Source organism: Nicotiana sylvestris, chromosome 4 (assembly GCF_000393655.2).
Source record: "Nicotiana sylvestris chromosome 4, ASM39365v2, whole genome shotgun sequence".
NCBI lineage: Eukaryota > Viridiplantae > Streptophyta > Magnoliopsida > Solanales > Solanaceae > Nicotiana > Nicotiana sylvestris.
This window is the reverse complement of record NC_091060.1, coordinates 69,613,522-69,685,610: the sequence shown is the minus strand read 5'-3', so window position 1 is coordinate 69,685,610 and position 72,089 is coordinate 69,613,522. Positions and strand designations below refer to the sequence as shown.

Below are 72,089 nucleotides of genomic sequence, written 5' to 3'. Positions count from 1 at the left end.
CTAAGAATATAGTGGAAGTACAGAACATAGTTGAAAGAAATTTATTTAAAACTGGGTTGGAAATAGTAAGTAGTAAGGGTAATTTGAAAACAGTAGTAGTAAAACTCAAACTACACAGAATTAGTAGTTACACAAAGGGGTCAATGGGGTTTTGGGAGTACATTGTATGAAGCATATGACCCCAGAAAGGGTCAGGTTCGGGTCATGCACAACAATATCTAATGCTGACATGCCCACAAACCAGCCAGAGAACACAAACACATAGAGGGGATATGGGGTTTGGGATTCATAAGTCAGCAAACACATAACAAGTGACTGACAGAGTACATACATAAGGAAACATTAATTTAAAAGGGGAGGGAGCATATTACAGCATACTAGTAATGAAACTTGACTGCATAAACAGGAGCAGAAACAGGCAAGAGTGAAAGAAACTGAAACAACTAAAGAAAACATGTTGTTGTGGATGCTTGAAAATTAACTAGGACATACCAGTAGAGAAGCAAGTACAAAAAGAAAGAAATAAGCTAGATTCCACAATCTAGCCTTGGCTTTCAGCCGGCTAGACAAAGTAGTAGCACAAGTAGTAGCAGAAAAAAGAGAGAAAGTTTTTAGTGTAAGTGTGTGTTCTGAACTCAATTTTTTTTCGTGCCTTTGAAAGAAGAGGGGATGGATATTTATAGTTTTTGAAAACGAGTGAAAAGTAAGGTAATAAGTAAAGTCTTAACACAAACATGGAAACAATCACAAGTCATAATCAATTAATACAAGTGATTCCCTTTAATTAAGGAATCGCTGTTTAACGGGTAGTAGCAGGCTTAATTAAGGAAAGAAATCAGTTTGGGGATAGATTGATTATTGCCACATTGCGGTGTTGCGATTACTGGGATCATTGTGACATACATGGCATCATTGGTGTATTGTGATAGCAAACGTTTGCAAGTGTAATAGTTCGGAGTGTCATGTTACTGAATAATGTTTGTCCCATGAGTGTATAGTATGTTTGATGATTTCGCAATCCAAGTGCCTGCATCTAAAGAAAAATCATGAGTTTTGTAGGGGGGGAGGTTAGTTCGTATCCCTGTTGGCTTTGCTTGACCTGCTCGGCTTTGATCTAGTGATACTATATGTATCGTTGGGGTAGCGTTGCTAAACAAAGCAATTTTAGTAATAAACATGCATGATTTCGTCAAAATATGATATAAGTATATAATTAAGATAGCTTTTCAGATGAACCGACAACTGTGACGTGGTTCGGGACATTGTAACCTCTCCTAATACGGAATTTTACGGGTGGTCCTCAAAATTCTACCCCAGTTTGATGGGTTGACATTTGTTACTGTTGCTAGTGCAGCGATTTGCTAAGATTACTTCAGAATTTTGAGGCTCCTCTTTAAAATTCTGCCCTAGTTTCCAATTGCGGGGGGAAATGAAATTTTTATTGAATTGTGACCGAACCCATAGGGCTGCCTACGTATCCTCTCTTAAATAGGAATCAGGTTAGGCATAGTTCAATTTACATCATATAAGGGAATCATAAAGGTTACACATAGTAACGCTTGACTGCATCTGAGTTCATTGGCTTTGGCCAAACTTCTCCGTCCATTTTTGCAAGTATGAGCGCTCTTCCTGTCAGAACCCAGTGAACCATGTATGGACCCTGCCGGTTGGGAGAGAACTTCCCTTTGGCTTCATTTTGATGCGGAAAAATTTTCTTTAACACCAGCTGCCCCGGTGGCAAACTGCATTCATTCTCTTTCCATCTATAAGGGCTAGTTGCTCATAACAACTTTTCACCCACTCTGCGTCGTCGAGATCGGCTTCTTGTATGATCCTCAAGGAAGGAATTTCTACCTCGACAGGAATGACTGCCTCTGTACCATAAACCAACATATAGGGGTGCCCCGGTTGATGTGCGAACTGTGGTGCGATACCCCAATAGAGCAAATTATAACTTCTCGTGCCACTGTTTATGCTTCTCTATCATTTTCCTCAATATCTTCTTGATATTATTGTTGGCGGCCTCTACAGCTCTATTTATCTGAGGCCTATAGGCTGTGGAATTCTTGTGTTTGATCTTTAAGGTTTCACACATAGCTTTCATCAAGTCACTGTTGAGGTTGGAGCCATTATCAGTAATGATCGACTCTAGAATCCCGAATCGACAAATAATGCGGTCGTGGACAAAGTCTGCCATGACTCTCTTAGTTACTGCTCTGTAAGATGCCGCTTCGACTTATTTGGTGAAGTAGTCAATTGCTACTAAGATAAACCTGTGCCCGCTGGAAGCGGCAGGCTCGATTGGTCCAATAACATCCATTCCCTAGGCGGCGAACGACCACGGTGAGCTTGTTGCATTAAGCTCATTTGGAGGTACCTTTATCATGTCCACATATATCTGATAGCGGTGGCACTTCCAGACGTACTGGATGCAGTCTGTTTCCATAGTCATCCAAAAGTAACCAGCCCAGAGTATCTTCTTTGCCAAGACAAAAACCGTTCATATGTGGACCACAGGTCCCATCATGAATTTCCTCTAGTAGCTTGGATGCTTCCTTTGCGTCGACACACCTTAATAGTCCTAAATCGGGAGTCCTCCTATACAGGATTCCTCTGCTGTGAAAGAAATTATTGGACAACCTCCGAAGTGTACGTTTCTGAGTAGGATTTGCAAGCTCTGGGTACTCTCCTTTTGCCAAATATCCATTGATATCATGAAACCAGGGCTTTTCGTCTGCTTCTTCTTCAACATGGGCATAGTAAGCTGGCTAATGATGGATCTTTACTAGAATGAGATCAATGAAATTATTGTCTGGATGTTGTATCATAGATGACAGGGTAGCTAATGTATCAGCGAACTCATTCTAAACTCTGGGAACATGTTGGAACTCCGTCTTTGTGAATCTCTTTCTCAATTCCTGTATATGATACAAATATGGGAGTATCTTGGAGTTCTTGGTTGCCCATTCTTCTCGCACCTGATGTATAAGTAAGTCTGAATCTCCAATCACTAGCAGCTCTTGAACGTTCATGTCAACGGCCATTTTGAGTCCTAGGATGTAGGCTTCATACTCGGCCATATTGTTGGTGTAGAGGAATCTGAGTTTGGCAGACACCGGATAATGCTGACCGGTTTCTGACACTAGGACTGCTCCTATGCCAACTCATTTGAAGTTTGTTGCTCCATCGAAGAATATTCTCCAACCGTCATAGGATTCTGCAATGTCTTCTCCTATGAATGATACCTCTTCATCAGGAAAATACATTTTCAGGGGTTCGTATCCTCCATCCATGGGGTTTTTAGCAAGGTGGTCTGCCAGTGCCTGTCCCTTGATTGCTTTCTTAGTTACGTAGACAATGTCAAACTCACTCAACAGGATTTTCCACTTGGCCGACTTGCCGGTGGGCATGGGATTCCGAAAGATGTACTTCAAAGGATCTATCCTTGATATGAGATACGTAGTATAGGCACAGAAGTAATGTCTTAGTTTTGGGATACCCAAGTCAAAGCACAACAGGTGCGCTCTAATAGAGAATACTAGGCCTCGTACGGGGTAAACTTCTTACTGAGGTAATAAATGGCCTGCTCTTTCCTCCCCGTTTCATCATGCTACCCTAGAACACAACCAAAAGCTCCATCCAATACTACAAGGTAGAGTAATAGGGATCTACCTGGCTCAGGCGGGACCAAGACTGGTGGTGTTGACAGGTATTCCTTGATTCTATCGAAGGCTTTTTGGTAGTCATCGGTCCATTTGGTAGCGGCGTCCTTCTTCAACATCTTAAAGATTGGCTCACAAATAACTGTAGATTATGCTATGAATAGGCTGATGTAGTTGAGTCTCCCTAAGAAACTCATCACATCCTTCTTGTTCTTTGGCGGTGGTAGTTCTTGAATAGCTTTGACTTTCGACGGATCCAGCTCAATCCCTCGGCGGCTCACAATAAACCCAAGCAATTTCCTAGCAGGAACCCCAAATATGCACTTTGCGGGGTTCAGTTTCAGGTTGTACCTTCGCAATCTATTGAAGAACTTTCTCAAATATTTCATGTGATCAGTGGCCTTCTTGGACTTGACGATGACATCATCTACATACACCTCAATCTCCTTGTGTATCATATCATGGAAAATGGTAGTCATGGCCCTCATGTAGGTGGCCCCTACATTCTTCAGGCCGAATGGCATCATCTTGTAATAGTACATTCCCACGGCATAATGAAAGCCATTTTCTTAGCATCTTCTTCATCCATCCAGATCTGATGATAACCAGCGAAGCAATCTATAAGTGACTGCAGCTCATGCTTGGCGCAATTGTCAATCTGGATGTGTATGTTTGGCAAAGGGAAATTGTCTTTCAGAGTAGCCCGATTGAGATTCCGGTAGTCGACGCAGACTCTGACCTTTTCGTCCTTCTTTGGCACTAACACAATGTTGGCTAACCATGTCGGGTATTCTACTACCCTGAGAACCTTAGCTTTGACTTGCTTAGTGACTTCTTCCTTGATTTTCAAACTCATATCAGGCTTGAACTTTCTGAGCTTTTGCTTTACCGGCGGACATGTCGGATCGGTTGGCAGTTTATGAGCCACAATAGATGTACTCAGACCAGTCATGTCGTCATACGACCAGGAAAATATGTCCTCATATTCCTTTAGAAATTCTGTGTATTCTTTTTTTCTGATGGCGATAAGTGAACGCTGATTCGTGTTTCCTTGACGTTTTTTGCATCTCCCAGGTTAACAATTTCTGTCTCATCCAAGTTGGACTTAGGTCTGTTCTCAAAGTTCTCAATTTCTTTAACAATCTCATCAGGTATATCATCTTCCTCTGAATCAATGTCCGTTTGTTGCGCTGTCTCATTGCATGTCATAGTCGTTGATTCGTTAAGATAAGTAATAGTAATGCTGTATAAGTAAAGTAATGAGAGAAAATAATAATGAGTGTTTATTCATAAGAAAAGTCAGAATGCTTTGATAAATTGCATAACTGTTTTGAACATTGAAGATCTTATTGCGGGAATTGAAAAATGTGAAAAAAAAATCATTTAGTAAAATAAAAATAGTGCATGATGCTTGTTTTAGCCTTGCTACCCCGAGGATCGTCGGGCGCTGGTTGTCCTGATGGTCCAGTTATTAAGGTGTGCCCCTCTGCTCACAGCCTGTATGGAAGGGCCTTCCTCCCCCTTCTCATCGAGAATAACACAACAGTCCATGTCATTGTCCTCTAGGAACAAGTTCTTCACCGCTGCCAGTGCTTCTTCTTCGTCTGACCCATAAACAATGTCGGCCTGTTAGAAAGTCTGCTCCAAATGCGGTATTGGATACTCCAGTGGATAGAAAGGACCGCACCATGGTGGCGACCAGTTGTTGAATTCTTCCCAGGTGCAATCATATCCTAGACCGAAAGTAGTGCCATGCTTCTTGAGTTTTATGGGCTTAGGGATTCCTTGGAGGTTTTTACCGAGCCCCTTGCCAGTTTCGTACCCACTCTAATTCAGTATACTCTCGATTTTGTTATCCCACCATTTATCTTTGTCAACAACATTTACCCATTCAATGTGGTGGTTAGTCTTTCCACCTAGCTTCCTTCTTCCTCCGATTGCCGGAATGGTCTGGCGACTGTATATAGGGTTGCTACCGTCGCCGTGAATGATCACCTCTTGGTGATTCCATTCGAATTTTACTGCCTGATGCAGTGTTGATGCTACAGCCCCAGCAGCATGAATCCTTGGCCACCACAATAACAGATTGTAAGATGCTGGCATGTTTATCACCTGGAAATCGACATCGAACCATGTTGGTCCCATTTGCAAGCATAGGACAATCTCACCAATGGTGGATCTCTGGGAACCATCGAAGGCTTTCACATTGATAGCTCCATATTTTATCTCGTGTAGTCCCTTACCCGACCTCTTGAGTGTTACTAGTGGACAAATGTTGAGACTGGAACCTCCATCGATCAGGATTCTGGTGATAAAATAGTCTTCGCATTGCACAGTGATGTGCAACGCCTTGTTGTGCCCGAACCCTTTAGGTGGCAGCTCGTCCTCATGAAAGGTGATCTTATGGCTCTCCAGCACTTGTCCTACCATGTTAGCCATTTCCCCGCCGATGATGTTGCTTGGCACGTATGCTTCACTTAGTACCCTTAATAGAGCATTCTTGTGTACCTCAGAATTTTGTAGCAAAGCACGAATAGAGATTTGCGTTGGTGTTTTGTTCAACTGGTCGATGACCGAGTATTCCTTGGCCTGTATCTTTCTCCAAAGATTGTCTGGACCCGTCTCAATAATGGGTGGCCGATTGGAGGCCTGATTGCTAGACTCAGCTAGATGTTTAGGGGTATCGACTCTACCAGTTCTCATCTTACCCTATGCTGCAACGGTCTGTTCGAACCTGACCTTGACTTTCCTTGTTGCCTCGGCTGTATAATCCCAAGGTACAACCTTTGTATGGAATGGTGTCATGGTCGACATTGCCATTGGGATCGGTGTGGCTATCCTTACTCCGAACGGAGCATGTGCCTTGGGTGGTAAAACTGCAACCTCAAATGGTGCAGGTGCATTTGCCGGAGACACGAATTCAACCTCAATAGGTGCTGGTGTTTTTGTGGACGATATTGCTTCAAATTCGAGTGGCACAGACAAGTTTACCTTAGCATCCTTAGATGATTGAATCTGGACTATGATTGGATTAAGAGTAACTATTGGCTTCTTTGGGTCATCGCCTTCTGTGATCAACCCGATTGATCCCTCGGTATCCCAATCATCTTCTTTTTCAATCATGTGGATACCTCTACCCTTATGATCTGGAAGAGGGTTGTTGCAGAGATTTGGAGTGGGTTCCTTTGCCACAATAATTTTGTTATCAATTAAAGACTGGATCTTGTCTTTCAAGGAACGACATTCATCGATGGTGTGCCCTTTTATGCCGGAGTGGTATGCACAGGATTTGTTTGGGTTAACCCACTAAGAAGGGTTCTCAGGGGTTGCAACAGGGATGGGGGTGACGTAACCAGCAGCTTTGAGTCTCTCGTACAACTGGTCAATTGGTTCAACAATGGCCTTATATTATTTTGGAGGTCTGTGATCAAAGTTAGGTCAGGGTCTAAGGAAGTTTTGGCGTGTAGGAGGTGATTGATAGTGGGATGGTTGAGCATTATAGGTTTGGTACACATGAGCGGGTTGGGAGTATTTGGGTGAAGTAGGCTGATATGTAGGAGGTGTATGTGATTGATAAATTGGTGGTGGGGCTTGGTATAAGGGTGAAAGTGCTTGGTAACTTTGGGTTGGCTGATATGTGAGTGGAGGTGTTAGGTAAGTTTGGTATTTGTGTGGAGATTTGGTCCTTTGTGCAACCATCACAGCCCCTATGTCCCTTTTCTTGGACACACCACCGGACTGTAAAGCCTTATCTGTAGCTTGCAAGTCCTCGAAGTTTGTAACCATACCGCTTTTGATACCCTCTTCAATTCTTTCACCCAGTTTGATAATGTCGAAAAATTTGTGGTTCTCAATCATTATTAGTCGTTCATAATACTACGGGTCCTAAGCCCGGACAAAGAATTTGTTCATCTGTTCCTCCTCTAAGGCAGGTCTGACCTTGGCAGCTTCGGACCTCCAGCGAGTACCATACTCGCAAAATATTTTTGTAGGCTTCTTCTTTAGATTCTGAATATAGAACACATCTGGCGCATTCTCTGTGTTAAACCTGAACCTGTCCATAAAGTCGGACACCATGCTTACCCATCTTAACCACTTCTTTGGATCTTGGCTGATGTACCAGGACAACGCATCTCCTTTCAAACTCTTCATGAACAGCTTCATGTAGATTCTCTCATCTTTCCCTACTCCAACCAGCTTGTCGTAGTATTTCCTCAAATGGACCCTTGGATCACCTGTACCGTCAGACATTTTGAACTTCAGAGGTTTGTACCCCTCGGGTAGTTCGACATCAGGCTGTATACATAAATCCTCATAGTTCATCCCCTCAATTCCCTTGCTTCATTCTACGCCTTGAATCGGGCTAGTCAATTTCTTAAGTTCCTCAGCCAGGTTCCTGATAAGCAAATCATTTTTATCAGACTTGGGTGTGCTTGAGATAGGTTGGGTGGAGTGTGGCGTGGTCTCCACGTAGATAGGGGTGTTATGGTGGGTGTGAAAGTGGTCGTTTGTGGAGTTTGGGGTTCGAGGATGAGTAGCGGAGTATTGTTTGGGGTATGGCAGGTATTACATTGGGTCTTTGGTGGAATAGTGTGATGGTGAAGAGCGGGATGATTCTGTTGCTTTGGGATGTTTTGAGGCGGCGTAGGGTTTTGAGTATTGGAGAAATTGATATCTGGGATGCTGAGGGAAAATGGCAAGCTTTCTAGATTCCGAACCTGATCGAGTTCTTCTTGGAATTTCAACAGCTTTTGTTCAAGTTGGGATACATTCTCCTGATGAACCTGAGTACCATGGCCATTAGTGGCCTCTACCCGTTCAGTTGGATTCTCCTTTCTGACGTTGTTCAAATCTTCCATCTTGCCTTTGTTCTTGTTTTTGACAGTACTAAGAGGAGGAGTAGGTGGAGGGCCCCTGGATCTCATGGAATAGGATGATGTTGTCAGAGTGCACGAACTAACCTTTGGGGAGGGGAATAATAAAAAAAATAAAAAAAAAAGGTAATCAAGTCAGTGAGGATTATAAAATGTATTGCAATATTTAAACACATAGTGCAGGAATGTAAATCGTGTCCTAATTTGGGGACCTCTTTGTGCCCAAGGTAAACCTAGCGATAAATTGATTTGGAGAACTTAGGATGCTAAGTGCCTCATTTTATTGATAAAAAATAGACGAATCCCAAATTGACACTAAATAAACAGGAAATAAAAAAGTCACTAATGACCATTGGCCTTATTACATTTATAAAGCGAAAAGATAAACTCATATTTACTTGGTCCCAGAAGGACCTTCCCTAGATTCGTCATCCTTGGCTCTGTCGAAAAGCTTCCCCAACTCGCAATGTCCCAGCAACAGGTATGCTTTGGCTAGGTGTCCTCCTTCGGTTCCTTTAGCATTTTGACAATCTTCAACCCTTTTGAGAAACTTTCTCTTCGATTCCACTATGCCTCGCTCCAAGTATCCTAGTCGCTTGTTGGCACTGACAACCATGTCCTTCCATTCCTCAATCAGCTTCTAGTTGGACTCTTGTATCTTGCGGTGTTTGCTTTCGTACTCCCGGATCCTTTTACGCAGTTGGTTGTATTTGACCTATGCCTCGACCCTTTCATCTATAATCCTGTGACCTCGAGCAAACCCTGGCTGGCCTAGACCATCATGATTGTCTTCCAACCAACCAAAGTAGAAAGGAGCACAACCAGCATGATACCTATCTGGCTCGATGGTATCTCTCCCCATTATTATCTTGCAGTGCCACATATGCTGAGCTTGGCACTTGTAAGGACTATCATCATTCTGGAAGTCAGCCCGGAAATGACTCATCTTGTCGACCCTGGGTATAACTTGCTTCCTACCAACTTTTCTCATAACTCGGAGAGGGACATTAGGATATGTCCCTCAGACCAATCAGTATCAAAAAAGGTGCATCTCTGGATCGGGTGATGAATTACTCGGTCGGACACTACTCGAACATTCGTTGAACCTATTCTTCCGCCAGATTATCAAATAGCTCAACCCATCCTTTGGCATCCTCCGGTTGAGTGAACATATCAGGGATGTAATTCATTCGCTTTGGATAATGGAAAACGATGTGATCATCCCAGTCCCTTCGCTGAATCTCTTGTCGGTATTCTCCCCTTTGGAGATGCTCCATGAGCCAAAGTTGAAGTAATAAATTGCAGCCTTCGAAATGTTTCGCTCCTTATTGACACTTCTCCAAGGCTCGATATCTATTGCATGCTATTACCCGTCCCATTCCTATCAGTCCCGGAGGAATTTAGGACTACTATTCCTATAAGAGGGAGGATTTTAGGTTGACTCTTGGATTTTAAAGGTAAAAAGGCTAAGGCGACATACAAAACATGTAGGACTGCATATTAGTGGAAACATATAATCAATTAAGAGGCTAATATATACCACCACAGACAATGCACATAAATATCATGACTTAAACACAATTAGGGTCAGAATTTAAAGTACTAAGGCAGGATGTTTTAATTGTTGAAGCAGACCAATTTAATACATAACTCAGATAAGAAGTTTGAATTAGGCCTGCCTGCTGGTTGTAGTAGTTGCTAATTAACAAAGGAAGATTCAGTTTTATCATTATTACCTAAGGCTTGCCTAAGTGTGTATTGGTGATGTCCTATGAGCATGATATCTATTACTGATTAGGAGTGCACAGAGCAGCGGTTAATTTTTAAACAGGTGATTTGAATCCTATAAGCATGCTTTCTAAACCGTATAAATAAAAGGAATAGGTTGATTAAACTGATTCAGAATAGTACGAGTCAAACTGATTTTTTTGACTAAACTGGTTTTAGATCCTATAGACATGATTTCTATTATAGCTGATTTTAATTCGTACAAGCATGGTATCTAAATATTAAAGGCTGACTTGGGTCATATAGGCATGGTGTCTAAGTGTGAAAGTAAAACATGCAGGATTTATTAAACAGATCCTATACGTATGTTATCTAAGTGTGGAAGTAAAACATGCAGAATTTATTAAACAGAAACTATAGTCATGCTATCTAAGTGTTAGAAGTAAAACATGCAGAATTTATTAAACAGATCCTATAGGCATGTTATCTAAGTGTGGAAGTAAAATATGCAGAATTTATTAAACAGATCCTATAAGCATGTTATCTACCCTTCTAATAGCTGAAGCATGCATAATCACCCCATCCCTTTTCGCTAGCCAACCCCAATATTTGTTACAATTTATTACAGACCAAAATGACTGAATTACATCAGAAAAGTGCAAAATAAGAAGTTACAACAATAAGAAGCCTGATTTTTGACTTCATCTCTGAGTTATGGAAAAAACTACCTCAAATGCCAATGATGTTCAAAGCCTTTCTCACACCTGGGTGTGTCAAAGTTCCTTAAGGGTCTCAAGGGACCCCGAGCAGTGCTTACACCCAGGTTTGCATAACCAGACAGAAATGAGTGCAGTGTGGAAAGGCCAGCTCTTATGTGTCCAAGTTTAGAGGGAGCTCAAGGGTCCCAAGGTAAGGCTCACACAAGAGGGGTAGAATCTAGGTTCTAAGAATATAGTGGAAGTGCAGAACATAGTTGAAAGAGATTTATTTAAAACTGGGTTGGAAATAGTAAGTAGTAAGGGTGATTTGAAAACACTAGTAGAAAATCTCAAACTACATAGAATCAGTAGTTACACAAAGGAGTCAAAGGGGTTTTGAGAGTACATTGTATAGAGCATGTGACCCCAGAAAGGGTCAGGTTTGGGTCATGCACAAAAATATTTGATACTGACATGCCCACAAACTAGCCAGAGAACACAAACACATAGAGGGGATATGGGGTTAGGGATTCATAAGTCAGCAAACACATAACAAGTGACTGACAGAGTATATACATAAGGAAACATTAATTAAAAAGGGGAGGGAGCATATTACAGCATGCTAGTAATGTAACTTGACTACCTAAACATGAGTAGAAGCAGGCAAGAGTGAAAGAAACTGAAACAGCTAAAGAAAACATGTTGTTGTTGATGCTTGAAAATTAACTAGGACATACCAGTAGAGAAGTAAGTGCAGAAAGAAAGAAATAAACAAGATTCCACAGTCTAGCCTTGGCTTTCAGCCAGCTAGACAAAGTAGTAGCACAAGTAGTAGCAGAGAAAAGAGAGAAAGTTTTTAGTGTAAGTGTGTGTTCTGAACTCAATTTTTTTTCGTGTCTTTGAAGAAGATGAGGTGGGTATTTATAGTTTTTGAAAACGAGTGAAAAGTAAGGTAATAAGTAAAGTCTTAACACAAACATGGAAACAATCACAAGTTAGAATCAATTAAAACAAGTGATTCCCTTTATTTAAGGAATCACTGTTTAAAGGGTAGTAGCAGGCTTAATTAAAAAAAGAAATCAGTTTGGGGATAGATTGATTATTGCCATATAAGGGGCAGTAAAAGCATGAAGTAAACAATCAAGTCTAAGTACAAAATATGCTTATTTTGGGAAAGGATTCAGCAAGGTAAAACATCACAGTAAAGGGAAAGGAATCAATTAATTTTAAACAGGCGAGTGAATAAGGGTTCATAAAAGAAAAGCTTTTGCAATCAGGCCCAAGATCAAGATCAATCACGAAAGAAACATGATTCTGCATTTCAGTATATAAGTAGAGTGAACAGAAGCATCAGACATGCGAGGCCAAGCATATTGACAAAAGAGATAACACAAACATACAGTAATGGAAGAAATAAGCTAGGATTCATTAGTAAAAAAAATATTCGAAGCTTAGTAGTCAAGTAGGTCAAGTAGTTACATAGAATCAATAGTGAATAAGAACATAGTATCAGGTAAGATAAATCAGAAACAAGTAAAGGTCTCACAATAGTAATTAGTGAGAAAAAACCCCTTTTAAGAAATTAGGGCTTCAACAGTAGGCAAGTTTAAGAGATGAAAAGAACTCAAATCAGATAAGTCAAATAAGGAGAAGATAGTCAGAAACAAAGAACTTAAAATAAGCACACGTTTAGGCAAACACTTTCAGAACTTGGATAAAAAAAGAACTTGGGTTTTTAACATGCTGAAGTAGATAGAAGAACAATGTGAGCAAGTCGTTTTAAACATAGAAAAATCACGAACAACATTAAAATCAGAGACAAGATCTTTAAAGAACTTAAAGGAAAACCCTAATCGTTGAAAAATGAAGAGTTGTTTTGAAAGAAAATCGAGAAACCTTTACGACAACACTTAAGAAGTTCGTAGTAAGCATATATCTAAGATAGATATGAAAATTGAAAGATCTTAAAGATTAGGTTTTCAGAAAACCCAGAAAAGATGAGAAAGACCTTGAAAGTTATCGATCTAACCAGGAAGGTCAAGCATCTGCCTTGAAAGGTCATGAATGACCGGAGAAAGGTCGTGGATGGCCGGAGAAAGGCCATGAACAGAAGTCGAGGAAGGACTGGACCAGATCCCTTCGAGGTCTGGCCATGAAACCATAGAAATAAATACCTAGGAGCCATAGGAAGCTGATACACATCTCCAATGGCCATGAGAGGCCATGGATTAGGCAAGGGTTGAGGTGGATTAGAATGGGATTAGATGGCGGCGGCTAGGGTTCGTGTGAGGTTTCAGAGATAATTGAGAGAAGGATTCAAAGACGGCATTTGGTGAAGAATGAGGTAGGTTTAGGGGTCGTTTAAGGTTAAAAATGGAAAGGGCGAATATTGGCCGTTGATCTGAACGACCAACAACCTAGATTAAAGAGGGTAGGTGGGGAATCCGGGTTGGGTCGTTTAATTGGGTTAGGGGTCGGGTTTGAATGAGAATTGGGCCGGGGAAATTGGGTTTAATTTGGGGTCAGATTTAGGCTAAAATTGAAAAGTAATTGGGCTATTATTTAAATAGCCGATTTTTCCCTTTTAAAATTATAAAAAATAGTAAATTAATTTCTGGAAATAAATAGAAAGCGCTAAAATGATTTATGACATTTAATTAATAGTTTAAAAATATAAGACTTAATTTTATGAATATAAAACACAATTAATTTTAAAAGGGCTAATATTGCAATTATGTGCAATTTAGCTTAAAAATACTAAATAAATTTGTAAAGATGCAAAACTTACCTTAGCTATATGTTAGCATAAGTATAAAAGTCCAACAAACGAATTACCAAAATAATAATTTTGGAAATAATTATTGGGTTTGTATAGATAAAAAAGGGAAATAAATTGGTTTAAAACCTTTAAAAATTTTGGAAAAATAATAAAACACTTGGATATGCTTACATATGCATATATATGCCATTTTGAAGTTATTTTGCATATTGAATATATATATATAGGAAAAAATTGGGTATCAACACTAGTTTGTTAAGTAGTTGATGCTAGATATGTGAGACTTAGAGGCAAAATAAAGCTAAGGAGGGAGCTGTAATCAAACCGATAGGCTAGTTATTTGGGGCATCGGGCTTGTCGATTCTGAGCCTCGAGGTCGATCCCAGGGCTCGACTACGAGCTATCGAGGGTAATTGGGGTAGGGCTAACAGTTATAATAAAATTAATGAAGGCTCTTTATGACCAATGATAAGCAATAAATGATGAACAAATATGAAGATAATAAATGAAAGCAATAATATCAAGGGAATGTGTTAGAGAGCAAATAGGATGTTTGTTTATTTATTGTGGAATAACTGGAGCAACAGAGAGATTACAAAATGTCAAAGACACCCTTTATATATGAGGGGAATCCCAACATAGTACAAAAGTATTAATTACAAAAATAGGGGGATGGGACAACTAGATGGCACCAGGCTCTGCCAATACTAGCTACATGCCTTGGGAACTCCCCATTCCCATCATGACCGCAGCCAACATTGTCGTTAGGTTAGGCGTCAACGAACCTCGAGGGAGGGAGCTCGACCACAGCCTCGCAGCCTCGAGGTTTTGAGATGATTACCTGAAATGCCTTAATGATGAGAAATTGGACCCTCCGATTTCGCCGTATACAGATAGCCTCTATGTTTTCTAGAACGAAGTAATATGAAATGATTTTGAGCCTCCGTTACGAGGACATCATCACCATGACATCAGTACATCAGAGCATTAAATGCCATGCCCCAAAAGATCGTGCAAGGGTCGCTGTCAAACGCGATTATCGAGAAACTCACGAACCGCTATTGGCTCATCCCTCCCACTGCCCATGTGGTTCCTATAAATATATCAACCTTTTGATAATCCGTATTTTCCCAACATCTTCAAATTCGCGAATCCAGACCCATCTCCTTTTACATTCTTCTTTCTTACTTTCTTAGAGAAAATTTTACCATCGCAATGGCTAGAACTTCCAGGACGGTTCCTCGGTGGAACGAAGTTGCCTATTCATCTCGATCGTCTAAGGAGAAAACAAAAGTGATACCCACCCTGGGACAATGTTCTCCCCCCGATCTTGACATGTCAAAAGTTTATACAATCGATAAACACCCTGCTATGCTGGGCCGATGCGAACACGTGTCCCGGTACGTCAGTGTCGTGACCGATGCAAGGACAGTAAAAAGGGATTGCCGATGGAGGAAGGTAGTGGAGGTGGAGATTCCCGGCCCTGATGAGAACATAACGAATTACAAAGCTGATTTCCTCCACGTATATACTTATCCCTTTACTTTAGGTCCGGACGATCCTTGTAGATCCCCTCCCCCGGAGATAGATCCGGTCATCCTCGACTTTTGTGATAAATATCAGGTGACGCTTGGTCAAATCCATCCCCTTTTTTGGAGGATAGTCTTGATGCTCCGTTATTTCACCGATAAGGTTGGGGACGAGACCTTTACCCTGAATCATTTGATCAGGATGTACAACGCCCGATTCTATCGAGGCTTGATTAGGATTCGTCATCGATCCAAGAAATCATTTTTCTCAAGCACTGACGAGGAGAAAGATTAGGAATGGATGAGTATGTTCGCCCGGGTTAAAACCTCGGACATCATTCCATCCGGGAGGATGCCTTTCCCGGAGAGGTGGAACATGCATTGTAAGCATTTTTTCCTTCGTACATGTTTTGTGATTTTCTTTCTTTCTTCCAAAAAGGATAACCTCTTTTTGTTTTCTGCAGCTGCCGCTTGGTATCCTGAAGCGGTCTCGGATCTGTCGGGGTGGATTGGGCGGTTGGACAATAAGTTTCCGTATATTTCTCGATCTTGGGCCGATCTGGCCAAGATGCGGTGGGTGGCCAAGAACCATGGTAAAGTTTCTCTTATCGCCTACGTCTTAACCCTACGTTTTTTCCTGTACCTTTTTGTGCTAAGTTGTGGCCGTTATGCTCGTGTAGGCCTTGGCGAGAATGTGCTGATGAGACCACCCTTGGAGGCGGGACGGAGGTTTTGGAGCCTGCCGAGGGAAATAAAAGGAAAGGCAAGGAGGTTGCCAACCCTTTTGTGATGAAGAAACCTAACCCGCATAGGCCTAGAACCACCATTGAGGTCTTGGCTTCTGCTTCCGAGGCAAGCCTCAGTACTAGGGACGAAAATGATGATGAGAGCGGATACCATTTGGAGGAAAGGCCGAGGCCAGACGCGGGAGCCCCACAGATACTCCGACTGGAAGCTGCTGAATCGGGGACGGCTGACTCAGGTCGGGCTAGTAGACCGAAGACCCTCAAAGAGGGCGTCAATGTGGCCTCAAATCCCATGACCAGGTTCGGTGCAGTTTCCGTTGGGGAGACCGTTACCACTGACCCTGAATGGTCGGGACCCGAAGCTTTTCAGGAGCAGGAATTGCCCCTTGGGGAAATTGGTGACATAGATGATTTCATTTTCGGCTCTTATTTCTCGTCAGGGGAGCTAAGGGATGCTCAAGATGCGAACACCGCCAAAGCTGGGGGTCCTCTTAAGGGGGAAGGCACGCTTGGTAATATTCTTGATGATGTTAGAGGGAACATCGATTCTGACGCTCTCGGCTCTGTCAAGACGACCGAGAGGTTCATGCAGTAGGTGATAGCTATTTTAAGTATATTTCTTTTAACCTCGAGCATCATTCTTCATTCTTCTAACTCTTCTGTTTTGCTATAGTGAAAGGAGATGTATGATCATGCCCTCTCTAGGCTTATTGAGGAGCTTTCGTGCCGTGAGAAGGAGCTTGAGAAGCTGTCCTCGAGACTGAAGAGTTGGAGGTTCATTCTGCCCGAAAGGAGAAAGAGTCAGGCGAGCTCCGAGCTACTTTGGAGGGAGTACTCTGAGAAAAAGCTGTCCTTGCCGAGCAGGTATTTTATTATGCATGAGTCTTTCCTTTGCTCCCATAATTCGATACTGACTGGTTTACTTTTCTTTTTGTAAGTCGAGCAAAATGACTCGCAGATGTGGCGACTGAATGTGGAGATCCTCTGGCTGAGGAAACAAAACGAGGCAGTGACCTCCAAATTGGCGTCGACCCATGATCTTCTCAAGGATGCTCGAAAGGAGATTGCTGTGCTGGTTGCGGCCATGTCCGAGATCGAAGGAAATGTCGCTACTTACCTGAAGGACGCAGCCATAACGCATCAAATAGCTCGTGATGTATCGATAAAGGCCGAGCAGAAACTGTCTCGGGCCATTGAACATGCTAGGGCGGAGGCGAGGAGGAAAACCTTGGAGGAGATCGAGGCTGTAGACGCCGATCTGTCAGTTGGAATTGAGGATGCCCGTGAGCTAGAGAGAAAGTTGGCACTTTTGATCGTCCCAGACGAGGATCCCGGAGATGGTTCAGAAGATAGTGGCGATGAAGAGTAGGCGTTGTGTCGTTTTTGCTTTTTTTCCCTTTTTCTTTCTGTGCATGTACTCCCAGGGGAGTGAGTCTTGTAAAGAAGTCCCTTGTAAATATATTTTTGGCAATGAAAAAAGGGGTTTTCTTCTCTCTGTTTTTTTGTTCTTTTTACCTCGCTGCTCGTGCAGAGTTAACCTTAGACTTTTGGTGTTAGCTCTTCGAAAACCGTATTCGGAGCGACTGGGACCCCTAAATCGGGTCCTGTCCCGAAGTTAGATCGGCAACTTCTTTAGGGACGGTTCTAGTGATAGCGAGGAGCCCTCGAGGCCTCATTGCTTCTCGAATTTTGCGATATAGTAGCATTCGAGCAATCTGGTGAAGGGACCCCGGGGTGATCCTATCGGTACATTTCCCTAGAAAAAGGGTGATGTTAACGTGGCCAGAATTAATTGGCCCTTTGGGTAGGCGAGCAGCCGCTGCCTTGCCCCTATATATTCATTCATTTGCATCTCAAGTGGAGATTCTGCTACTTTGAGTAACCACAGAACCTGGCGCTTTGTGCTAGTTCTCCAGTTTTTCCAACTCAAAATCTTTGCTCAAATTTATATCTCCCCCTTCTCATTTTATCATAGCCATGATTCATACGTCGACATCCGACCACCAAAGAGAGGGGAGTTTTGCCTACGTTCCGCATACGGTTGGTAGTGCACCGCTGGTGCCCGGTGAGCGGGCCTCGAGGTACCTTGCCTCGAGAAGAGACATTACGTTGGGGAGACCTCCCAATGCTCCAGGACATCGGGAGCATGCATCGAGGTTCATCTCATCAGTGGGAGAGGAAAACCTCAAGATGATCAGAAAAGATTGTGGATGGGGATAAGGTATGGTATTACAAGTACCTTCCTCCGAGGAGAGCATCATGACCTATGTCGAGGGGTTTTTGAGCATTTACACGCATACATTTGCATAGGGTCCCCCCGACCGGGTCGTGCTTGAGTTCTGTTAGAGAAATCGGGTTACCTTGGCGCAGGCTCACCCATTTCTTTGGAAGATAGTGCAGATGATAAGATATTTTTCCGACAAAGCTGGGATTGATTTTACCCTCAGTCATCTCGTGAGGTTATATCGGCCACTGCGGTATCGAGGTTTGATTGCTCTGCAGTGTAAATCCACCTGGGCTCCTGCCATTAACAGCGAAGAGGACGAAGGCCGTGGATGGATAAATTGGTTCGTTCGAGCTCGAACGATTGATATCATTCCTAGAGAGCTTCTGCCCTTTCCTGACAAATGGAACTTCACACGTAAGTGTCGCACCTGTTTTTTCATCGTTTTGATTGGAGGCGCGCTTCGTAATGACATTTTTCTATTTTACTTTTGTAACGACTTCCTGGTTGCCGAACGAGGTCCCTGATTTGATCGAGTGGTCTCGTAAGCTGGCAACTTGCTCGAATTATGAGAGGCGCAGGTGGCGAGACCTATCCAAAGGGAGGTGGGAAGCAAAGCATCATGGTAGGCGCCTGGTGGCTTGTTTCCCCAAAATGGTGTTTTTCTTTTTAGCGTACTAACTTAGCCGCCGCAGGTATTGGAGATTTCTCTTAGATGAGGCCATGCCCTTTGGAGAAGGAGGAGAGACTGCTAACCTCGGGGTCGAGGGTCGATGATAAATGGAAAGGATCTCGGGGGTGTGAGGAGGCTCACAGCGGGGCGAGTCCCTCTTAGCGGTTTAGGAGAGGTGATTCGACCGATCATTTGGTTTCGGAGGCTTCTGTTCTCGAAAGAACATTCCCCGTTTCTACTGATGGCGCTTCAAAGAGTGAGGGGCACATGGTGCCTTCTTCTTATGACAAAGGCGCTTCTGGGGATACTAATCCATCGGACATTAGCTCGGCCTTTGGTAAGGCTCAGCGGCTCGACATTATGGTAAGTTTGGTAACCGGCATAGGGCTATTCCGGTTTCACACCCTTCTTTTCTCATTGAATTTTCTTTTGCAGGCCTTTGATAGGCTCAAATCCGAGCTACTTTGTTATGAGGCTCGGTTGCAGAGAACTTCGGATAAGGAGAAATACCTTAAGCTTCTTTGTGTGAAAAAAGAAAGCGAGCTGGCATCCCTATGGTGTGAGGCGGATCGAAGCCGGAGCCGCGAGAGCTGCCTCGAGAGACAGGTACCTTGTATTTCATGTTGACGTATGCTCATTCTTTCATCTTTGGAGGTTAACATTTCGATATTTCAGTTGGAGAGCAAAACGGAGGAGCTGGAGCGACTCTGGGGCGAAGTTGGCAGGGTCAAACGTGAGTTCGATGAGCTGCAAGCCCATGTAGATACCCAAATTGTGGCCAAGGAGAGTGCTTTCGCTATGATTTCCACCCTTGAGGCGCAAATCTGGATCGTTCATGCAAATGAGTCTGCACGAGCGAACGTGATCGCAAGGCTCGCGTCCGAGCTCTCGAAGGCAAAGTCTGAGGTGGTGAATGTCCGGGACGAGGTTGTAATGAGTAGCACCAGGGCAGATCAGAAAGCAACGGCCTATTTGAAGAGTGCTGCTACTACTAGAGCTAAACTGAGGAGAGCTCTCGATCATGCGAGCAGTAGCAAAGAGTATGCAAAATGCAAATCTTGGAGGGAAACTCTCGAGGAAATTCATGCTAGGGGCTTTGATCTTTCGAAAGAGAACGAGCAAGACAAGGGGGAGAAGTATGATGCCAAGTTCCTTCTATCTGATGTTGAAAGTGGGTAGGACGAGGCCGCTGGGCCATAGTCCCCAAGAGGGATGTTTACTTTCTTCTTATTCTTGTGTATATAGCTTTCACAGTATATTGTAAACGACACTTGTATTCCATTACCTGTATGTATAAGAGGGAAACCTCGCGGTTTTGTATCTTCTAGGTTCTTGTTTGCCAAGATTTTAGCTAGATCAATTCGACCTTTTGAGTTAGTAGGAGTCTTTAGATTCGATTATACGGCCCTGGGGCTCATTAGGCTGGCCCGGGGGCTCTTACGCGCTTGGTCGATGCGACCTTTAGTATGAGCTGGCATTTGAGCTCATATGCTTTTGTTCAACTATTTTGGGTTTAGTCTCCGAGTCGGGTTTTGACTCGAGCTCATTTGACCCTCAGGCTTTTATGTTTGCGTGGGCTGGCGACAATGGCTCTTACACCTTTGATCGAAGCGATCTTTTATGTGCATGGCCTTGAGGCTCATTAGGCTTGCGACAATGGCTCTTACGCTTTGCCCTTAGGCATATGTAGTTAACTATTTTGGGTTCAGTCTCTGAGTCGGGTTTCGACTCGAGCTCAATCGACCCTTAAGTTTTCCAATTTGTGTGGGCTAGCGACAGTGGCTCTTACGCCTTATGTCAAAGCGACCTTTTAATGTAAGCTAGCGAAAATGGCTCTTACGCTTTGCCCTTAGGCACATGTAGTTAAATATTTTAGGTTTAGTCTCCGAGTCGGGTTTCGACTCGAGCTCAATCGACCCTCAAGTTTTCCAATTTGTGTGAGCTGGCATCAATGGCTCTTACACTTTGGGCCGATACGACTTTTTATGCGGGCTGGTGACAATGTCTCTTACACCTTGGGTCGAAGCGGCCTTTTAATGTAAGTTGGCGACAATGGCTCTTACGCTTTGGGTCGATGCGGCTTTTTATGCAGGATGGCGACAATGGATTTTACGTCTTGGGTCGAAGCGACCTTTTAATGTAAGCTGGCGACAATGGCTCTTATTCTTTGGGTCGAAGCGACCTTTTAATGTAAGCTGGCGACAATGGCTCTTACGCTTTGGGTCGAAGCGACCTTTTATTGGCTTTATTTTCCCCTCTTTAAGGACTTTTGAAGTAATTTTTGCCTGACCCATCATCGTTTTTGGGAAGAACCTCGATTTCGAGTAACTTGCAGCGATGTTCGAGCACCTTGGGAGGTTCGGCTTGGAGGCTGAGTAGCTTGAAGCCTATGATTTGGAGCTGACATAGTCGAAGCTCTCTTGCCTATACCGAGGGTAGCCTATTTAACCAGTTCTTTTCAAAGTAAATTCAAAGTAATGGCCTGTGATTTTGTAGCGACGGTCGGGCATCCCCGACTCGCGTTAGTTCGACTGGTACAACCGTGTGACCAGAGTCACTTGTGTTTGGCCGGAACCTTTGAGTCCCGAATAAAGTAGTTTCGACATCTATATCAAGGGTATGCCTTTTTAGGGGTTATACAAGTTCGATATATAGCCAAAACTTTGGGATCAGGTTTATGCCTTTAGTAAGGTCTTACAAGTTTTACATGCCTTTGAGGTCTTACAGTTTCGGATACTTTGTAGAAGTATTGTTCATGCCTTGCTTGAGGTCTTACAGATATTGTCACTTGGTACAAGTGTGGTTATGCCTTGCTTGAGGTCTTACATATATTGTGTTACCTTACGTAGGTCTTACGAGACCGAGTCTGCCCGCTCAGGGTCTTACGGCCTCGCATTTTTTAATGAATGGCGATTGGCAACAGTCCTCGAGTCTTCAAGGGTACCTTGGCTAGGAAGCCGTTACCAGTAAACTTTGTATTGACTCGTTGAGGGCTTACGATTTCGAAGATCCCGACCCTGAGGTCATGTGATATTGGAGATATTGGTGCCAATCCCCAAGTGTTCGGGGCACTTTTGGCCTTGGAGATGTTTCATGATTTTCATGCTACCTCGTTGAGGGCTTATGAGTTTGAAGTTCCGACCCTGAGGTCATGCAGATATCGAATTGTTGACGCTTGTCTCCGAGTGTTCGGGACGTCTTTGATGGAGGGATCATTTTGGCGAAAATGCCGAGTTTACTTTGGAGTATGAGATGCTTTGACAAAAGGTATTCTTTGATTGATTGACACAAGTATACATTGTTTTGTTGTCACGGGACCGACTATATAGGTACGGTTCGTTCGATCGTTTGGCCCGATACATCATTTTACTAATGGGACCCTGGGGATGCCCTCTAGTATTCGGGGTTGATTGCAAAAGAAGCCTAGAATACTTGTCGAGTATTTCTTAGGTAGTATGTGGATATTGCCTCATTAAAACCCTTGCCGGTAAAACCCTTATCGGGATAAAAACTCGGTCGAAGAAAAAGAGTGCAACAGATTCTTTAAAACCTTAAGGTCTTTGGGCTGGGTTAACGCTTTGACTGCTTCGATCGGGCGCCTGCATGAGGGTTAGTATGAAATGTAAAATGAAAAAGGAGATGGCTATACCTCAATGGCGATGGCACTTTTGATTCTTGGTATTCATTTGGAAGATGCGGTACGGTCTTTTATTCAGATATGGCTGAGGGCATATCTCGTGGCTGCTATTTTTTCATCGATTTATCTCTTAGTCCCTATGCTGGAGGGGAATTTGGTGTTTCGGCTAGTGGCGACCGTCTCAAAAGATCGTGTGGATGACATGTTGCGGCTCGTCTACTTTGTTCTTTTTGGTTGTTTCCCCTCTCGAAACTGGTTTTTGGCTTGTTCGCTGAGGAATTCCAGAAGATGGCCATTGTCGAGTAACGAGGCCACTTACTCCTGGAGTTGCCGGCAATCTTCGGTCCTATGTCCGTGCGTGTTGTGAAACTCGTATACTAGATTATAGTTCCTTTTTGAAGGATCCGATTGTACAGGTCTGGGCCATCTGGCGTCTCTGATTTTGCTGATGGCAAACACGATGTCTGACACATCGACGTTGAAGTTGTATTCTAATAAGTGAGGCGCCTCCGTTGTCCCCGCGTTCCTATCGAATCTGGCTCTATTGATGAGTCCCCGAGGATTCTGTCCTTGGTCTATCCTTCAATCGTTGCGAGGTGGGTTGCGCCTCGGGGCGTTCCTTCTATCTTCAGTGTATGGTTGATATCTTTCTTTGTTTGGCTTTGTCTCCTTTGCCAAGAGCCTGCTTGGGTATACTGAGCCCGAGGGGGCTTCTAGCTGGTCATCCTCGACCCTGATTTTTGACTGGTATCGGTTGTGGACGTCCGACTAAGTCACGATGGGATATTCGACCAGATTCTCTTTCATCTGCTTCGAAGCCACCGAGCTTCGTTCATTCAGACCTTGAGTGAAGGCCTGCACTGCCAGTCGTCAGAGACCAGTGGTAGTTCCATTCATTCCATTTGGAAGCGAGATATGAACTCTCGTAGCATTTTGTTCTCCCTCTACTTGATCTTGAACACGTTAGATTTCCTCGTTGCTACTTTGATGGCTCCGGCATGTGCTTTTTTGAAGGAGTCTGCTAGCATGGAGAATGAGTCTATGGAGTTAGGAGCTAGGTTGTGATACCACATCATGGCCCCCTTCGAGAGCGTTTCCCCGAACTTCTTTAGTAAGACGGACTCGATCTTGTCGTCCTTTATGTCATTTCCCTTTACTGTGCAAGTGTAGGCAGTAACGTGTTCATTGGGGTCTGAGGTCATGTTGTACTTTGGGAGTTTCGGCATTCTGAACTTCTTTGGAATAGGTTTCGGGGCCGTTTCCTCGGGGAACGGCCTTTGTATGAACTTCGAATCCACACCTTTCAGAACCGGGGGTGCACCCAGAATCTGGTCGACCCTGGAGTTGTAGGTCTCGACCTTCTTATCGTTGGCTTATATCATTTTCTCTCCCTATTCGATCCTTTTGGTGAGGTCCTCGAGCATTTTTATGATGACAGGGTCGGCTATCGACCCGTTATTGGTCGATCTCTCCGGTACCTGTTCGGCTGGGGGAGTTGTCGTTGGTGCTATCGATCTAGGAGTTTTCTGGTGACTTTGTAGCTGAGCAATGGCTAGTTGTTGTGCCTACAACATTTCAAAAATAACATGAAGGCTAACCTCACGTTCTTCCCTAGTTGGGGTTTTCTGAGCTTCTTATGGATCTCCTTGATGCATGCTCCTGTTGGTATGCGAGCTTATATCGCCCTTTTGGGCGTCGCGTGAGACCGCGTCCATGGGGACCGATTCTGGCGCATTCCCAGGGTTTTGTGGTGGCACACCAATACCTGGGACATCCACACTGTTTTCTTCGTGGTCCTCAAGATTGTTGTTTTTGCCTCCATTTACCGAGTTAGACATTTTGACTTGAAATCGAATATCTTGGACAAGAAAAAGCATGAAAGATAACTTGCATTGTATGACGAAACCAGCAAGAAAATAATCACTATTATTTTTATCCCCACGGTGGGCGCCAAACTATTTACCGTGAAAATGATAATAACAATTAAATTTGTTAATGAGACTCTAAAAATACGTGATCTTTTTTATGCTAGTTTGTTAAGCAGTTGGTGCTAGATATTTGAGACTTAGAGGCAAACTAAAGCTAAGGAGGGAGCTGTAATCAAACCGCTAGGCTAGTTATTCGGGGCCTCGGGCTTGTCGATTTTGGACCTCGAGGTCAATCCTAGGGCTCGGCTACGAGCTATCGAGGGTAATCGGGGTAGGGCTAACAGTTATAATAAAATTAATGAAGGCTCTTTATAGCCAATGATAGCAATAAATGATGAACAAATATGAAGATAATGAATGAAAGCAATAATATCAATGGAATATGTTAGAGAGCAAATAGGATATTTGTTTATTTCGTGTGGAATAACTGGAGCAACAGAGAGTTTACAAAATGTCAAAAACCCCCTTTATATAGGAGGGAAATCCCAACATAGTACAAAAGCATTAATTATAAAAATAGGGGGATGGGACAACTAGATGGTACCAGGCTCTACCAGTACTAGTTGCATGCTTTGGGAACTCCCCATTCCCATTATGACCGCGGCCAACATTCTCGTTAGGTCGGGCGTCAACGAACCTCGAGGGAGGGAGCTCTACCACAACCTCGTAGCCTCGAGGTCTCAATGAAGTGCCTTAATAATGAGAAATTGAACCCTCCAATTTTCCCGTGTACAGAATGGTTACTCGACCAACCTGGAATGAACAAGATACTTAAAAGGGTAAAAGCAAAAAATATGAACACTTACGTGTATGGTTCCAAGACTCAGGGAAACCATTAACATCAGCCACAACAACCTCATTCTTGACAAAAAAGTAGTCAAGCCAAAACTGACCACTAACCTTATCATCCATCTTCACCACCAAATATTTGCATCCACGATGTCGTAGGTTCAACATCATCCCCCTATAGAAACTAGGCGTGAACAAATGCACCAAGTGCCGCACCGTAACATCAACCCCGACAAGTTTGGAGAACTTTGATAACATCTTGATGACCTTATAAACATAGGAGGAGATATGAGCGGGAAAACTCCGTAACGATAGAAAAACTCCTCCACCAGTGGGAGAAGGGGGAATGAATAACTAATGGTAAACGGTTAGGCATAGAGAGCACAATACCTAGGATGGTGAACGTGCACTTCGTCCTCACCAGTAGGGATTAATTCTACATGGTTGGGAAGGCTAAATGTAGATTTGAATTCAGCAAAATGCGTAGACGTTATCAACGATTGAATTTTCTGGTCATCACGTCTGGGGACCGTTGAAAATTGGACCTAGCATCAAGGTTGCGGGGGATGATATCCTCCACTAAAGAAAAAGCTTCATCTTCTGCGGCATCAATGGCATCCTCCCCATGAGCAGAGAATACCACAACCAAAGGGATGGCGTGACTCTCTTTATCAACTAGAAGGAAGATTAGACATGGTTATGAAGTTAATAAGAAGATGAGAGTATGAAAGAAAGTTAAGGTTCAGAAGAAAAAGAAGACTCAAGAAAATGAACAGAATTTATGTAGAGCAAGGATGGTATGAAAGGAAGTTTGAATAATGAAGAAAAAATCCCAATTTATAGAGATTAAGCCACCGAACCCGAAACGGTTCATCATAATTAGCACTAGAATTGAAATGGCAGAGACAATCAAAGGTTACGCGTGAATTGACGCAATACGTCGGGAATCGGCATCATCAAGAAATTTTACGTCATGATGTCACTTCTTTTCTTGGACTAGATAGTTCCAGAAAATTACCTGGGAAATTTAGGGTTTGAAATATGCGATCCACAAAGACATGTTTATCTTACGATCGTTGTTATCCGCTCATTGAACTCACTCACGAAGATGACCTCAACAAGCGGAGGGACTAGCTGTATGGGCTAAAAATTGTCATAATTATATGTGAGCTTAATCAATATTAGGAAAGACTTCGAAGGCCACCACATGTCATCAATGTGATGTCAACGAAGGATATAGGCGAGGTCGAGGACCCAACGGAGATCGAGGACGAGGACGAGTATTCCCTTTAGCAGAGTAGTAACAGCTAGTTATAGAAATAAGACTAGACTTTAAAGGGAATATTCCAATGAATATTCCTCCAATCTGTACTATTAAGGTTTTTGTGGCCCATGTACCCTTATAAATAGAAAGATATGTAGTTATAGTGGGGATTAAACACTCATTGTAAAAAACAACTTGCTATATCATATATATACAAAACACACCTTTTCTTTAGAACTTTATCGAACTTTTCTCCCATGATCCAAGGAGAAAAGAATATCAAGAATCTCACCCTTTTCCCTTGGGCTCGAAGAGAGTATCATCTTTAATGAGTCTGTCACACCTCCTTTTTTACACACCACCCAGAAGGGTAATATATAAAGGAGTTTTTCCAATTTAAGTGACATTATTCGAAATAGGATTATTTATTCAATTTTATTCAGTCGCCACTTGGGATGGTTTGTTTTCTTGTGTCCTAAGTCACTGGTTTATTTTAAATCCCAAATCGAGGAAAATTCGACTTTCCTTTTTGAAGCATGCGAACCAAAAATTCTGAATAAGGAATTCTGTTAACCCGAGGGAAGGTGTTAGGTACCTCTGGACTCCGTGGTTCTAGCACGGTCGCTTAAACTATCATAATTGGCCTATTATCTGATTTTAATACATGTTTTAGCTTATGGTATAATTTTAGACTTAATAACCGCTTTTAATTACTTTTTAGGAAAGTTCAACGTTATTTAAAACACGTCTTTGGATCACGCCACATGAAATGCACCCGCGATCCGCGACATATTTTATTTAACGTTGTTAGGATTTGGATTTGGGTCACATGAAATGCACACCCAAGTTTAGGGAGGTAAATTATTAAAATAATGTACCTAAAGTGACTACGCGTTTGCAACTTTGCGAGGGCCGTGAAATTTCAACTAAACAGCACACCTCGAATTCTAAGGATCAACACAAGATTAGTTAAATGAGGGCCATGCAATTGTTATTTTTGTTTGACATGGCGCACCTCGATCTAAAAAAAACCAATAATTATTTAAAGAAAACTGAGGACTCCTAATTACTCAAATATTGCTTAAATGATTTGTTGAAGGCCAAAGAAAGTAATACTTCATTCTAAAGAAATGTTCAAGCCCAATCAAAGAGCCAAATTTGTATGGGACATGCACAAGTAGAATGTTCAGAGATTCACGTATCGAACCTCCACAACAGCTGAAAGTAGTCAAATTCTTAACGTGTGCCAAATTAAAATTAAACCAAAAGCCATTGCAAGCTTTGGGGCTCGAAACAGGCCCATCTCTCAAACTAAGGCCAGTTGTACGTTAATAAAGAGCGAATTTTATCCCTTTGGGCTTGACATCGATTCCCCAAACATGGTTACCCATATACAATGATTCAATTTCAGATCCTATTAGTTAACAAACATTAATTGAGAAAAATAATCCATTCATGGAATGTGACAATGAAACTGGGTCGAAATTAATTTAACAAGAGAAAACTTCATGATGGGCTCATATAACTTAGACTCATATCTGTGACACTAAAATTAAACCCAAAAAAACAGTTTGACAAAGGCATTTATTCGAAATCCAAAAATTCAAACATCCATTCGACTTAACAAAAACCAATATTTCTATTATCCATGCTTCCCCATTGTACCAACTTACGTATGGATTTAGTGCTATTCTATCTTGGTTTATTTGAAGAATCAATCAACATGGAAATACATAACACAAATTTAAACCTATGAGAGAACCATTGAAACTAATTTAAACCTACTTGAATCTAATACCCAACTTCACTGCAATCTTCAGGAACACTACATGCTACCTCTGCATAAATCCATTCCTTATGACCTTTCATACACATTTGATAATCAACACATTAAACCAACAGACTGTCATTATTACATTATTCCACACTTAAAGCAAAAATAGAAAGATGTATCAGAAAACTGAACTAAACTAAGTAACTTCAACAAATTAATGGAATCAGAATTTGAATTCATGACATCTTTTATTGATTTCAGGTAGGGATAAACAACTTCCACACATACTCAAGCAAAGTTGGTCAGTTTAGATCCAAAAGAGTATCTGGAAGTGAAAAAAATAAGAAGATGAAGAATCAGCAGTACTAGCAGCAGGCAACCAACAGCAGATACCAACCAGATTCAACAATTAAAACCAAGGAAATCAGCTCAGAAACCCAATGGAAGAGTAACCCTCAACAAGCTTGAACCAAAAACTTTCAACAATCAAATATCAATCCATTTTGAATATCCGAATAAGAACCTTTGCTTTCAGAAAATTAAAAATAAAAGTTCTGAAGAAAGCTCAATAAAATAGTGAAAACCAGCCGTTTATATTTTCTGAGTTTTTCTCAATCTCCTTCTCATATCTCACCCATTCAACTCTCATTAGCAATGCCTTTATGGGCAAGCTATTAGGACAGCAGAAATAATTCAGTTTTTTTTGCCCTCTAGACCTTCCACAATTTTTATTTTTGCAGCTTAGTCCCTAAATTTCTAACTTGTTGGCCAAGTAAACTATTTTCAGCTTCTAAAAAGCTTCCTAAGGCTGTTATTCAGAGATTCCCTAAGTAAACTACCCAAGTTACCCCTTAGTTACCCTGTTTTTACTCCTGAACCTCAAATGGGTTATGGGTCAAGTTGACCCTGGGTCGAATCCATTTTGAAAACCAGCCCAAACCTGAACTCAAAGGCATGAACCTCAAGCCCAAGCATAATCAAAACCAAATTATCTGAATAAAAATGAAAACAAAAAGGAAACAGAAGCAATTCGAGCAATTTTCAAAAATCCGATTAATGAACTGAAATTGAAACTAACCTAATAAACAGACTATTTATACTAATTAAAGAAAAAAGGCTTCTTAAACTAACATGGATATAAAAAGGACGACTCTGAAGAAATTGGGAAAGCAAAAGAGTCCAGAAGGAGAGGAAGAAGCAAATGACAATAAAAGATAGAAAAGTGAAAGAAACAATAAAGAAAAACTAACAAAAGAAAACAGAGAAATACCTAAGTGGCTCAGTCAAACGGGAATTGGAATGAATCTTCACATCCTCAAATTTAGGCCGAGCTTGACCTTAATCGTGTGTTCTTGTCAAGGACACATGAATAAGGTCAAACTAGACATTAAACCTCGCTGAAGCTTCGGTTTGGGGTTTGGGGTTTGGGATTTTTAGAGTTCAGAGCTTTGATTTAATATTTGAGAAGTTCTGGGGTGATTTGAGGGAAAATAATGACGGAACTGGTATGAGGGGTAAGGGTGGTTATGTGGTGTTATTTTGGTGGGGTTTGGAGGTGGCGCCGCCACCGGAGAAAATTGGGCGGCACTAGGGTTCCGCTTATTTGATCTGAAATTCGAAGAGTTTCGAAGGGATTCGAGTTGAATGGATTGGGGATTTGGGATAAGGAGGTGGAGGAGATTCAATTGTGTAATTTTGGTGGCATTTGGCCGCCGGCCGCCGCCGTGGGCGATTTCGGGCGGGCGGCAGACGGTGGTTTTGGGCGATGTTACTCTGGGGTCTCTGAGGTGATGAGAGATGATGAGAGTGGGGGGGGGGAAAGAGTGTTCGGACATATATATTTTGAAGATACCCCTAGTTCAGAACTGTCAGATCAAGAATGATCAATGATTGAGATCCCTTATGCACAAAACGGGGTCGTTTGGATGGTGAGGGGGCTGGACCGGATTTACAGGCGGGTTTGGGCCGGGTATAGGCGATTTGGATGGGTTAAATGGTGGGTTCGGCCCAAAATTCAAGCATTTCTCTTTATTTAAAGCTTTTCTCTTCTTTTTAATTTCAAAATCCCTTCTTTTCTTCCCTTTTTTTTAATTAAGAATCCTAATAATTAAAATCCTAAATTATCTACAAATGTGCAATTAAAGTAATTAACTAATTATAAAAATTATAAACCTCACTCAAATCTATATTAAAAGTGAAAAATCAATAAACCAAAATTAAAAGATAAAAATGTAAAAATGAGCTATTTTTTTATTATCAAATTTTTATAAAGCAAATAATTACTGATTAATTCTAACAATGTAAACAAATCCTAAATTCAATACATGATATTTTTGGTGTTTTTTTCATGATTAAAATAAAAATTAAACGTGCACAAACAATTAATATAAATCCTACAAAATCCTATAAAATGGCAAATAATTAAGAAAAAAAATCTATCTTCTTGGATTTTATAGGAGTATTTCATATAGGGAAAAAATCACGTGCTCACAACTGCCCCTCTTTGCTCGAAAACACGAAGGGTTTTCGGGCAAAGACAAATGAGTAATTACGAGGGATTTTTGCCCATTTGACACTCCATGAGAAGCATTTTTTGAAAAACGTCTGACCGAACCTTGCTTCAGAGGTTGCCTACATATCCTTGGCTATAAAGGAATCAGGTCAGTGTAGTTCTGGAAGTTTTGATAGTTGGGACTACCGTGAAGCTATGATTTCACTGTTGTTGTTGTTGCTACTGCTTGCCGACCCCCTTATTACACCGAAAGGAAAATCAAAAGCTAAGCTACCTAGGCCTATCAACTACGAGTTACAAGATTCCTATCTATAAATCTCTTGAAGCTTGATCTTGAGTCTTAGCTGGTTCTTGCTATAAACTCCGATCTGAATCTTGATGCTCGCAAGCTGTAGGTGCTGGTTCTTTCTTCAGCATTGGATCAAGTCGGGACATGCGAAGCTTGTGACTTCAAACATATCATGAGAAGTCTGCATCTTTGTCCACTTCAGCACTTTGGTTCTTTTCTTTATTACGGATGAAGGCTCGTTCGTTTGGCCACCTTGGATCCTGTGCCTTGAGGTCAAACCTGCTCAGATGCCAAAACAAACAAACGAACGAAATTTTTCTGCCCCAGTTTTCACTAGGAAAATTTCGTGAGTTATTTGCAACACAAATCTAAGCTATTTTTTTTTATTAAAAGCAATAAAAATCGGGATTGTGTTTCCTTTTGAATAGGGAGTGAAGCCCTAACTTACTAGGTTATGCTGGAAAGCTGACCGGGTTATGTCAGAAAAGAAAAAGGGACCTTGGGTTATGCCACGGAGAACCATGGGTTATGCCGGGATAAAAGAAAAAGGTCCTTGGGTTATGCTAGGGAGATCCGCGGGTTATGCCGGGATAAAAGAAAAAAGGTCCTTGGGTTATGCCAGGGAGGTCCGCGGGTTATGCCGGGATAAAAGAAAAAAGGTCCTTGGGTTATGCCAGGGAGGTCTGCGGGTTATGCCGGGATAAAAGAAAAAGGTCCTTGGGTTATGCCAGGGAGGTCCACGGGTTATGCCGGGATAAAAGAAAAAGGTCCTTGAGTTATGCCAGGGAGGTTCACAAGTTATACCGAGAATCAACTAGGGAGTGACACCCTATAATGGAAAAGACTATCAGGTTATGCTGGCAGCGACTAGGGAATGAGACCTTATGTTGGAAAGGATGTAGCTAGAGATTGGAGGCCCTATGCTACCATGATTTTAATTTTTTTTTTTAAGAAAATGAGTAAAAATGCAGGAAAGAATTTGAAGGAGATTTCCCTTTTGGATTGATTGTTGCTGCAGAGCTATTTCTAGCCCTTGCACATTTCCTTTTTGATTGCACCTGCTTTTTGTACGGTTGCTTTGGATTGCACCGATTTCCTATTTTCAAACAAAGAATAGTTGTTAGTTTGAAACGGTGGTTGGTTTTGTGGCCTTGATGATTGATCACTCGATCTCGACCCCACTTTGGTGAAAACCTCTACTACTTGCTGGCTTTTCTGAAGATTGATCTCTTTCCTAAACCGAGGGACTCAACTTTTCAAAATTTATCGTGACGGCTCGCCCGTATGGGGTTTTGGTCCTTTCACCTTATTCTGCCTCTAGGGGATTTTGACTTTGCTTTCTTTTAATTTCACTAACTTCGGGTTTCAGATCATCGGCCATCATGGCCAGTGAGGGTCAACTTGATGCGCTCGCTGAGGCTGGGTACTTTCTTTGGATTTGGACTTTATTAAACAGAACCCTATAAAACCAATCTTGCCACCTTTTATTTGCATTAGTTTCGGAACAGAGTTAGACCAAAAGGGATTCAAGGAAAAGTAAATAAAGGACAAGAAAATGAATTTAATGAGAAGTGTCCTTTTCGGGGAAGAAAGGCAGACTTATCTGGGGTGCATGCAAACTTCAATAGACATGACATGTTTCTTGGGTTGGATTCCTGATCCGCACAAACTATCCCAACTTCTCATAAACCCACTGCGACCCGTGTCTCAAAACTGAGAAACCTTGCCAGGACTCTTTCAGCACCAATGGTGGTGAGGGGTTTCTTCTTTTCGATCAACGACGCCCTTTGCGGGTTTTCGCCAATCGGCCTCTCTCATTTCTCTTCTCACCATCGCCTTGTAGTGCTCTTTTGCGAGTTTTCACTAACAAGACTCTCTCATTTTAGTTTCTCTACTCACCATTGTCTCACGGTGCTCGTAGGTTTTCACCAATAAGACTCTCTCATTTTATTTCTCATCATTTAGGTTGTATCGGATCCAAGCAGCTGTATCCTCTGATCCTTGAACATTCTTACCGATTGATCAGAAGGATTTGACCAGGGTTTGGGTAAAAGAATTCGATCGAATTACACCTTTGGAACCGTTCAGGCGGGATCATTGCCGAATCATTATAACATCTGCCCCAGTTTCACTTTTTGGGGAAAACTAGATTATTGTTTTGGTGTGACTGAACCCCAGAGAGAGGCTGTCTACGTATCCTTTCGGAATCATGTCAAACGTAGTTCAGGGAACATTTTGTTTTTTTTTTGTTTTTTTTTTGTATTTTTTACAAACATCTTCGAGTTCCAAGGAGGGTAATGAAAGAAAGATAACCGGCTCAAAGGGTTAGAAAAGGATTGAAGTGTTTGGGGTAGTAAGAATGAAAGCCTTCGTCATCCCAATCAGATAATGTTGTCGCTGCAGAAAGACTAAACATAGTACCTTTTGATTGCATCCGCATTCACAGCTGCTTTGGGATCATTTCCTTAGATATCTACCAAGTATAATGCCCCTCTTGGCAATATCTTTTTGATGATATACGGGACTTTCCAATTAGGAGTAAATTTCCCTTTTGATTCCTGATGATGGGGAAGAATATGTCTTAGAACGAGTTGCCCCACTTCAAAATTTCTAGGTCACACTTTCTTGTTGTAGGCACGGGCCATTCGTTATTGATACAACTGCCCGTGGCAGACTGCAACCATTCGCTTTTTATAGATCAAGGTTAACTGTTCCAGACGGGTTTTAACCCACTCACTGTCTTCAATTTCAGCTTCAACAATGATCTGGAGAGAAGGGATTTCAACTTCTGCGGGTGTCACAGCTTCAGTGCCATAAACCAAAAGGTACGGGGTTGCTCCGACCGACGTGCGCACAGTAGTGCGATACCCTAACAATGCAAAAGGCAACTTTTCATGCCACTGCCTGTAACTTTGAATCATCTTTCTCAAAATCTTTTTGATGTTCTTGTTTGCTGCTTCGACGACACCATTAGCTTTAGGCCGATAAGGAGTAGAGTTCTGATGCATTATCTTGAATTGTTCGCATATCTCCCCCATCAAATGGCTATTTAAGTTTGTAGCATTGTCTATGATAATAGTTGTAGGAATGCCAAAACGGCAGATAAGATTGGAGTGCACGAAATCTACCACAACTTTCTTGGTGACAGATTTGAGAGTGATTGCTTCAATCCATTTTGTGAAATAGTCGATGGCGACCAATATGAATCTGTGCCCATTTGAGGCTTTTGGCTCGATCGGCCCAATGACATCCATATCCCAAGCAACAAATGGCCAAGGCGCTGACATGGGATGCAGTTCTGTGGGAGGTGCGTGAATCAAATCACTGTGCACCTGACATTGGTGACATTTCCGAACAAAACTGAAGTAGTCTTTTTCCATGGTCATCCAGTAATAACCCGCTTGAAGGATTTTCTTTGCCAAAACATACCCGTTCATGTGGGATTCGCACACTCCGCGTGCACTTCGTACATGATTCTTCTGGCTTCTTCGGTGTCAACACATCTTAACAAGTTGAGGTCCGGGGTCCTTTTGTACAAGATATCACCACTCAGAAGGAAACCACTTGCATGCCGTCTAATGGTTCTCTTTTGGTCTCCACTGGCTTGCTCGGGGTATTCTTTGGTTTTCAAAAATCTTTTGATGTCATGATACCATGGCTGAACATTTGGTTCTGCCTCAACCGTATTACAGTAGCCATGCCTTTCCCTGATTTAGATTTCCAAGGGATCAATGTGGGCATTGCCTGAGTATGGCAGCATCGAGGCCAAAGTAGCAAGTGCATCAGCTAATTCATTGTGATAGCGAGGGATGTACCTAAACTCTATTGACTTGAATCGCCTTCCAAGATCTTCCACATGTTGCCTATAATGAATAAGCTTGACATCTCGGGTCTCCCATTCTCCTTGAGCTTGTCGAATAATGAGATCTGAGTCCCTCATGATTAACAATTCTTCCACATCTTGGTCGATTGCCATGTTCATACCCATAATGCAAGCTTCATACTCGGCAGTGTTGTTTGTATAGAAAAATCGAAGCCTAGCTGTGGCCGGATAATGCTGACTAGTGGACGAGATCAAGATTGCCCCAATTCCAACACCCTTTGCGTTTACCGCTCCATCGAAGAACATTTTCCAAGCATTGGTGTCTTCAGATATTGCCTCAACTGAGTTTACCTCTTCGTTCGGGAAGTAGGTGTTCAAAGGTTGGTATTCATCATCGACCGGATTTTCAGCCAAATGATCTGCTAGCGCCTGGGCTTCATTGTTGTACGGGTGACATAGACTATGTCAAATTCCGTAAGCAAGATCTGCCACTTTGCTAACCTCCCAGTGGGAATTGGCTTCTGGAATATGTATTTTAAAGGATCCAACCTGGTTATGAGGTAAGTGGTGTAGGCTTGCAAATAATGCCTCAGTTTCTGAGCGACCCAAGTTAAAGCGCATCAAGTTCTTTCCAATAAAGTGTACTTGGCTTCATAACTAGTAAACTTCTTGCTCAGCTAGTAAATGGCCTGCTCTCTCTTTCCGGTCACATCGTGTTGCCCGAGGACGTAGCCAAAAGAATTTTCCAAGACTGTCAGGTACAAGAACAAAGGCCTCCCTGGCTCAGGTGGGACCAAAACTGGCGGATTTGACAGATATTCCTTGATTTTATCGAAAGCTTCTTGACATTCATCTGTCCATTTGATTGCCATATCTTTCTTCAACAATTTAAATATGGGTTCACATATGGATGTCAACTGAGCAATGAATCGGCTGATGTAGTTCCATCTTCCCAACAAACTCATAACATCTTTCTTAGTTCTTGGAGGAGGCAAATTCCGAATAGACTTTATCTTTGTTGGGTCTAACTCGATGCCCCTCCGACTGACTATGAATCCCAAGAGTTTGCCGGATGGTACCCCAAATGCAGATTTGGCTGGGTTCAGCTTCAAATCATATTTGCGCAACCGCTCAAAGAATTTTCTCAGGTCCCGAACATGGTCGTCCTGGGTTTTGGATTTTATGATTACATAATCCACATACACCTCTATCTCTTGGTGCATCATATCATGAAAAATGGTAGTCATGGACCTCATGTAAGTTGCCCCGGCGTTCTTCAGACCAAATGGCATGACTCTGTAACAGTATGTACCCCAAGGTGTGGTAAAAACTATCTTTTCTGCATCTTCTTCATCCATCAACACCTGGTGATATCCTGCGTAACAATCCACGAAGGACTGTATCTCATGTTTGGCGCAGTTATCAACAAGGATGTGGATGTTCGTCAAATGGAAGTTATCTTTGGGACTTGCCTTGTTTAAATCTCTGTAATCCACACACACTCGAGTCTTCCCGTCTTTCTTTGGCACTGGAACTACATTAGCTATCTATGTGGTATACCGAACTACTCGGATCACCTCCGTTTTCAACTGTTTCGTGACTTCTTCTTTGATCTTGTCACTGATGTCAGTTTTAAACTTTCTTTGCTTTTGCTGGACAGGGGGGGGTAATCGGGGTAAGTTGGCAACTTATGAACCACCAAATCAACACTTAGTCCTGGCATGCCGTCATATGACCAAGCAAACACATCTTTGAACTCAAACAGGAGTTAGATTAATGCGTCTAGGGTTTTTCCGTCTGTGTGAATGCTTATCTTGGTTTCCCTGATTTCTTCAGAACTACCCAAATTAACCGGCTCAGTACCATTTAAGTTTGGCTTAGGTTTATTCTCAAATTGTTCCAATTCTCGATTTATTTCCCTAAAAGCCTCTTCTTCATCGTATTCCGGTTCTTGGTTCATTATTTCATAATTAGACAGCGTATTTGGATATGGGCATGAAATCCGCAAGCATGTCATGTTATTTAAAGCCGCATTATTAGGACTGAAAGAAGAAATAAAAGAGAAATATAACAAAATCAGAAAGAATAAAGAAAGATGAACGATGAAATATTGATTTCATTTCTTTTGAATTTGAAGATAACGGGGTTTATATTGGAAATTAAAAGGCAAGAAACTAAAGAAAACATTCGAGCTACACCCTGGAATAACTCGTGATGCAGAATAAGTGGCAGGACAGGTCTACCGGGACTCCCGCCTGATTGGGAATGGCGTAGCCTTCTAATTTTGCAGCTTGGCATTAGGTCCTATATACAACACTTCAGTGGTGCTTGAGCCCTCCCTTGGCTGGACCATGTGGGTTTCATATAGTATCTTCCTCATTGCCCACAGATCTCTTCAATCTCTTCGGCCGTAAAGGCCTCATCCTCTTCTTCTTTATTGTACTTGGGCCTGACAAATGTTTTGTACAGATGCGACACTGGCTGCGGTAATACCCATCCATCATTCTTTCTATCATCTTCCCATCTTACATCAGCTGGAGTAGGTTGAAAGCCTACCCCAAAGAACTTTTCACTGGCGGTCAGGGTGACATGTTCAGCTATTCCTTGCAATGATTTCCCAAGCCCCTTCCCAGGTTTGTAGCCATGCCTGATCATTTCTTTGGCCACCATGATTGATGCATTTGAAAGAAATGGTTTAGGGCAAGGTTTTCCTTCTTCGCACTAATCCGCGACCACGATTTCAATGGCTTGATAGACTATATGCTCACTCCCCTCTCTTGCTTCCAGACGTGAGACTGATGGGTCCCGATAAATTGATTGCTCATCTTCCCCGTGGACCACAATCTCTTGATCCTCATGCTCGAACTTCACCATCTGGTGAAGAGTAGAGGGTACAACCCCCACTGCATGAATCCACGGCGTCCCCAAAAGAAAGTTGTAGGATGTGTCCATGTTCGGAACCTGGAAGGTTACTTCAAAGTCTACTGGGTCGATGGTTAGAATTAGATCAATCTCTCCAATTGTGTCCCTTTTGATACCATCGAATGCACGTACACCGACATTATTGGGTCAGATTCTTTTGATACCGATTTCCATACGCTGCAGAGTTGAGAGTGGGCAAATGTCTACCTCAGAGCCTCCGTCCAACATAACCCTTTTCACGTAGTACCCTTCGCATTAGGCTGTCAGGTGCAGGGCTTTGTTATGTGCGGCCCCTTTTGGGGGCAAGTCATTTTTGCTGAAGGAGATCTGGTTGATTGCGAAAAATCTTTCTGCCATTATCTCTAACTGCTCTGCAGAAGTCTCAACAGGCACATATGCTTCATTAAGGGTCTTGATCAATACCTTTTGATATTCGGTGGAGTTCATCAATAGAGACAACAAGGAGACTTGTGCGGGAGATTTTCAAAGTTGGTCGATCACCTCATAATCCTCCATTTTCATCTTTTGAAAGAAGGTCTCCGCTTCTTCGGCACTCACGGGCTTCTTAGATGGGAAGCGCTTTCTAGTGGCATTGTTCACCTCTTCCAAATTGAAATACTTTTCAGCCGTATTATTTTCTTGAACCTCTCTTGAGATTTCTTTGCCCTTATAGGTCACCACCGATTTGTTGTAATTCTAGGGCACAGCGGCAGGATCTGTCATGGGCTTCTGTGGCGCGCGATCAATAACCACGGGCTCACTCAGCCTTGGTGGATTAATTGGACCCCGCATCACATAAGCTCCCCTGGGCACATATATTTGGGTTATCTTGTTCAGCTCGAATCTCCTGGGAGGACTCAAAGTCATCTTCTTTTCTTTGCGGCCTCGAAGGACATAAAGAACAACATCTTTGGGAGGGGTTGCCCCAGTTTCAACTTCAATTTTCTTCTCTGACTTTGGAGGGGTAGTTTTGTTCTTTTTCTCCCCTTTGTCTTGCTTCGGGGAAGCTTTTGGTTTCTTTTCTACATTAGCGATGGCAATGATGGCCTTCAACGCTAGGTCAAATTCCTTGTCTTCACAAATCATTCCAATAACCGGCCCATTATTGTGAGCCGGTAGTGGATTGTTGGTTACATTAGGAACATTTTCGTCCCTTAGCACTGTTCTTTTTTGTTCTATCAGATCTTCCATAGCTCTCTTCAAAGTCCAACAATTTTCTATATTATGCCCTTCAGCCCCTAAATGATAAGCGCACCGGGTTCCACGTTGGTAAGAGGGTGATTATGGGTTTTGCCTATTCGGGGGTACGGGTGGCAACAAACCCATTTGGACCAATTTTGGGAATAGGCTAGAATAGGACTCGCCAATTGGTGTGAAGTTCGTTTTCCTTAGCGGCTCCCAGGCACGGAAGTTGTTTTGTAGAGGTCGGGGATTGCAGTGAGCTGGGTAAGGAGGTTGATTTCGGGGAAGTGGAGCTCTATTCTGGTTAAATTGTTGTTGTGGCCTGACAAAGGTTTGGGCATTCATCACTGTGTATGGCTTAGGAGCATAAGCTACATCTTGGTGAGGATAGTAGTGTTATGGGACTCTTTCAGAGAAAAAAGATCTGGGTGGACAGGATTTCCTTGCGCTCGAAGTTTCCATTGACGTTTCTTCCTTTTTCTTTCGATTTGCTACTCCTCTAGACCCACCCTGGATGGCTTGGGAGGTAGCTCTTATAGCAGATTGGCTCAAAATTCGACCTGTTTTCAACCTATTTTCAACCATTTCGCCAATATTGATGGCTTCAGCGAACAGTTTACCCATTGCGGACATCATATTTTGGAAGAAGTCAGCTTCTTGAGCTTGGAGGAAAACTGTGACCATTTCAATCTCATCCATCGGAGGCTTTACCCTGGAGGCCTGCTCATGCCATTTAACAGCGTACTCTCGGAAGCTTTCCGAAGATTTCTTCTTTAAGTTTGTTAATGAGTTCCTATCCGGAGCAATATCAATGTTGTACTGGAATTGCCTGACGAAATATCGAGCAAGATCATCCCAGATGTGCCAGCGAGAAATATCTTGGTCCATGTACCATTCAGATGCGATGCCAACCAAACTTTCTCCAAAGTAGGCCATGAGGAGTTCCTCCTTTCCACCGACTCCTCGCAGCTGGTTGAAATATCTCTTGAGATGAGTAATGGGATCCCCATGCCCATAGTATTTCTCAAATTTTAGGGTTTTTAATCCCAATGGTAGATACACACGAGGGAACATACATAAGTTAGCATAAGATACACTTTTCTGTCCACTCAAACCTTGTATGCTTTCAAGGCTCTGTTCCATACTCCTCATCTTTCTCGCAATCTCTTCTTGCTCATGAGTTTTGGTGTTCTTTTCTTACCCTGCAGCGAACTCATACTGGGGTAGTTGAGGGTAAGTATAAGTGGGAAACTGAGGAGGTTCCATTGGGAAGGTGGGTGTTTGGAAGGTCAAAGCTGAGGAGTCAAAACTAGGCCTGGGCAGTGTAGGTTGTGCCGTGGCCGAGCAAGGTGGAGCGGTGAAGATATTTGAAGCTGCACCAGACATTAACACCTGGGGGCAGACCTCAGAAGGCGTTCCCACAAAATGAGCTGAGATAGTTAGGTGTCCTAGTGGTGTATTTGGGTGACTGATCGGGACAGTGGAGGTATCGCTTGCTCTAGGAAAGAGTTTGGGGAATCCAGGGATTGCGCTTTGTGGCTCTCTTCCATTTGCCCAAGCGTCCCACATTTCCATAACTCGGAGGCAGAGGATTCTATTTTCTTTGGTAGCTGCCGATTCTAAGGTCGGGATGCCTGAGATTGGACTATCATCCACGATGAGAATTATTGGCGATGTCATTTCTGAAGAAATTTCGATGCTCCATTTTGATCTCGTAAAGTATGGGTGCAAAGCCAGATTACCTCAAAAACCAACCACCATTCTATAACAACCTGGACTGGAAGTAACAGCAGCAAACAGTTAGTTTGAAATTAATAACAGATAGGTAATCGCACGTTGGGGGTGTGATGCACCTATACAGTTAAATGTGTTTCTACATGTTTAGCAACGGTTGCATGCTTCATCCTGGCTTTTCTTCTTTCCACTTCCACTCTTTCCTTTTCATCTTTTTTTTGGGTTACGATCGAATCCTATATAGATTGTCTACGTGTCATGATCCCGCATGAATCAGACCAAGCTTAGTTCTGGGGGCAAAAAGTGTAAACAATAAATAACAAAACATTTTGGAATTTTCATTTTTTCATAAAAAGGAAATGCTTTGATTACAACAACTCAAAACTAACAGACTCGAAAAGAAAATCAACAGACTCCAACAGCAAGATGACAATACAGACTCAAGAACCGACTAACAGACTCCGACAGAAAGAAAATACAGAATCGAAAATAAACTGACAAACTCCAACATAAAGGATAAACACAGACTCAAGTGAAAATCAAGAATACATTAATGCTCCTGGGGCCTACGGGACATCATTCGGTCTCGCCGCGGGCCTATATGCGAGATCCCCTTGCAGCCACTCCAAATCACTCATTATCTGGTAGACGAAAGTCATCACTGCATCAAAGAAAGTAGTACGAGTCATGTCCTCGCATGCTTGGCACTTCACGGTAATGTAGTCAGCAATGGCTCTGATCCTCTCTCGGAATCTACCCTTTTCCTAAAACAATTGCCTATCTGCTGATTCCGGGCTCCTAACACTTCAGAGTCGTGAAGGTGTTGATTTTGCAATTGTTGTATTCCTTCCTCCATCCGAGCCATCAAATCGTAACAGTGTTCCCTATCAGCTTTGAAATCTTTAGCTTGCTTGGCTGCCTCATTCTCAAGAGTAGTTACCTCTCTTCTCAGGCTGGTGATTGTCCCTTCATACTTTCTCTTCATTTGTTGCACAAACTATGTCCGACCTTTTGCATTTTCCGCTAATTGAGCCCGGGCTTTTGCTAGACTGGCCTCAGACTTTTCTAGGTCATCTTGACACTCAAGGGCTTTTTTTTCATGCTGCTTATAAGCCGTTCATCCGCTCGGCTTCTTTCCGGGTTTCTAGCAGCTATTTTCATCTTCCGGATTTGAGCTTTGAGGGCTTCATTTTCTTGAGTTAGTTTTTTCTTTTCTCCCTCATATGCGGCGGCTCGCAAACCATTTTCAAACTGAAGGTCCATGACTTTCTTTTCCAACTTGCTTATTTTGGCCTTGTAGCTTTCTTCTTTTGCCAACCAGCCCCATTGCTCTTGCGAGTCGCTTGTAAATTGTTGAATGTGGGCTCTCTTGACAGGTCTCTCGGGAATCTGAAATCTTTTACCGAACCAAACAATGTACTTAGGGTCCACTTCACCTCTAGCTAGATCTCGCACCATGGTCTTAGGTTCAAGAAATCTACATTTATTCCACACCTGATGAATTCTCCCTTCTGGAAATACGACTTTTGGGCCCAATTCAATGACATGTTTACTCAAATCTTCGTCATGTGGGACGGTTTGAAATCTTCCTAATTGGCGCAAAACTCTGTGGGGAGCATACGGCTGGATGCTCCGGATGCCCATCAGGAAGAGATAACACACTTCAGCTGACATGTATAATGATTCGGTGACAGGAAGCCATCCAAATGCCCACTCAATTTTATCGGTAGTCAAGGAGCTCAAATGTGCAAGCCAAGCTTCAGTACCCTCGGGGAATTCAATACCCACTACTCGGCTTTCAAATTCTTCAACGCAACTCAAATCGGCCATACCGTAATTCATATACCCAACCCGGTGGCAAAGATGTTCCTGCATCCATAATTGTAGTAATAGATTGCAGCCTTGGAATAACTTCCCCCTTCCTGACAGATAGTCAATGCTTGGTAGATTTCAGATAAGATCAGGGGAACCACAATGCTGTTGGCTTTCTTGATTGCAACATCGATCATTCCTACGAGACCCACCTCTATATTACCATCTTTTCGCGGACAGACAACAATACCTAAGAATGCTACTATAAAAGCCAAACCCCGCCTTGCCTCCCATTTGTCTTTATTTCCGGCATGGGTCAGACCAATGTTCGGCTCTTCAAAACCTCGGGGGTTACCATAGTGTTGATACAAGAATTGGAGAGTGCAATATCCTTCAGATAAATTTCCATCCTGAATATCCCAACTAATACTTAATAGATCCAAAAATCTGTGGGGAGATACCGGTCTTGGTGACACTGGATATCGACTTCTAAGGTTTTCATTAAGGCTCGCATAACCTGCAACTTTCTCCAGTGTGGGTGTGAGCTCAAAGTCAGAGAAACGGAACACATTGCGAGTTGGGTCCCAAAAAGGTATTAAAACTTCAATTATGTCCAACCTTGGCTTGACGTTCAAAAGTCTGACGAGGCCTCCCAGAACTTTTACCACAGTTTCTCTACTGCCTTTTCCTAGATCATTCCACCACATGTGGATCTGCAAGGGGATCTCTTTAAGGGCTGTGAAGGGTTCAATTTCATTTGTGCTCATCCTGTACATTTATTAAGGTGATTTAATAACTCATTTTGACCCAAAAGAGTAATACCATTTTTCAAAATTTTACTTCAAAAATAAAACCCGATTTTGCAGATACGGCCATTCACCACTTCGGGGAAGAAGATTTAAGTCTGTACCTCCTAACCGGTCGAAACATAAAAAATGACCAAAGGTGGATATTCTTGCAAAAACAGCCTTCCGTTGCCCTTTTTGGGGACATTCGGCTTATTTTAAACAAGAATGGCATCACCCTGCTTATTTGTGACAAAAAATAAAATTTTGTTGTTTTGGGGCTATTTTTGCAAAAGGGAAGTTGGACCCGATGGGGGTTGCCTACGTATCTCACATCTGGTGAGAATCAAACTGGCGTAGTTCGGGCCGATTTGACGAAAATAAATAAATAAAAACCAACTATTTTTCAAACAAAAGATTTTGTCAAAATTTTGGCAGAGTTTTAGTATATTTTGGACACTGATTTTTTTCAAAACAAGAAATTATCTCTCTGAGCCCTCACACTGCTATTTTCTTTTCCCAATTTCTTCTATTATCCACAAGTTGGTCAACATGTGAATCTGAAGCAAATAAATGCACAAGTAGCAAGCAGGATGCATCAGGATGGTCTTTTCATTTCAGGTACACCTATCCTAGACAGACCCAACCCCTGTGTTGAGTCTCCTAAGTCAAATGCACGTGATGCAAACAAATGTTCCTACTAGGGATCTGGCATGAAGCTTTGTTATATTAGGTTTAAAACCTGAGTTTATTGTTCTAGACCTGACTTACCCGAGCGGACAACTCGAGTCGGGGAGGGGCAGCGTACCGGGAATACAGAAGCTTCACTGGCTCTTCAACTTGTCTGAACCTCATTCTAAAATGGGATAAGACTCTAGACAGAAGAGAAGTCACACGAAGTGCACCTTTCTCCATGATTTAGAAGACTCAAAGAGAGGGAGAGTTTCGTAGCAGTTTATATACAATTCACAAAATATCAAAGTGGTAAAAGCATTTAGCACATTAGGCTCAAACATGTAGAAAATAAGATAATAGATAAAGCCAATCATAACAGCTATTCTAAGCTCGAATATTTAAACCCTGAACCGAAGTTCTGGGTTTGGCTCCCCAGCAGAGTCGCCAGAGCTATCACACCTTCTTTTTTACACACCACCCCGAAGGGTAGTATATAAGGGAGTTTTTCCAATTAAGTGACATTATTCGAAATGGGATTATTTATTCAATTTTATTCAGAGTCGCCACTTGGGATGGTTTGTTTTCTGGTGTCCCAAGTCACCGGTTTATTTTAAATCCCAAATCGAGGAAAATTCGACTTTCCTTTTTGAAGTCTGCGAACCTGAAATTCTGAATAAGGAATTCTTTTAACCCGAGGGAAGGTGTTAGGCACCCCCGGATTCCGTGATTCTAGGACGGTCGCTTAAACTATCATAATTGGCATATTATCTGATTTTAATACATTTTTAGCTTATGGTATAATTTTAAACTTAATAACCGCTTTTAAGTATTTTTTAGGAAAGTTCAACGTTATTTAAAACACGTCTTTGGATCACGTCACATGAAATGAACCCGTGATCCGCGACATATTTTATTTAACATTGTTAGGATTTGGATTTGGGTCACATGAAATGCACACCTGAGTTTAGGGAGGTAAATTATTAAAATAACGCACTTAAAGTGACTACACGTTTGCAACTTTGTGAGGGCCATGAAATTTCAACTAAACGGCACACCTCGAATTCTAAGGATCAACACAAGATTAGTTAAATGAGGGCCATGCAATTGTCATTTTTGTTTGACATGACGCACCTCGATCTAAAAAAACCAATAATTGTTTAGAGAAAACTGAGGACTCCTAATTACTCAAATATTGCCTAAATGATTTGTTGAAGGCCAAAGAAAGTAATACTTCATTTTAAAGAAATGTTCAAGCCCAATCAAAGAACCCAATTTGTATGGGACATGCACAAGTAGAATGTTCAGAGATTCACGGATCGAACCTCCACAACATCTGAAAGTAGTCAGATTTTTAACGTGTGCCAAATTAAAATTAAACCAAAAGTCATTGCAAGCTTGGGGGCTCGAAACAGGCCCATCTCTCAAACGAAGGCCAGTTGTACGTTAATAAAGAGGGAATTTTATCCCTTTGGGCTTGACATCGATTCCCCAAACATGGTTACCCATATACAATGATTCAATTTCAGATCTTATTAATTAACAAACATTAATTGAGAAAAATAATCCATTCATGGAATGTGACAATGAAACTTGGCCAAAATTAATTTAACAAGAGAAAACTTCATGCTGGGATCATATAACTTAGATTCATATCTGTGACACTAAAATTAAAACTAGAAAAATAGTTTGACAAAGGCATTTATTCGAAATCCAAAAATTCAAACATCCATTCGACTTAACAAAAACCATTATTTCTAATATCTATGCTTCCCCATTGTACCAACTTACATATGGATTTAGTGCTATTCTATCTTAGTTTATTTGAAGAATCAATCAACATAGAAATACAGTACACAAATTTAAACCTATGAGAGAACCATTGAAACTAATTTAAACCTACTTGAATCTAATACCCAACTTCACTACAATCTTCAGGAACACTACATGCTACCTCTACACAAATCCATTCCTTATGACCTTTCATACATATTTGATAATCAACACATTAAATCAACAGACTGGCATTATTATATTATTCCACACTTAAAGCAAAAATAGAAAGATGTATAAGAAAACTAAACTAAACTAAGTAACTTCAATAAATTAATGGAATCAGAATTCGAATTCATGACATTTTTTATTGATTTCAGGTAGGGATAAACAACTTCCACATATACTCAAGCAAAGTTGGTCATTTTAGATCCAAAAGAGTACCTGGAAGTGAACAAAATAAGAAAATGAAGAATCAGCAGTAGTAGCAGCATGCAACCAGCAGTAGAAACCAACCAGATTCAACAATTAAAACCAAGGAAATCAGCTCAGAAACCCAATGGAAGAGTAACCCTCAACGAGCTTGAACCGAAAACTTTCAACAATCAAACATCAATCCATTTTGAATATCCGAATAAGAACCTTTGCTTTCAGAAAATTTTAAAAAAAAGTTCTGAAGAAAGCTCAATAAAACAGTGAAAACTAGCTGTTTATATTTTCTGAGTTTTTCTCTATCTCCTTCTCATATCTCCCCCATTCAACTCTCATTAGCAATGCCTTTATGGGTAAGCTATTAGGGCAGCAGAAATAGTTCATTTTTTTTGCCCTCTAGACCTTCCACAATTTTTATTTTTGCAGTTTAGTCCCTAAATTTCTAACTTGTTTCCATGTAAACTATTTTCAGCTTCTAAGAAGCTTCTTAAGGCTGTTATTCAGTGATTCCCTAAGTAAACTACCCAAGTTACCCCTTAGTTACCCTATTTTTACCCCTGAACCTCAAATGGGTTATGGGTCAAGTTGACCCTGGGTCGAATCTATTTAGAAAACCAGCCCAAACCTGAACTCAAAGGCATGAACCTCAAGCCCAAGCATAATCAAAACCAAATTATCTGAATAAAAATGAAAACAAATTCCCGTTTGACTGAGCCACTTTAGGTATTTCTCTGTTTTCTTTTGTTAGTTTTTCTTTATTGTTTCTTTCATTTTTCTATCTTTTATTGTCATCTACCTCTTCCTCTCCTTCTGGACTCTTTTGCTTTCCCAATTTCTTCAGAGTCGTCCTTTTTATATGAATGTTAGTTTTAAGAAGCCCTTTTTCTTTAATTAGTATAAATAGTCTATTTATTAGGTCAGTTTTAATTTCAGTTCATTAATCAGATTTTTGAAAATTGCTCGAATTGCTTGCACATCCTCAAATTTAGGCCAAGCTTGACCTTAATCGTGTATTCTTGTCAAAGACACACGAATAAGGTCAAACTAGACCTTAAACCTCGCTGAAGCTTCAATTTGGGGTTTGGGATTTTTAGGGTTCAGAGCTTTGATTTAATATTTGAGGAGTTCAGGGATGGTTTGAGGGAAAACAATGATGGAACTAGTATGAGGGGTAAGGGTGGTTATGCGGTGTTATTTTGGTGGGGTTTGGAGGTGGTGCCACCACCGGAGAAAATTGGGCGGCGCTAGGGTTCCGCTTCTTTGATCTAAAATTCGAAGAGTTTCGAAGGGATTCGAGTTAAATGGATTGGGTATTTGGGATAAGGAGGTGGAGGAGATTCAAGGGTGTAATTTTGGTGGCATTTGGCCGCCGGCCGCAGCCGTGGGCGATTTTCGGCAGACGACGGACGGTGGTTTTGGGCGGCGTTACTCTGGGGTCTCTGAGGTGATAAGAGAGGGGGGTGGAAGGAGTGTTCAGACATATATATTTTGAAGATACCCCTAGTTCAAAACCGTCGGATCAAGAATGATCAACGGTTGAGATCCCTTATGCACAAAACGGGGTTGTTTGGATGGTGAGGGGGCTGGACCGGGTTTACAAGCGGGTTTGGGCCGGGTATAGGTGATTTGGATAGGTTAAATGGTGGGTTCGGCCCAAAATTCAAGCCTTTCTCTTTATTTAAAGCTTTTCTCTTCTTTTTAATTTCAAAATCCCTTCTTTTCTTCCTTTTTTTTTAATTAAGAATTCTAATAATTAAAATCTTAACTATCTACAAATGTGAAATTAAAGTAATTAACTAATTATAAAAATTATAAACCTTACTCAAATCTATATTAAAAGTGAAAAATCAATAAACCAAAATTAAAAGATAAAAATGTAAAAATGAGCTATTTTTTTTTATTTTCAAATTTTTATAAAGCAAATACTTATTGATTAATTCTAACAATGTAAATAAATCTTAAATGCAATGAATTATATTTTTGGTGTTTTTTTTCATGATTAAAATAAAAATTAAACGTGCACAAAAATGCAACAATTAATAAAAATCCTACAAAATCCTATAAAATGGCGAATAATTAAGAAATTATCTTCTTGGATTTTATAGGAGTATTTCATATAGGGCAAAAATCACATGCTCACAGAGTCAGAGGCCGATGGTGTGACTTTTCCTTACAATGATGAACTTGTCATTACTTTACAAATTTTAGATACTGATGTTAAAAGTATTATAGTAGATAACGGAAGTGGAGCGTGTGTCATCCATCCCCGAGTCCTCGCACAAATGAGACTCGAGGATAAGATAGTGCCATGTTGCATCACACTACCGGTTTTAAAAATGTATTTGAGTGTACTTCGGGGGAAATTACACTCCCCGTTCTTGCCGGTTGAGTAACTCTAGAGACAACATCCCATATCATGGACCAGGACACCACATACATTACCATCGTGGGACAACCATGGATACACCCAATGAGAGTTGTCCCCTCCAGCTTGTACCAAGTGATCAAATTCCCAACGCCTGGAGAATATTCAGCATACGAGGGGAACAACGCCTGTCCCAAGAATGCTACCAATCTCCATGGACAACACGACAACTCAACAAAGGAAAGATAAGGAAAAAGAAGAATAGCAATTGGTAGGGTCAAGGTTGCCATAAGATGAAACCAAGGAAGTCATTATGGACCCCGAGATGGTCGAAGCCGCAGAATCGACCATAAAAGACATCAACCCCGTCCAATTAGATCATAGCGACATCAGTAAAAAGGCCTACATCGGTTGCAAACTCTGAGAACCAGGTAAATTTAGTATTCTTAATAACTAATGCAGATTTATTTGCCATTAGTCATACAGATATGCCAAGCATCCCCAAAGAGATCACGATATACAAACTAAACATTTACCCCTTCTACCTCCTAGTAAGGCAAGTCTAACGAAATTTCAACCTCTTCTACTTATCAAAGGTTGGTCATAAAAATGTTTAAAGATAAACTCGGCAAAACCATAGAGGTATATATAGACGACATGTTGGTCAAATCTGTGAAGGCGGAGAATCATATTAACCACCTAAAGGAAACTTTCGATATCCTAAGAGAGTACGGAATGAAACTAAACCCCGAGTAATGCGCATTTGGCATAGCCTCAGGAAAATTTTGGGCTTCTTAGTATCACACCGAGGAATTGAGGTCAACCCATATTAAATTAAAGTTATAGACAAGATACCTAAGCAATTGAATACTAAGAAGCAAGTCCAAAGATTGACCGCTCGAATTGTCGCCCTATCCAGATTTATCTCGCGGTCGTCCAATAGATGTCACAGGTTTTTCAGCATACTAAAAAAGGATAATGGCCTTGAGTGGATTCCCGAGTGTGTAGAAGCACTACGAGAACTGAAGTTGCACTTGCCATCACCACCCTTGCTCTCGAAGCCCGAGTCCGGGGAGTACCTCCTCGTCTACCTAGTTGTCTCCGAAGTAGCAATAAGTGTGGTCCTGGGTCGAGAAAAAAATGGTAAGCAATCTCCTATTTATGTTATCATTAAAACACTTGTCGATGTCAAGACGAGGTACCCACACCTCGAGAAATTGGCCTTGGCCTTAGTTGTAGCTTCACGAAAGCTTAGACCCTATTTTCAGTGCCACCCTATCTCAGTCGTCACTATTTTTCCTTTAAGAAATATTTTACATAAACTATGGGTCTTGTCACGATAGCACTACAGGTCTGAGTCAGCATAACTTTTTCCAAGCCTTGAAACTTCAACTTGTGAGACATCAAGTCCTTCATCATTTTTGCATAACCGGTAATCTCCCTCAAGGAATCAATCAATGGAATGTTCACCTGAATCTTCTTCAACATCTCCATCAATTTCTTATATTCTCCTCATTTTGATATTTGTCCAACCTCTGCGGGAAGGGTGCTAGAGGTCGCTTCTTTCCTGTGGATTGAGTTAGATCTTGCTCTGGCACTTCTTATAATGCCTTCTCTTGCACTTTCTCAATCTTCTTCTCAACCTCTTTTTCCTTGTTTAGTTCCTCTTGGGCTAGCTGCACTCTTACTTCTATTAGCTCAATTGACCATCTACCTCAATTGGTACTGACATAAGTATTTCAGTTGATCGGCTCTCGCAAGCAATTTCTTGCTCTAAATCAAGATCTTTACCATTTCTTAGACTCACAACCATCATCTGCTTCGGGCCATACTCTTTCAGGTTAACATGTGTATCTACAAGTAACGTCCCTTGAGGACGATTGGTAAGGGCCGTGGATATTTGCCCTAGTTGAATCTCAATGCCCTTGATGGCTGAGTCGTGTAATACTACCTTTTCGTGCATCTAGTGTGCCTTTTCTTGCATCTGGTGGACCTTTTCTTCCATTTTTCTACTTGACCCAATGAGTTTCCTTTAATTTCGAACAACACGTCATCATGTCTCACTATTTGTTGTTGTTGAGGTTGTTGAAACTAGGTGCTGATTTTGCTGATTGTACCCTGGTTGTCTTTGATAAGGCATAGCCTGAAGACAAGGCATAGCCTGAAGACAAGGCATAGCCTGACCCTATGATCGTAAAACTCTAGGATTATTATTATTATTATTATTATTATTATTATTATTATTATTATTATTATTATTGTATTGATGTTGTAGTGGCTTATATTGCTGATTTTGCTGTCCCTAATTCTGCCCACCTTGTCTCTAGCCTCCATAGTTGCCATACAGTTCATATTCTCTCGATAGTTCTGATTGTCACTCTCATCATTCCACGAGCACACATATGGTTGATTAATGCATGGTGTGCATAATCCTCCATTTGTCGTGTCAACTATGTGCACCTGTTTTTGGACCGACTCATCAATCTTTTTGGTGAGGATACTCAATTGCGTCATCATAGTAGCCATATTTTCAGCCATGGAGTTATTTGGGTCTAGAGCTACTGAATGAACTACAGTAGTGATTGTAGAGTCTCTTGTCATCCATCCTGAGTTTTGAACCATTTTATCAAGTAAGACCTTATATTCTCTGAATGATTTTGTTACATCCCGTACTTTAATATTAGGACGAGTCGCAGTAATCCAAATGACATTGAAGGGATTAAGACCATTTATGAGGTTATAAAGTATTTGTGACTATGTTATTTTAAGATCCCGTAAGTTTAACAACCTTGATACCATTATATACATTTGATATGGTATTTTGAGTGGAACATTTTTGTAAAAACATTTGAAAAATATGATTTTATATAGTTATTAATATTACTACTTTAGCATATATTTAAATTAAACACATAATATAAGAAAGTTTATCAGATTTTCTTTATTGTAGAGATAAAAATTATTTTCACAAGAAAAGAAGGTTATCTTTTTACCATTTTAAGAATTAAGCGTACGAAATTTTTTACTCTTTATATGAGATTATGAAAATTAAAAGTTGAGAAAATATATATATATTTTTTCACACGGATATTTTAACGAAATAATAGTGTATATATTTATATTATATGGCACCATATGACCATGATAGTAAGTTATATAAATTGTATTAAAAGTGAGTAGTATTATAAGTAATTTGACATAATTCTTAATTATGTGAATAATAATTATTAATTTTTAGTGGAAGATTTAATAATTAATTAAACATATTTGGATAAGCTTAAGTACTCCTGAACGTGGCAGCAACACATATGAATTAAGTGACTCTTAACTTAGTTTTGCAAGGTGGCAACATTTAAAGATGCCTTTATCTCATTTGATTAAGAATATAATCAAAAAGGGCAACAAATTTAGAAAGTTTGTTCATTTAATTTGATTATCATCTATTGACCTAGTACATCTTTACACTTTCATGCTCATTTTCGTTCAGTCTTTTGAGCATACCCACAGTCGGTCTATCATAAGTGCCTACGAGAGCAATTTTTTCATGCTCACCAGGAAAATGTTTGTTAGTGCAACTTATAAGAAATTGTTCATCATCCGATTCAATCTATATCGAGAGAATCGGCTCAACTATATTAAGGCTATCCCTTATTTCTTTTGGCATGATTCATACGACACAAACGAAACGAGCAAATTTACAATTTGCATACTCTATTCATAAAAAAATTAGAGATGCTTATGTTCTTGATTCCCCATGTGTCATATTATTCTATTATCCATTCATGAGTTTCAGAAAATACGTAAGTTGATAAAGTTTATTTCATGATATTAATGAAAAGGCATAATGGTCTTATGACACTCCGGAAGCTTTTATTGACGTACTTCTCATGCATTGCATTTATTTACATTGACCCATGACCAGATGACATTATATATGTATACTATATGTATATGGGATATGAGAAAAGGTTACAGTGTTATATACGTACCACCATTTGATCAGCTGGTATACGATGATGATATTGCGCACATTGGCTGAAATGATATGATGGGATGCCCTCAGAGGCTTGATGATATTATGTACGTACAAACCTATGCATTATATGACATTTATACGCATATGCATGACACGATAAATATTTCATGATTTAGAGAGCTATCCAGACTTATAGGTTGAGTCTTTTACTTCATGTTTCTTCCATGTCCTTTATATACTGATTTACATGCCTTACATACTCAGTACAATATTCGTACTGACGTCCTTTTGTTGGGGACGCTGCATTCATGCCTGTAGATATAGATAATCAGTTTGGCGAGCCCTCATAGTAGACGAGATTGGCATTCAACGAAGGATCGGTAAGACTCCACCTCATTCGGAGTGCAGCCAAGTCTTTGAGTCATCGTGTCAGAGTGTTTCTACAGACTTATGGGTAGGCAGGTACCCTGTCCCATTTGATGTCAAGTAATCTTAGAAGCTTTGTAGACAGAGGTTCATTTTGTACAGTATGTCAGAGGCCTTGTCGGCCCATATGTATCCATGTTTTAACAAAAATGGTTGAGTGATACAGTATTTCCCACCTACAGTTGTACATTACGATTTGTGGTCATGTTGGTCCATGAAAGTTTCAAAGAAAAACAAATGAGTTGCAGAGTGGTTCATTTGGGCCAGTGCAACACCGGGTTCCAGCCACGCCTCCCTAGGTCGGGACGTGATAAAGTGGTATCAGAGCGGGTCGTGTCTTAGGGAGTCTACAAAGCCGTACCTAGTAGAGTCTCACTTATGAGTGTGTTGCACGCCATATTTATAATTGAGAGGCTATAGGGAATTTAGGAAATGTTACCCTTCTTTTGTTTCCAAATCGTGCCATAGAGCTGAGTCGTAAGAAGTCAGTATGAAGCTTTCGCCAGGTTTTGTATGCACCAGAGGTACAAGTACTACAGTAGAACGTTAGGGAATAATTTCAACCTATGTGGAAGGGAGGCTATGAAAGAAACAGAAGATAGGATGCAAGACTGAAAAGTAAGTAAGGTAAAGGTGAAAAAGATACGAGATAATCAAGTACAAAAGGTTTTGAATAGTCAAGACTTTAGATATAGTTTGGGGTTTAGTTTAAGTTACATAGGAGAACCTAGTGAAAATTTTGGAAATTTGTAATAGTTAACATTCGAGGACGAATATTTTAAAAGGAGGGGGGGGAGGAATGATGTTACATTCCGTACTTTAATATTAGGACGAGTCGTAGTAATTCATATGAGCTTGAAGGGATTAAGACCGTTTATGAGGTTATAAAGTATCTATGACTATGTTATTTTAAGACCCCATAAGTTTAACAACCTTGATACCATTATATACATTTGATATGGTATTTTGAATGGAACATTTTTGTAATTTTTTTTGAAAAATATGATTTTATATAGTTATTAATATTACTACTTTCGAAAATGTTTTAAATTATGCACATAATATAAGAAAGTTTATGAGATTTCCTTTATTGTAAAGATTGAAATTATTTTCACAAGAAAAGAAGGTTATTCTTTTTACCATTTTAAGAATTAAGCGTACGAAAATTTTTACTCTTCATATGAGATTAGGAAAATTAGAAGTTGAGAATATATATATATATATATATATATATATATATATATATATATATATATATATATATTTTACACGGATGTTTTAACGAAATAATAGTGTATGTATTTATTTATATGGTACCATATGACCATGATAATAAGTTATATAAATTGTATTAAAAATGAGTAGTATTATAAGTAATTTGAGATAATTCTTAATTATGTGAATAATAATTATTGATTTTTAGTGAAAGATTTATTAATTAATTAAACATATTTGGATAAGCTTAAGTACTCCTCAACGTGGCAGCAACACATATGAATTAAGTGATTCTTACCTTATTTTTGCTAGGTGGTAACATTTAAAGATGCCTTTATCTCATTTGATTAAGAATATAATCAAAAAGGGCAACAGATTTAGAAAGCATGTTCATCTAATTTGATTATCATCTATTGACCTAGTACATCTTTACACTTTCATGCTCATTTTCGTTTAGTCTTTTGAGCATACCCAAAGTTGGTCTATCATAAGTGCCTACTAGAGCAATTTGTTTATGCTCACCAGGAAAATGTTTGTTAGTGCAACTTATAAGAAAATGTTCACTATCCGATTCAATCTATATCAAGAGAATCGGCTCAAATATGTTAAGGCTATCCCTTATTTCTTTTGGCATGATCCATACGTTACAAACGAAACGAGCAAATTTACAATTTTCATACATGAATCTATTCATAGAAAAATTAGAGATGCTTATGTTCTTGATTCCCCATGTGTCATATTATTCTATCATCTGTTCATGGGTCTCAGAAAATACGTAAGTTGATAAAATTTATTTCATGATATTAATCGAAGGCATAATGGTCTTACGACACTCCGAAAGGTTTTATTGACGTACTTCTCATGCATTACATTCATTTACATTGACCCATGACCAGATGTCATTATATACGCGTATATATGTATACTATATGTATATGAGATATGGGAAAAAGGTTACAACGTTATATACGCACCACCACCTGATCAGCTGGTATACGATGATGATATTGCCCACATTGGCTAAAATGATATGATGGGATGCCCTCATCACTTGATGATATCATGTACGTACAAACCTATGCATTATATGACATTTATACTCATATGCATGACACGATAAATATTTCATGATTTAGAGAGCTATCCATACTTACAGGTTGAGTCCTTTACTTTATGTTTCTTCCATGTCCTTTATATACTGATTTACATGCCTTACATACTCAGTATATTATTCGTACTGATGTCCTTTTGTTGGGGACGCTGCATTTATGCCTGCAGGTATAGATAATCAGTTTGACGAGCCCTCATAGTAGACGAGATTCACATTCAGCAAAGGATCGGTAAGACTCCACCTCATTCGGAGTGCAGTCGAGTCTATGAGTCATTGTGTTAGAGTGTTTCTACAGACTTATGGGTAGGCCGGTACCCTATCCCATTTGATGTCAAGTAATCTTAGAGGCTTTGTAGACAGAGGTTCATTTTGTACAGTATGTCAGAGGCCTTGACGACCCATATGTATTCACGTTTTAAGAAAAATGGTTGAGTGATACAGTGTTGCCCACCTACAGTTGTACATTACGAGTTGTGGCCATGTTGGACCATGATAGTTTCAAAGAAAAATAAATGAGTTGCAGAGTGGTTCGCTCGGGACAGAGCGGCACCGGGTGCTAGCCATGCCTCCCTAGTTTGGGGCGTGACAGATTTGCTCAAAAATGCTCCACCTGTTGAAACATCAACATTGGCTTTTAAACTATCTGCCAATTCCACGTAGAACCTCTGCCCCAGCATCTAATCAGGAATGCTATGGTGTGGACACCTAACTAACATCCCCTTGAACCTCTCCAACGTTTCTTGTAGCGGTTCAGATAGTTTCTACCTGAAGCTTAGTATCTCATCCACTTCTTTGGTAGTCTTATTGGGCGGGTAGAATTTGTTCAAAAATTGCTTGACCAATTCCTCTCAAGTAGTGATGAAGTTTATGGGGAGAGAACTGAGCCAAATATTAGCGTTTCCTATCACTGAGAATGGAAACAACAACACTCTTATTGCTTCCGGTGTCACATTCGGTTGCCTTTGCGTGAAATAAATCGACATGAAATTTTTCAGATGCCGCTGTGGATCTTCGATGTAAGAACAACCCCTTGTTCTGCAACAAATGTGGCATGTTGTTTGTGATTTGAAATGATTCCTTTTGTATCTAAGAGACTGCAATTACGGTTGCCAGATTTCAGCGGTGGGTTGTGCTTAATCACACAAGGCTACTTCTGGTACGAGAGGTGCCACACCCTGATTCTTCGGGTCATTCACATTGTTTATGTTGTTTTGGGTTTCTATAACGTCACCCATGTCTAGTTCGATTGGTTCTGTTGAGTTCTATTGTCGTTTGTCTTTCTTGTTTTCTTGGTTTAGTACCTTGAAAGATTTCTCAGGTCTGATAATGCTTCTTAATTCACCAGTTCTTGAGGAGTTTCTAATCATGCACCTGTAACACACAAGACTACAAGCGTTAATATTTCAATATAATAAATTTCAAGTCGAAAAAGCTGACTACACTAAGAATTCTAACAATTCTTTTAGCCGTAATTAATAACACTGCTAATTCTCCGGCAACGATGCCAAAATTTAATCACGCCCAACTATGCCTCCAAGAGGTCTAGCTTTTGTTGCAAATATAATCCGGTTTGAAGTCCGAAGTCGAATCCCACAGGAAATTAAACCTACTAATCACAACCACTAGTTTCACAAAAATTCAAGTAATCAACCTTCGAAAATATTAAATAATGGTTTGAGTGTTTATTAACTAAGGGAAAAGTAATTAAAATGCAGTAATTTCTAACTAACAAAATAAATGTTATAGACAAGATTTGGAAAAGTCTATGATTATGATTTTCCCTATTGTCAGAATCTCCTCTGCTACGTTTCCATAAATTCGTCTAAGTATTTTCTACCGATTATGAGTACTTCGTATATTATAGATCTCTCTCGAGAAACTACCACAGTTTACTAGATATATTCTCTCAAACTACGCTAGCTAGCACTAATTCACCGCTCACTACGATCGCACCGAAGTTTCGTTATCTCTAATCCCGCCTTTAAATCCTCCATATTGATTTCTAAAATATGTTAGGAGTGGTGTTGCTGAATAGCCACCTAAATGCGTATTCTCTCTCGAGCAGTACACACTAAATAAGCACAGTTAATTAAGAGCTCTTCAATCAACAATAACAAAAATATAGTTGAACAAGTAAAGAAAGATCAACGACAAATTTATATTAAATGCGGTGGAAAATCATCCTTCAATAGGTTCTATCAAACCCTAAATGAGAGAGTTAGCTACTCATAAATATATAAACAATCATCATGATGTTCAAAGACATTAAACTTCAAAGTAAAGAGATAAACATGGGAAAAACTCGTTTGATTCTTGCTCCATAGTGGTCTGTAGCCTTTTCCTTCTCCAAAATAATGTCCAATCCTTTATCAACTTGTTTAGGGAGTAACATGTTTGGGTCAAGGTCCTTGAGTCCAAATCCGGGTCGGAGTCTTTTAATTCACGCACTTTTGATCACCGGGCTATAGACCTCGCGAGACCAGGCTTATAGCGCAGTCAGCCTGGCCACAGAGCTGGCTATGCCTAGTCTGTAGCGCAGTCAAATTGGCTATGGAGCTGGCTATACTTGGCCTGTGGCACAGTAAAGCTGGCTACAGAGCTGACTACGCTTGGCCTGTTGCTAGGCTTGGGTACGTGGTGTTTTTTTGTGCTCTTTTCTTGCACTTTCGTCCTCTTTTCGTGCAACTTTCGTTCGACTCTTTCTTCCGATGCTACTACACATAAAACAAAATAATTTAGCTCAAATATCGCACAATGACTCATTAAACCAACAAAATATAGGGCGAGTAATGTACTAAAAGAATAACATTTTGGCCAGACATCATATAACAAGTATTGTAACTTATAACAATTTTATTTTGTCCTTGAATATCGATAATTTTTGGAAAAAGTTAATTCTTCAATAATTGGTAACAAATTCATCAAATAAAAAACAAAAATGAATTTATTTTGCACATTAAGTTGAAAAAAAATAAGAAAAGATTAAAGAAAAAATATACGTAATTTTTATTGACTAAAAATACCACCTAAAATGAAACATAAAAAGTAAATTTCTACATTGTTCTTGGGGGGCATTTGCATCTATACCCGCTTTTTGTGTCAGATTTTAACTTGTGCCCGCTTTGCAAAAAAAATTGCAAGCGTACCCGCTTTTTCACATAACTTCAGCACACGGGCTGAAGTAGCAAAGTCAATCACGTAAAACTTCAGCATTCTAGTAGCCGGGCCTGAAGTTCAGCTCTAGAGCTGAAATTTTTGTGTTGTAATTGGCTACTTTTAACTTCCTCTCTGTAATGCACATAACACATGAGTATCTGACGAGCATGTTTACTTGACCAAAATGGGATATTTCTATAACCATTGTGTCATTGTCCGTGGGAAGTCGTTGCTTCCATGGTTCCCCATCCATCCTCATAAATGTATGCTCAGCAGCACCATTGTGAAACTCAAATTGGATTCTGCTGGCCTACAGATATATAATAGAGAACAACATTATAAATCCATGATAAAACCAAAGAGCATTAACTTCTCTGTATTATGAGCACTTATTAACCAAAGAACTTAACAAAATGCACCAGAGAAACACATTGACGAATTGATCAAACATATTTCCATCTTAAGAATAAGAGCTGAGGTTATTAACTGCTACTCCCAGGGTGAAGAAAGATTTTCGATGCAAGACCAATAAAAAAAAATAGGCTCTGCCTTTTGTCTTTTGTTGAGAAGAGGAAAACGAAGGAGGAGAAGAAGGAGGAGAAAGGGAGCTGAAGTTATTTAAGAAGTGGGTACAAGTTAAAAGTTTAAAAAAAAATGGGTATAGGTTAAATGGGGGCGACCAAATAGGATCAATACATAGCAATAACATTACTTATTACTATTATTTTGTTTTTCCCGTCTCTACCCCTAGTATTCATAACCAATGCAAAGCAAACGTGTTATAGCGGCGTGTGCTATACGCAGATACGTAACCACTCTTTCTCACAAGTGCCAACAGAATAGCCAACAGCCCACTCTGCCCCTGGACTTTTGCTCCGTGAGCAACTATGATGTTTACTCACTGAACAGAACATTACGCGACCTTGTCAAGTATGGGTCTTTAACCTCTGCACTCCACCTGTTTGAAGAAATGCCTAAACGTGATGTGGTTACATGGAATATTATGATTTCTGGATATAGTCATTATGGGTTTCCAAGAAAATCAGTGTACTTGTATAATAAAATGGTTTCTCAAGGTATCAGGGAGAACTCGTCCACTTTGTCCTTTATATTGAGCATATGTGCTAACGCAGGTTTATACAAAGAAGGGCTTGAGATTTTCAGTAGAGTAGTTGTATTGGGATTTAGTATGAACTTATATATTGCCAGTGCACTTGTTAATATGTATATACAAATGGGTCTTATAGATGTTGCTTTCAAAGTGTTTTATGACTTACCAAAACGAAACTTACCTGTATGGAACTTGGTTTTACGTGGAATTAGTGAAGCGGGTAAGCCCAGTGAGTTCTTAAGATTGTATGGTGATATGAAGTTGGAAAATGTGGAGCCTAATGGGCTTACAATTTTTTATTTGATTCGAGGTTGTTGTAAAGAGAGACTTCTTGACAAAGGCAGGGAGATACATTCCCTTGTGATTAAGACGGGGTGGTTAGAATCAAATATCTTTTTAGCTAATGCATTGGTGGATTTTTACTCTGCTTGTGGCATTTTGGTTGATACAAATAAAGCATTTCAGTGTATTCCACCTCAGGATGTTATTTCATGGAATTCAATGGTTTCTATTTATGCTGCCAAAGATTTGTTGCATGAAGCTGTTCAGGTCCTAGATGAGATGAGATCGTGGGACAAACACCCATCTGCTATGTCTTTCGTGGCATTGTTGAATTTATCAAGTCGCAAAAAGGAACTGCTCTTTGGAAAACAAGTGCACAGTTTTGTTATGAAATTGGGCTTTGATTATGGAAATGTACTCATTCAGTCGGCTTTGATTGATATGTATGGGAAAAATGATGACATAGAAAATTCAGTTTCTGTATTCCAGAGCAACCCTATAAGAAGCCTCGAATGTTGTAATTCAATGATGACATCTTTGCTGCATCTTGGTGTCCCCCAAGATGTGTTTGAGCTGTTCAGTTGGATGGTTTGTGAAAATATTACGTTTGATGAAGTGAGTCTGTCCTCAACAATAAAGGCATTATCATTCTATTCCTCTCCTAGCTTGGATAGCTGTGATTTGTTACATTGCTGTGCAATAAAATCAGGTTTTGATTTTGATATTATGGTATTATGTTCTCTGATTGATGCGTATTCAAGATCTGGACAGATTAGGTACTCTCAGAAGATTTTTGAAGCATTTCCTTCACCTAATATCATCGGTTTCACTTCAATAATTAATGCATATGCTCGGAAAGGAATGGGAAGTGAATGCCTTGGATTGTTTGAAGAAATGATCCAGAAGGGTCTAAAACCAGATGAAGTAACATTCTTATGTATACTGTTGGGCTGCAACCATTCAGGCCTAGTTGAAGAGGGGAAAAAGATTTTTGATTCAATGAGACTTCATGGGGTCTTTCCAGACAGGCGGCACTATTCATGTATGGTGGATCTTCTGGGCCGTGCAGGTCTAGTCATTGAGGCAGAAGAGTTGCTAAACCATGCATCATCGACAGGAGATTCTGTGATGTGGAGCTCACTTTTACGAAGTTGCAGTATTCATCAAAATGAGCATGTCGGAAGAAGAGCAGCTAAAAAGTTAATGGATCTTGAGCCAGAGGATCCTTCTGTTTGGTTACAGGCCTCAAATTTTTATTCTGAAATTGGGGAGTTCGAGACTGCAATATATATTCGAGAGGTTGCAGTTGCGAGTAAGATGAGCAGAGATATTGGCTATAGTTTAATTCGGCTCCATGAGTGCCATTAAATACACTTGAATAGAAAGTGTATAAAAAGGACATATGGATGGCTAACTGGCTGTTTGATCTGCAGTACACTCTGGATAAGCTTTTTCTTAAAAAATGTATATCTACCAGAATGGACACTTCCTCTGCCTCTATACTTTTGAAGCAAGGAGGCCGTGCTGCTTGTTAACCAACTCCACTACCAAATACAAGTTGAAGAAGAATTTTATGTCTTATTTGGTCTCTCCAATTACTAGACAACCTCTGTCTAGTGCTTCTTTTTGCTTTTCCAGATTTTCACATTTGATGATGAGATAAATCTACTGCATAGATAATTTGACTGCCTAAAAGAGGGAGTTTTGAAGGTCGGTCCTGCAACATGTATTGCTGTATGGGTGAGAAAGAATCTAGAGGAGCACTTTTATTGATGAATAATATATTGAACCATGGCTGAGGAGTAAAGCAAAGATCTCTAAAAGGATATTCTTACACTTGAAGTGTGGGCATGTAGAAAATGCAACACCTTTATCTACTTTCAAGCCAAGCGATATAACCCCCCACTAAATCCTCTATTTTCAGCACTAATACATACATATAAATTAATACTCTATGATCTCCCTTGATTTATGTGAATCTAGAAATACAGAAGAAATCATGGCTAAGATACTCTTCTTGTTTTTTGTTTTGCTAATGGTGGCTCATGGAATTGCAATAATCAATTTGTCAGATGAAGTCATCCTGTCAGAGCTTGAGGATTTGGATGCAGAAGAAGGTGATGAAGCAGAGTCTTTTGACCTCCCCAAATGGGAAACTCATCGTGGAAACAAGATTCTTGTAAATGTGGATAGCTTTGGAGCTGTTGGCGATGGGGCTTCAGATGACACCAAGGTAATATGTTCTAATGTTTTATAAAAACTGAAATGTTCACCACAACTATATGCAGATCTACTTCTATGTGTTTTGGTTTTAGATTTTAGTCAAATAATGGATTAGAAAAGTGTTAGACAAGTTGAAATATGATCATACTGTATTTACTTTATTCATAATCAAGGTTGTCTTTCATACTGATTGTTTTCAGGTTTCTAGTCTTTACTGTTTAATACTCTTCTAGGGGGAAGGGCAACATAGACGAACAATGGAATCTTTCTTGTGTTGTCGATTATTAATGCTGCATCCATGCAACTTGCACGTTACCTTCTTCCACTTTGTCATATGTACTATCTCAGGCTTTTGTTGATGCATGGAAACAAGCTTGTTCAACACCAAAATCAGTCCTCTTGGTCCCTGCAGGACGCTTTTATCTAGTAAATGCAACAAGGTTCCGAGGGCCTTGTGCAGGCAGATTGAGAGTTCAGGTTACATTAAATGCATTCTATTTCATGTGTTGTTTCAATTTATATCCTCCATTTTGCTAACATTACCCTAGAAGAAACTTATGCATATAATACTTGGTTGAAATCATTACTTTTTCGACTTCATCATAAAAAAGAAATCATTACTTTTTCGTGTATAGCATCTATTTAGCAAGCTCAACGTGCCTTATAATGGTCATAAATTTGAAACGTGATTAAAAAACAGATTGAAGGAACTATAATAGCACCGGACGAGCCTAAAAACTGGGACCCAAAGAATCCACGAATTTGGCTTGGCTTCTTTAACTTGGCTGGAGCTCTGTTCCAAGGAGGAGGAGTTATTGATGGATCAGGCAGCAAATGGTGGGCAGCTTCATGCAAGAAGAACAAGACTAATGTAACTGACACACATGCACTACTTATATGTTCTTTTCCGTTTTGACAAACACAGATGATAATCTTATTCTTTTTTGTTTTTTGTTTTTTGGGTTTTATCTCGATAACAGCCTTGCAAAGCAGCACCAACTGTAAGGAAGTGGAGAACCACAGGGATCTTACGTCTAACTCTTATCAGCATTGTGAAATCAACTTACACAAATTCTAATTGCAGGCATTAACTATATATGCAAGCTCAGGTATAAAGGTGAAGGGCCTAACAATCCAAAATGGCCAACAGATGAACTTTGCCATTTCTCGATCAAACTCTATACGAATAACTGGTGTTAAGGTTTCTGCTCCTGAAGACAGTCCTAATACTGATGGAATCCATATAACTGAATCAACAAATGTTGTACTCCAGAATTCCAGAATTGGAACAGGTTTCGACATCTCTCATATTATCTACATTCATAACTCCTTATTTGGCTGATTTTTGCCCTCAAGAACGAAGTTTGCAGTATTTTGTGTTCTCATCTATGGGATAAGATACAGAGTAAAGAGCAGTCCCTCTTTTGAATATAACATTTTGGTGCAATTGAATTGCTTTCTTAAATGTGTCTTTCATACAAGGTACTTCATATCTACCATAAATCTTGCCTTGAACTCTCTGCATCTGTCTCACTTTACTGTATGAAAAAGCCAGCTTGCAAACATGTATGAGCCTTCCTCTCATGCTCTGTGTTTTCTCAAACAAACTCGCACATGCACTGTTTTAATGAACATGGCTTTTTATATATCATGAATATACTTATGATACAAAGAATAAATACTGGTTACTTTCCTATCTTATTCAGGCGATGATTGTGTCTCAATTGTCAATGCTAGTTCAAATATCAAGATGAAGGGAATTTACTGTGGACCTGGCCACGGAATCAGGTAGCACATTTTGCCAGTTATCGATGCCCTGTTTTTAAAATTACCTTTAGAAGTTCTCAGAAGGGAGCTAGGAGTCGGTAAATAAACTCGAATTGTATGAAGGAATAAGCGAAAATATCATTCTCACCTTGTCTTCTAAACTGATTCTGTTGCATGAATGATGACTGGCAGCATTGGGAGCCTTGGTAAGGACAACTCTGTTGGTATAGTGACTCAGGTTGTACTTGATAATGCATTCCTCAGAGGTACCACAAATGGTCTGCGGATCAAGACATGGCAGGTATCTTTTAGTGTTGTGTAGCACTTGAATTCAACCCTTTAGATGGCATTACACACATGATCGTTTGAAAATTTAAGATTTTTAAGCTGACTTTACAACAGCTTTCCTTTTAATTAGCAAATAATTATACTCAGTGACCTTGTCATGCAAAAGATTGATTTATTTATACAAAATCCTGAGCCCCAATGAGGAAAGAGCTTGCCCAGTTCACATTGGCAATTATATTTTTTCTACTAATATAGAAATAATTTTTCTTTCCATCTTAGAATCAGAATGATAAAAATTTCTTGTTCTCTTAGGGTGGAGCAGGTTATGTCCGTGCAGTGCGCTTCCAAAATGTAAGGATGCAAGATGTTTCAAATCCTATCATCATTGACCAATTCTATTGCGACTCACCAAAGTCGTGCCAGAATCAGGTATTCTTCTCAATTGTCATGTTTTCAACTGATAATCTATGAGTTTTTAAAGGAAAAAACTAAGTTCTCTCCAATAGTTGGGAAAGTCAATGTAACAAAATGTCATTTGCTGTTGACATCATAGACATCTGCAGTTGGGATAAGTGAGATAGTTTACCGGAATGTTAGTGGTACTTCAAAGAGCCAAAAGGCAATCAAATTTGCATGTAGCGACAACGTGCCCTGCAGCCACATTGTTCTGAACAACATCAACTTAGAGACCAGAGATGGTACTGCTGAGGTCTACTGCAATTCTGCCACAGGGATTGGTTATGGTTATATTCATCCATCAGCGGAGTGCCTGAACTCCTCTGGCAAGAAAATTGAGAAAATGGAGGCCATGCTCCACGAATCAAAGGAAGAATACCTCGTTCATACTGAGCTATGAATTGACTTCCACATGCCATTTCTCCAACATGATGATTATTGAAGCAGATAATCTTATTATACATCCTGTAGTTTAGTGCTTACTTACTGATTTGAGTAATCTCAGATTCTGAGATTTCTAACTAGGTAAGGTAACAGCTAAATACTATTTTACAGGGATTCGTTTAAAGATATTTATAAAAATGATATATTGTATCCTTGAGTTTTCTTCCATGATACATTCAATGTAATACACAGATTTTATGTTTTGTGTGCAAATATAATGAGAAGGTTCAAGAAGGCCAGTTTCTCATTTCTTGTTCTTCAGAACCAGTGTTTTAAAAGGCGTGCGCGTAAGGCGAGGTGTTTTACATATGCCTCAGCGAGGCGTAAGCCCCGAGGCGCGGGGCGTAAGCCCCATAGGTATTTAATTTTTAATATTTTAAAAAATAATATAATTACATTAAATATTTATAAACAGGTAAAATTGCATTAAAAAATGAAGAAAACTATAAATATGTGACACACACACACACACATAGGTGTGTGCGCGCGTGTACGCTTCATTTCCACAAAAAACTAGTCAAAATAATCTATTATACGCTACTTAGAAGCTCAAGTAACTTGAGTCGGAAAGAACAAAGTTTTCTACATGAAGGATCAAAAAGGATGACTAACCTGCTATTTGAACTTTGAACTTGCTGCTATGAAGGAGAATGAAGTTCTCTGTATTTGTAAAAAAAAATTGAATATTCGTTGCTTTTGGGAGATATTAGCAGACTAGCGGACAAGATAAAGAATTGGGAAAGACCATGAATTGGGGCTTCAATCAATAAAAAAGGTTTTGACTTTTAAATTTAATACATTTCAGTTCCTTTTTAAAACTTTTGAGTAATTACCAAGTTGAATTTTAAGAATTTGGGTATTATATGAAGGACTTATTCAACAAATTTGTTTTAATTTGAAAATTTTTAGGGGCTTTATCCTCAAACGCCCGGGCGCCCCGAATCGCTGGGCGTACGCCTCTTGAGACTTTCGCCGCACACCATCGCCCCAAGGCGTTTTTGGTGCGCCTCGGCCCATGGCTCGCCCCGAAAACGCCTTTTAAAACACTGTTCAGAACTCCAACTCCACTCTAGTTAAACGCGAAGGGACCCACCATCCCACCACACTCCTTGGTGACCACACATTTTACAAAGCATTTTCTTCTTCTCTAAACCTTTAATGTACTCCTTTTCTCAGAATTAATAAACAACTCCGAATATTTTAATTTTCTTTATACATTTGGATTTTTCTCCAATTTCGTTTCTAACATTGATCATGCCCTCAACCCATGGTTCATGAGTATCATACATTCTGTTAGCAATTACAATCTACTCGAAACACTGGCCGGATACTATTTCATGTTTAACCAAAAAATAGTTTTTGTGGTCAAAGTGAATAAAAGAATAATTCGGGTTTTTAAAAATCAATTTTACTTCACTTTACCTAGTATAAAAGAATAAAAAATATTAGAAAGAGAGACTCACAGAATAAGGGAAAAGAAATCTTATGGATAGTCGTAGCCTCCTTCCAATAGGAAAGAACAGGATCTTCCAATAGTGGAGAATAGAAAGAATATTAACATGTTTACCTTGAAAATGGTAATTACAATTAGATTTGATTTTGTGGTTCTAAAAATACGTGATTTATTTTTATGCTAGTTGTTAGGCAATAGATGCTAAGTGTGAGCTAGAAAAGTAAAATAAGAGCTTGAGGATAGTATGCTATGCAAACCGAATGACCACGAATCGGGGTTTCAAGTTGGCCTACGCTGGGCCTCGAGGTCGAGCTAGAATGCTTGAGTGGGGCTGTCCAATGAAGGACTAACAGACCTAAGGGCCTTGATGATGGCTCTTGATGATCAATGATGAATAATAAATGAAGAACAATCAATGAAACACAATAAATCAGAGGAAAGACAATGGAGAATGTTTAAGTTAGAGAGTAGAGAATGTTCTTGTTCTTGTATTGAATATCATATCGTCTTACAAAATGACAAGGGTCCCCTTTATATAGGAGGGAGAATCCCAACATAGTACATATGCATTTATTACAAAGTTAAACAGCTGGTACAACTATTTAATGTCACGGTACAGACTTGTACTAGTCTTGTAGACCTGGTTAGCTTTAACCATGTGCCTTTTGAGAATTTTTCGCTTGTCTAAGATAGCCACCGATTTGCACTGCTCCGAAGTCGAGCATTGGGAACCCTCGGGTTCGAACCTCGAGCTATGCTTTGAGGCTTCTGAAGACGGGCTGTGAAATGCCATAATGATCACAAAATTGGGCTCTCTGATTTTAGCCGTACACATAACAATTGATAGTATTACTTCGTGAATTTCTTGATGCGAATGCAAGATATGGTAAGGGGACTTATATAAGGATACAATTTGTAACTGTATCGCCCTATTTACTTCCTGCCTATTACTAGCATTTATTACATTGATTACCCGTTACTAGGGGCGGCTCAAGCGCACGTGGGACCTAAGGCGAAAGTTTAATATGGGGCCTAAGTATTTATAGGAACTATCTATTCTTCTAGCTATTGGTGCCAAGATGGTTTTGAATAACCGAATGCATATTTTCTTGTTGACATATTTATATTTATATAAAAAAAACAATATGTACAGAGTAAAATTAATAAAATAATAAATAACAAATGAAAATAACACTAGAGAAGTTAGAATGATATTACCCAATGATTGACCGATTCAAGAAATTTGAAGACTTTGATTACAAAATATCTAGTTGTTGGCTTGTTGGAGTCTTGGAGAAAGAAAGAAATCTAATAGAAAGAACTAAGAAGATGAGCATGAATAAAGAGGAAGGAAGAAGATATGTCTTCTGGAATATGAAGAATGAAATGAAATTAAAACGTTGGGTTGGGATTACTTGGGAAGAAGAGTAAAAAGTAGAGCTGTCAAATCAAATCAAAGTGACAACTATTTTTCTACTATTTTAAGCTTTACTTTATTAATATATCTAAAAGTTTTTCTTTCTTTTTATATAAAAAGTACAAAAGTAATATATATATATATATATATATATATATATATATATATATATATATATATATATATATATTTTAAAAAAGAAAGAAAAACCTAAAAACCTATAAAATCTATATTATTCCTAAAAAATGGAGCCCCCAAAAATTGGGGGCCTAAGGCACTGCCTTATCCCATACACTGTTAGAGCCGGTCATGCTCGTTACATGGGTGATTTGTAACAGTTAAGGTAATAACAATCAATCGCGCATAATCAGGGATTATGCTGATTGTTTTCCATATTCGTGGCAATTAATGAACCTCCCATCTTCGTGGCTTTTAGTATCCTTAGTAATCTATTACGTACATGTTTCCTCTTTTCCAGCTAATAGACACGATTTTCTCGTAGGCGGTCCCGTGAGTATTACTTATGCCTTCTCCGTTCTTCATTCTCCTTTATTACTTTAATTTTTATGCCACCAGTCAGCATATCATTTGATCCAAGTGGTGAATTTATTTTCCACCAATACTTTTCATCTGAGAGTTAAATTTGCATGAAGTTTCCTAAATATTTTCTATAAAAGATGAAGTAATTGTTACGACTTGTAAAAGAGTAGAATACCTGACCATTAAAATGTGGTACAAAACTTGTTTTAAAAGACAAATAAACCATTCGTTCACCTAATGAGCATCAAAATGGCTACTTTTTTGGATTTATTCTTTCGGTAAGCTAAGACGTATCTCGAAGAAGACTCCAATACTCCAAATTAGTCCGAACAAGAAAAAAGACCGTAAAAAATAACACGGAACGTTGGTTATGATTATCATTCATGTGGCAAACAGGCGGCTTGACACAAGTTACTATGATTAAGTGACCGACCCTTCATGTTGCAGCAATCACATATTTGGTTTTTGGTACAATGTCCTTGTGGCCTTGTAGGCCAACAGACAAAAGACTGATGCACTTTATTTTTTTTTTTCTTGTGACGAGGTTGTTCGAAAAAATCTGCATATACCTCGATTAATTCATTCATCAACTTGTTATAATTCACAAGTGCAGACTCGAGTAAATCTAACCACAATGTTAAAGCACAGAGAATCACACTAAATGTTGTTCCTTATTACTGAGTTTCAAACTTGAGAACTTCATGTTGTCATTCAAATATCTTAGGGCGCAAGCACAACTCACTAGCATAACTTTGTCTTGTTGGCAAGTTATACAATGCCTAAAAAGTATCTAAAAGGGGACGAAAGAAAAAAAAAAGTAACTCTCAACCATATATATACACGCCCCCCCCACAAAGTTACTTGCATAGTTATTGTGTCAGTTTGTAGACACCAAAAAATCAAAGAGATTTAAACGAAATGTGATACTATACTTTTTGGTTGAGACAGCTTAACCGTTTTTATTCAGCCTGAACTGGTGGGAGGGTGGTTGAGATAGTATTTAATACTAAAAGGTAGTAGAACTCTAGTTCTACTAAATAAAGTACTCTTTTATTTCAACAAAAGAAAGTATTCTTTCTACAACATAAAAATAAAATACTTATTTTATTGAAATAAAAGACGGTGAAGATTTCTAACAACGTTGTTGTCAAAATTATGCTCTCTACTATGAACCCTCAACCCTATGAATCCTCTTCTTCAATACCCCTAAACCACCTGACATTAACCTCCAATCTACAATACACCAGGATGGTGGAGAAGCTAAAACGTCATATAAAGACATAGTCACATCTTCAGACAGTATGTATTTCACCCCAAATGAGAACCAATCCAACATAGAGCTGTCAGAAGCTTTTTCAGAAGAAGGAGAAGCTATGGCAAGTTTAATACACTCCCCCACTCGAGGCATTAAATTGATCATTCTTACGGAGGAGGATAAACAAAGAATTTATGAACCATGGAATGTTCATGTCATGCCCCGAACCTGGGGGGCGAGACTGGCACCCAGTGCCTCACCTATCCTTGAGTACCAACTTGCAACTAAGGGACTCTGAACATACGATGTCATACTTTGGCCATGAGCCACATTGCAAAATAACTGCGAATGTGATTAAATGTCAATATATAACTGGGCCGACAAGGCCGTCATAACTATTACAACTTACAAACCAACCAAATATACATACAAGGCCCGCAATCCCAACATATTACACTAACTGACAGGATATGTCTACAAGCCTGTACTGATAGATATACTATGATCGGAACAGCCCCCTGACCTGCTCATAACATATATATATATATATATATATATATATATATATATATACAAGATGTACATAAGGCTCTATACTCGGAAACTCATAAAGGCATGGAGCTTACCGATCAAGCTGAACTTGGCAACACTTATTGAGGAGGCCTACCCATCTGTCTGCCTGACCTGCACGCATGAAATGCAGCGCCCCCAGAAAAAGGGACGTCAGTACGAAATAATGTACCGAGTATGTACGACAATATACTGAAAGCTAAAACTGAACTGATAATATAATAACTGCAAGTAGCTGGAAGTCAAAGATAATCTGAAGATATGTTTACCTGCTGAGACTGACTCAACTCTCTCAATATAGTAATTAAAGTAGTTGTCCGACCCTATAAGGCTCGGTATACATATAACTGCTCTGCCGTAGTAGGCTCACTTATAGGCGCTCAGACATACTAGGCTCTGTATCTCGACCAAATGGGCTCGCTCATAGTAGAATCGGTATATAACTTACCATCTGATCAGAGGTTGCCCAATAGGGGTCTGCCCATCGATTATAGCTCGATGATAATGAAAATACTTTTAATACTGTATATATATAAATTCTTTGCTCTATTGACTGGAAGAAGAAAATATTCAATTGAATATGAAGTCCCAATAAGGAGAATATTGTAACTCACAAAACTAGGAAAATATCCGTAATTTGTAAGACTAGCCAAATATACATAAATTCCGGGATATGAATTTTTTTATGGCTCATTAACAAAATCGTGTAATGACAAGATCATGCAAAATGAAATAAGGGCTTAGCCTTAACATACCTGGAGTAGGAAAAAATCCGTATGATATCCTTGAAAAAAGTTACACCGTACTCCCTTAGAACCGCAAGATTTTACGTTGCTAATGTTTTTAAAATCTTCGTTACTTCATGATATAAATCTGATTTTTGGAGTGTCTAATATTTCTTCCTAAGTTAATGCCTTCCTAAGATATTTTAGAATGAATCATGTTTTGGTCTTGTATTGAAACTTTGGAATGAATTTGCAAGGTTTTGCTCTAAATGTTTCAAGGTGGAGGTGTCTTGCTACTAGTTTATGAAGATGACACCTAATATAATGTAAGGATGAGTCACTTACATTATTAGTAGCTTGCTGCCACTTGGGGTGGGGTGAAATTTTTATTTAATCTTTATCACTTATTAGGTAATGTCCCATTACCCGGTAATTAACTAATTACCCAAAAAATTGAGAATTATTCCCTCTTACTTAAAATGTTACTCGCTTTTCACATACCTTATACACCTTTCTAGCATGGGCAAGTAGTACCTTGCATGTCACTAGTCCATAAATATCGGGTATTTTAGCTCGGGCCGTATTTTACCCCAATATGCCAAAGTTGGACGAACAATTTATTTTCTTTGACTTGCTTTCCCTTTCACCCTTACAAATTTATTCATCACTTGTGAAATAACATAATCTTTATAATCTCCAAATAATCTTTTACTTGGACTGATGTCAATTACCTTACGACAAATCCAACGTATAATACTACAGGGTGCAACATCGTCGTAACTTAATACTGCAAAGCATAACATCAATGTAATGTAATACTGCTGGGTGCAACACTGTCGTAACTTAATATTGCAAGCGTAACATCACCGCAATGTAATACTGCTGGGTGCAACACTATCGTAACTTAATACTGCGAAGCGTAACATCACTGTAGTGTAATATTGCAGGACGTAATATCATCGTAATATACTACTGCAGAGGGTAACATCATCGTAATATATTACTGCAGAGCATAACATCGACGTAATACTGCGGGGCGTAACATTATTCCCCCCTTCGGAACATTCG

General features: G+C 40.1%; 2 protein-coding genes across 5 annotated transcripts; one reads left to right on the top strand and one right to left on the bottom strand.

Annotated features, from left to right (window-relative positions):
* Window positions 1–39,429: 39,429 nt before the first annotated feature.
* LOC138889671 (uncharacterized) lies at window positions 39,430–40,185 on the bottom strand. Its single transcript, XM_070173006.1, has one exon. The coding sequence runs from the start codon at window positions 40,183–40,185 to the stop codon at window positions 39,430–39,432; it is 756 nt and encodes a 251-aa protein (XP_070029107.1).
* An 18,810-nt stretch (window positions 40,186–58,995) lies between these two features.
* On the top strand, window positions 58,996–65,308 carry LOC104240114 (probable polygalacturonase At1g80170). 4 transcript variants are annotated; one of them, XM_070171978.1, is made up of 10 exons: window positions 59,056–61,623; window positions 61,956–62,116; window positions 62,455–62,583; window positions 62,807–62,977; window positions 63,087–63,107; window positions 63,191–63,398; window positions 63,813–63,894; window positions 64,066–64,174; window positions 64,474–64,590; window positions 64,715–65,308. In XM_070171978.1, exons 1-10 carry the CDS (start codon window positions 61,608–61,610, stop codon window positions 65,015–65,017), a joined length of 1,317 nt encoding a protein of 438 aa, XP_070028079.1. In that variant the 5' UTR covers window positions 59,056–61,607; the 3' UTR covers window positions 65,018–65,308. The 4 variants fall into 4 exon arrangements, 3 of the variants coding, with proteins under 3 accessions (XP_070028079.1, XP_009793197.2, XP_070028078.1); XM_009794895.2 differs by lacking the exon at window positions 59,056–61,623 and having other exon boundaries at window positions 61,630–62,116; XM_070171977.1 differs by lacking the exons at window positions 59,056–61,623; window positions 63,087–63,107 and having other exon boundaries at window positions 61,630–62,116.
* Window positions 65,309–72,089: the final 6,781 nt, after the last annotated feature.

Excerpts from the sequence above, each read along its gene's own strand:
- LOC138889671 (XM_070173006.1), bottom strand. The coding sequence starts at position 40,185 with ATGAGGAGTATGGAACAGAGCCTTGAAAGCATACAAGGTTTGAGTGGA.
- LOC104240114 (XM_009794895.2), top strand. The coding sequence starts at position 61,838 with ATGATCTCCCTTGATTTATGTGAATCTAGAAATACAGAAGAAATCATG. Across the intron at positions 62,584-62,806 it reads CAGGCAGATTGAGAGTTCAG|ATTGAAGGAACTATAATAGC; the intron begins GTTACATTAAAT and ends ATTAAAAAACAG. Across the intron at positions 63,895-64,065 it reads GGACCTGGCCACGGAATCAG|CATTGGGAGCCTTGGTAAGG; the intron begins GTAGCACATTTT and ends GATGACTGGCAG.